At 39.4% G+C, this 72,089-nt stretch overlaps 1 protein-coding gene and 2 non-coding genes across 4 annotated transcripts; 1 reads left to right on the top strand and 2 right to left on the bottom strand.

Moving 5' to 3' along the window:
- The first annotated feature begins 34,133 nt into the window (after positions 1 to 34,133).
- BPC6 (basic pentacysteine 6) lies at positions 34,134 to 36,812 on the top strand. Of its 2 annotated transcripts, XM_079051038.1 has the most exons (3): positions 34,135 to 34,477; positions 35,102 to 35,194; positions 35,513 to 36,812. In XM_079051038.1, exon 3 carries the CDS (start codon positions 35,579 to 35,581, stop codon positions 36,560 to 36,562), a length of 984 nt encoding a protein of 327 aa, XP_078907164.1. In that variant the 5' UTR covers positions 34,135 to 34,477; positions 35,102 to 35,194; positions 35,513 to 35,578; the 3' UTR covers positions 36,563 to 36,812. The 2 variants fall into 2 exon arrangements, with proteins under 2 accessions (XP_078907165.1, XP_078907164.1); XM_079051039.1 differs by lacking the exon at positions 35,102 to 35,194 and having other exon boundaries at positions 34,134 to 34,477.
- Positions 36,813 to 40,131: 3,319 nt separating this feature from the next.
- On the bottom strand, positions 40,132 to 40,227 carry LOC145118263 (small nucleolar RNA SNORD96 family). Its single transcript, XR_013713222.1, has one exon. It is a non-coding gene; the product is annotated as a small nucleolar RNA SNORD96 family (small nucleolar RNA).
- An 888-nt stretch (positions 40,228 to 41,115) lies between these two features.
- Positions 41,116 to 41,198, bottom strand: LOC145118152 (small nucleolar RNA R38). The gene has a single exon (XR_013713129.1). It is a non-coding gene; the product is annotated as a small nucleolar RNA R38 (small nucleolar RNA).
- Between the last annotated feature and the right edge of the window lie 30,891 nt (positions 41,199 to 72,089).

The raw sequence follows: 72,089 nt of genomic DNA, 5'->3' as shown, positions 1-72,089 counted from the left end.
CAATGAATGCACCTTTGTTAAGAAAGCCTGTTTTGGGTGCAATGAAGAGGGGCATATTTTGAAGGATTGCCCGAAGAAGAAGGATGCAGTAAAGCCCAACCTTCCACCAAAGCCGAAGGCGAGAGCCTTTCAAATGACACTTGAAGCTGCGAAAGAAGAAGCTGATGTCGCTTCAGGTACGTTTCTCGTAAACGAATTGCCTGCCCAAATTTTTTTTTATTCTGGAGCCAATTACTCCTTTATTTCGCATGAATTTGGTAGAAAACTAGCTTTGCCTGTTGATAGACTATTTAATGCTTTAATAGTCGAGGTTGCTAGTGGCAAGTTTATACCTGTCAGCCATCGTATGAAAAACATCTTCATTGACTTGAATGGGAATAAGTTCCACGAGGAATTATTGCCTATCGAGTTAAATGGTTTCGACATCGTTCTAGGAATGGATTGGCTTAGCGCCAATGATGCCGAAATATTGTGTAGGAAGAAGATAGTAAAAGTAAAACCGCCAGGGAAAGAGTCGTTTATGGTGTATGGAGACAAACGCAGAGTAAACTCTGGAATCATTTCCCTAATGAAAGCCAGAAAGTGTTTGGCCAAGGGATGTACATCATATCTAGCGTTCGTGATCGATGCTAAGAAGGAAAAGAAGGAGATGCAGAATATTCCGGTGGTGTGTGACTATCCGGAAGTCTTTCCCGAAGATCTTCCCGGATTACCCCCTGATCGACAAGTAGAATTATGTATCGACTTGTTACCAGGAACGACGCCAATAGAAAAAGCACCATATCGATTAGCACCAACAGAGATGAAAGAGCTTATGACACAACTTCAGGAGTTATTGGACAAAGGTTTTATTCGACCTAGTTCATCACCCTGGGGAGCCCCGGTGTTATTTATAAAGAAAAAGGACGGGAGCATGAGAATGTGCATCGATTACAGAGAGCTGAATAAAGCAACAATAAAGAACAAGTACCTGTTGCCTAGGATTGATGACATGTTCGATCAGTTGCAAGGTTCGAGCTATTTCTCGAAGATCGATCTTAGGTCAGGATATCATCAGCTAAAGGTAAGAGAGCAGGATATTGAGAAGACTGCGTTCAGAACAAGATATGGACACTATGAGTTCTTGGTTATGTCGTTTGGACTAACCAATGCTCCAGCCGCTTTCATGGATTTGATGAACAGGGTTTGTAAGCCGTACCTTGATAAATCTGTGATAGTGTTCATAGATGATATTTTGATTTATTCAAAAAGCAAGCAGGAGCATGACAAGCATCTGCATGAAGTGCTAGAAGTTCTGAGAAAGGAGAAGCTGTATGCAAAGTTCTCCAAATGTGAATTTTGGATTCAAGAAGTCCAATTTTTGGGTCATGTGGTTAACCAAGAAGAGATAATGGTTGACCCAGCGAAGATTGAAGCTGTGATGAAGTGGGAACAACCAAAAAGTCCTACGGAGATCCGAGCTTTTTAGGATTAGCTGGATATTACCGAAGGTTTATCCAAGGCTTTTCTTCGATCGCTACTCCATTAACAGCTTTGACCCACAAAGGAGCTACTTATACTTGGAATGAGAAGCATAAGGAAGCTTTTGAGAAGTTAAAGAAGAAATTGTGTGAAGCACCGATTCTTTCTTTGCCAGAAGGAGTTGATGACTTCGCAGTTTATAGTGATGCATCTGGAGTTGGGTTAGGTTGTGTTCTGACCTAAAGGGATAAAGTGATAGCGTATGCATCGAGGCAATTGAAAGAGCATGAAAAGAACTACCCCACTCATGATCTGGAGTTGGCAGCGGTAGTATTCGCCTTAAAGATATGGAGGCACTATCTTTATGGCACTAAATGCAAACTTTTCACTGATCATAAGAGTCTTCAATATCTCTTTAATCAGAAGGAATTGAACATGAGGCAACGACGCTGGCTATAGTTACTCAAGGACTACGACTGTGAGATACTTTACCACCCTGGTAAAGCAAATGTTGTTGTTGATGCTCTCATTCGGAAGGTAAACCTTGAAAAGAAAAGGCCAGGAGCGTTGAGAATTGATGTTGTCTCGACAATTATGGAAAGTATAAAGAAAGCTCAAGAGGAAGCTTTAGAGAAAAATGACCGAAAGGAAGAACGTTTGGGCAAAACGTTAGTGTTTGATACAAACGGTCAAGGACTGAAAGTATTCTAATATAGGATTTGGGTACCTAAGACAGGAGGAATAAGAGATCTTCTGATGGAAGAAGCTCACAAGACCATGTACTCGATTCATCCCGGCAGCACAAAAATGTATACGAATCTAAAACCCTACTACTGGTGGCCGACGATGAAGCTCGATGTTGCTAAGTATGTGGCCGAGTGTGTGACATGTGCTAGGGTTAAGGAACAACATCAGAAACCGTATGGGAGTTTAGAACCTTTGCCTGTACCCATGGGTAAACGGGAAGACATCACCATGGATTTTGTGACTAAACTGCCCAGAACAAGGAACGGTCACGACATGATTTGGGTGGTCGTTGATCGCTTCACTAAGAGTGCGCATTTCATAGCAGCCAACGAGAAATGGTCTATGGATAAACTTGCGAATTCTTACGTGAAGGAAATTGTGAGGCTTCACAGTGTTCCGTTAACGATTGTATCAGATCGTGACAGTCGTTTTACCTCAAGGTTTTGGAGGAGTATACAAGAGGAATTGGGTACCAAGTAGGGATGAAAGTGGGTCCAAACCCGGACCGGATGGACCCGGACCCGGAAAACCCGGAACCGGTTAACGGGATTTTGTAGAACCGGAAACCGGACCGGTATATAAGAACCGGTTCCGGTTCGGTTCCGGGTACGGTAACGGGTAAAGTGGGTCTAGAACCGAAAAACCCGGAAACATCAAAGTGGGTAGGTTGGAACCGGATAAAGTGGGTTTAGAACGGAAAACCCGGAAAAACCGGAATTTTTTGGTAATTATTTACTACTTAGTCGGTTGAATTTTGAAAATTTTCATATTGATATCCCGACTTTGGGGGACTGTAACTCATTGAATATTAAACCAAAATTAACAAAATTATAGTCTAAAACCATGTACAAACTCTAAAATACACTCTAGAAAAAACCGCATGTCAATCCGACTTTAAACGAATGAGATATGCATGTGTTAACATTTTCACAGAATACAAATTACAAAAACAAATAGCTGAAAAGTTGAAAATTTTAAGTTTTGATATCCTGACTTCGGAGGACTGTAAATCATTGAATATTAAACCAAAAATGACAAAATTATAGTCTAAATTCATGTACAAACTGTAAACTACAAGTTAGAAAAAACCACATGTCAATCCGACTTCAAACAAATTAGATATACATGTTTTAAAACTTTCACCGAATACAAAAAAACTAAAAAACTAAAAACTTCCAGATTTGATATCTCGACTTTGGGGGAGTGTAAGTCAATGAATATAAAACTAAAAATGACAAATTTATAGTCTAAAATCATGTACAAACTCTAAGCTACATGTTGGAAAAAACCGCATGTCAATCGGAGTTGAAACGAATGAGATATGCATCTTTTAAACGTTTCACAAAAACTGGTTCCGGCCCTAAAAGTGGTTCCGGTTCCAAACACTGGTTCCGGTTTTTAGACCCGGTTTACCCGGACCCGATGGACCCAAACCCGGATTACCCGGAACCCGGATAAAGCCAATTTTTAAACCCGGAACCGGAACCGGTTCTATATATTCCGGTTCTAACGGTTCCGGTTCCGGTCCGATTCCGGTTCCGGTCCGGTTTTCCGGTTCTAAATCTCATCCCTAGTACCAAGATATGTTTGAGTACAGCTTACCATCCGCAAACCGATGGTCAGAGCGAACGAACAATTCAAACGTTGGAGGATATGCTGAGAGCATGTACCTTGGAATTCCAAGGTAACTGGGATGAACACTTACCTCTGGTAGAATTTTCCTATAATAATAGTTTCCACTCAAGCATCAAGATGGCACCTTACCAAGCTTTGTATGGAGAAAAGTGTCGAACGCCGTCAAGTTGGCTGGAGGCTGGGGAAAAGCAGTTTATGGGACCTGAAATAGTCCATCAGACTGCTGAAAAGTTGAAAGTGATTAGGGAAAGGATGTTAGCTGCTCAAGATCGTCAAAAGAGTTATGCTGACAAGAAAAGACAACCGATATCATTCGAAGTTGGAGATTCAGTTTTACTTAAAGTCTCGTCGTGGAAGGGACTTATAAGATTTGGTAAGAGGGGAAAATTGAGTCCAAGGTTTATTAGACCGTTTAAAGTTCTTCAGAGGATCGGGAATCAAGCTTACAAGCTAGAATTACCAGAAGAACTAGAGGGTATTCATAACACCTTTCATGTGTGTTATTTGAGAAAGTTCACAGGAGATGTGCCCGACATAATTCCAATTTCTGAATTAAGGTTGGATGAAAACAAGAGGTTAATTGAAGAACCAGAGGCAATCGTTGACCGTAAGACTAAGAAGTTGCGACGCAAGATGGTCGATTTAGTTCTTGTGCGTTGGAAACGTACGAATGGGCCAAATCTCACCTGGGAAACGGAGAGTGACATGATTAATCGCTACCCGCATTTGTTTGCTGATGTGTGATTCCGGGGACGGAATCATCCTAAGGGGAAGAAAATTGTAACGCCCGTGTTTCTAGGCTAGGCATTAATATTGACGTAATAGTCTATGTTAACCTTTGTAACTCATTTTGAATAAATGAAAAGGATTTATGTGAATATTATATGAATTATGTGTTTTATGCTTAATTACTAGGATATAATTAATTAAGAGTAAAAAAATGAGTGTCGAAAATAAATATTAGATAAAGTCGATATCTATGAAGGAAGTGGTTGTGGTTGTGACAAGGATTCCGGATATATAAAGAATACCAAAATCCGAGTTATAACGAAGAAGTTATGACCTGTCGAAGTTCCGCGACAAAACCGGCACGGCGCCGAATGACGTAAAAAGTGAGTTTTTGATAAACTACTTTTTAGCCTTGGTGATCTAAATGAAATTCGTAGTGTTCGTTAAACCGAGAGTATGTATAAAAAGAACGTCCAAATCTGACTTCGTATGAGGAAGTTATGATTTTTCTAAGTTTCAGCTTAGCAGTAGACAGCTGAAAACTCGAATTTTAGATCGAGTGATTTTTAGCCAACACAATCTAAACGAGAATCGAAGGTCTCGTCAATAGTAGTACAACGGTAAAAATACAGACGAAAACGGACGTCGGATGAAGAAGTTATGAATTTTTTACGGATTTCCTGTCCCGGTCTGTTAAAAATAATAATATTATAATTAAAGTTAAATTTAGCCAACGAAGTCTAAACGAAAGTTGTAGAGCGTAATTTTACCTACGCGTTCATATAAAGAACGTCAAAAACGGAGCCCGTATGCAAAAGTTATGGATTTTAGAAGTTTTGGCTCAAAAATCGAGAAAAACACTAAAACCGAGGAATTTCGCATGGCCCAACTTCGGCCACGTCACCCTCGTCCGGATCTCGCCCCGTGTTCCGATCTGATGATTCATCCGAGCAGCTGGCAACGCGTGTCGCACTCCTTCGTATCTGAAGCGTCGGTCCAACGGCGGAGCGACACGTGCCCCTTCGCGTGTCCGAGCCTCGCACGAACCACCTGGAGCCTCGCATGCGAGCCATCTGGAGCCACCTGCCCTTCGCTGCTGCTGCCACCTGCCCCCCTCGGTCCGAAGCCTCCCCCTATAAATAGAAGGGTGCGAGACCTCCCGGGGATAATTTGGAAAATTGCCATTTTACACCCCTAAACCCATATTTCTTCCATTCCAACTTCCCCCAAAGCCCCGGTATTATACCAAACACCCAAAATACGTCCCGAAGTGCCCGAAGACCCGGAAAAATTTATCTTTTCGGTTTTGAAGCCTAACCCTCGCAGAGCCCGGTTTCTTAATAAAACCCCCGGTTTTATTAGAAACGATCGTTTTAGGAAACGAAGTGTTGCCCGATTATCATTAAATCAAGTGAGTGTGTAGTCACTTTCACCTTACACATAGATATGAAGTATTTTCTATAAAATACGTGCTATGTGTAATTATATTAATTGTTTATTTGAGGTGACTGTTGAATGGATGTTTTATACAAGTTTTAAACTGTATATGTATTTTATCTACAAATATGTTGGGTAAAACATGGGTAGACGAAATAGTCGATGTGTGTTAAAATGATGAGAGGCCTCGATGTTGTTGTTGTTGTTGTTGTTGTTGTCGTCTAGCAGTGTATAGATGACGACCACGGACCTTTCTAGACAGTCCAGTGGAACGCTAGCAGGTTCGCAACCTGTAGGTATTGGTGAACTATATGTTCATTGGTGTACTTCATCCCCCTCATGGTTGCCTTTAGGACATGTGTGGCTGAGGAGTCCCCTTAGCAGTAGTGTCCACCCCGATGATAATCCTTAGGCTAGGTCCCTTGTGATAGGTGTTTAGGGACGTAAAGTGAGGATAACGGGAATGGGTAATCAGGGTTATTGTTAATTGATGAATTTAATAAGTTTATTATTATTGTGGGTTGAAAACCCTATATGCTCACCAGGCTCCCAAGCCTGACCCACTCATCTTTTTATATTACAGGTAGTGGACCCCGAGCATAGTCGGATGATGATGAGAGATTTTTGGATTATAGGCCAGTAGTTGTAAATAATTGTTATAAGGGTTATAATGTCTTGTTTATGCTTTTGATCTGTATCGGAACATGACATCCCGAGGTTTTGATATAAAATGAAAATATATATTTCTTAAAGAAAGGTTTTGATAATCTTTTATCATGTTTTGTTTTGGGGACCAATTCCGCAACATCTTTTAAAAGGATTTCTCTGACTTTATTTTAAAATCATAAATTAAATCGGTCTTTTCTGGCCGAGAAATTAGGGGATGTCACATCGAAGGACAAAAACTTATATGTTCGGTTTCTAAATTAATGTATTAGAACTGACATGTAATTTTAAGGGTGATAAAGAGGATTGTGTGCCTAACATAAATAAACCTTCCCTGCCATAATATGCTCGCCTCTCGGTACATTGAGCGCATGCATCGGTGAACAGAACATCATGGTGAGAACTCATAGCAGGTGGGGAAATGATAATGGAAATCGACAGCTTGAGCATATGATTGGTTGTGCACCAGTCGTCACACCTGCACCTGAACCTATCACAATGGCAAGAATGCATGAAATGATGCAAGCAATGCTAGTTAAGCATATGGAGGAGACTAGGCAACTGCCCCAAGGGAGTAAGAGAAAATCCATGGGGCCGATTGTTAAACCAATGTTGAATGAAGTTCAGCCTGATGAAGGTGTAGTAAATTTGTAAATTAAACCGAACCATAAAGGGTTTACAGAAACAACATCATATTCTGGATCAAGTGGTCATTTTATATATATATATATATATATATATATATATATATATATATATATATATATATATATATATATATATATATATATATATATATATATATATATATATATATATATATATATATACTAGAAAAGATTCCCCGGCGTTGCCGGGGTCGGAAGGTATTGCTTTGTAAAGTAAAGTAGCATGTTGGTTGCTTTTTGTCCGTTAATGTGAGGGTAATTTGGTCTTTTCAGGTAGTAGGGACTGAATTTGTCACCATGGGTAAACCATATGGACCATTTATGTAATTTTGGCGGTGGTGGTGGTGGTGATGATGGCAGATGGTGGGTGGGTTTATGGTATTGGGTGGGTATTTTCTAATAAATAAAACATTAATTTAAAACCAAAAAGAGAATGTTAAATCTGGTAAACCACAGGGACCAATTGTGTAATTTTGTCTAACAATAATAATAATAATGATGAGGGACCATTTCTGCCAAAAGACTAAATGCTAATAATATGTAATAAAATGCGAGGGTTATGAAAAATTCAAACGAAAGTGAAAGGGTTGTTTGTGAACAAAAGCATAAAGATAAAGGGTCAATGTTGTAAGTTGGAGAACCGACAAAAAAATGTGCCAAAAAAATGTGCCACTGTTAAAACTTTTCATAACTTTAATATATATATATATATATATATATATATATATATATATATATATATATATATATATATATATATATATATATATATATATATATATATATATTAGCTGTTTTAGACCAATTTTGAAAAAAAAAAAAAAAAAAAAAAAAAAAAAAAAAAACTAATTACACAAAAAATGAAATCACAGAGGACAAATACATACCGACTTTCATAATTGTATTCGTCGTTTCTGTTCGACAAACCAAATAGTCCAAATGCGTAATTTGATCTAATCAAAATTTGTATATTCAAATCTAATATTAATTAATATGACAAATCATATAATCAATTTTAAGACGACATCAAAACACCTTTATCATTATTTAGTGATGAAATGATAAGTGCAATAGGTTTATTCTTAAACGTAACAAGAGGTATGCACCGTGTACGACTGTACGTTACTATAAATTTAGAAATATTATTTCTAAAGATAATAAATTACAATTGATGGTTTAACCGACGTTTTTACTTTAGACTATAGCTAAACACTAAACAGGATCATGCACCGATGTACATTGAACATGCCTAATCATAATATTTATTTATGTTAACTACAAACATGTCACTCCAAAAACAATTAAAATACACCATGGAATTTCTAAAATACGTATTTAAACATTGATGGCAACTGGCAAGATAAAAAATTGGGGGCTAGAACTTAAAAGATTAAAACTGACAATAAATGCGAAGGAAACCAAACCCGTAGGTGGGTGGGGATCCTGGTTTTGATTTCAACCCCGGACTTTTGAAAATGATATATTTGACTTTCAAGTAAAATTATGCTTTCATGTAACTTTTTGCTTTTGATAGGTACTACCAACTCTCTAGGAAAACCCATTTGAAAGATTGAGGTCACTAAATGATTAGGAAAAAAAAAAAAGGACATTAAAATTGTCTACAAGTCATTAAACTCTTTGGTGGTGTTTGTTTTGAAAGTGGTCAAATGTCTTTTGTCTTTTTCCATGTCTGCGGAAGAAGACGTGGACTAAAAGTCTTTTTTTATGTATTCATACAAAAAGTCTTAATGCAAAAAGATTGTTTGTTTTTTAATTATAATAAACTAAAATTTAAGAGATCTTGTAATAAAGGAAATCAATTAACCATATTTTTTTTCTCATAATTCACGGTGGTTTTTAATAAATTGAAAATCTAACCATTTAATAATATTTATGAACAATTTAATAGAATTATAGTATTTTGTAAGCAAATATTAGATAATATGAAAAAGCAACATAAAAAAGCAAATTAGATTTTTTCTTAATAAGAATTGTATACTTACACGTTGCCATCCGATTTGCATTAATTTTCATTGTTCAACAACAAAACCGATCTTTAAAATTAATGTTGAAACAACCAAAGCCCAAATGCTAAAAACTCAACATCTCATACATTACTAATCTATTAAAATTTATATTTGACTCAAACTTTGCCAATAACAATTTCATACAATTTCAAACATATAATACTTTTTAAAACATTAGATAAACTATATATATTTCGATTCAAACTAGAAGGCCGTTTACTCATTAAAGTTGATATTTTTAAAAACATAAAGGATTGTTTCGATGATTGTCTTACAATATTAAAACTAAATTCACAAAACTAACATATTTTTTATGAAATCATTCATTCTACATTTCCCATTAACTGGTCAGCAATTTGATCTCGTTGATGAACCATATATTCCCGGTCTCTTGCACTTCCATGTGGTTGTACCTCATTCATGTCATCCTCTTCCTCCTCCTCATCATCATCATCATCATCTTGTACACTGTTGCTTTGAAGTGATATATCGACTTGATTATATTGAGAAAAATACTCATCACTTAATCCCTCTTTTCTTATATAATTATGAAGCGCAAAACATGCAATGACGATGTTTCTTTGTGTAACCAATGGAAATGGCGCCATTCTCTTCAATATAGGGAAACGTGCTTTCAAGACACCAAAAGCACGTTCAATGACATTTCGAAGTTTTGCATGTGAGTGATTAAATTTTTCTTTGTTGGTTAATGCACGTCTTCGATGAAAATCTCCAAGCCAATACCGCACATTACGATAAGGAGCCATAAATCCTCGGGTGTGTGTATACGCAGCATCACAAAGATAATACTTATCTGTAAATATAAGGAAATAATTAGGAGGCGCAACTTTTTATCGTAATCCATTGTGAACCTGTTAAACCATCAACACTTGTTAAATCCTAATATGCTAAATCAAAAAACATAAGCATTTGTATCATATTCAAAGCACACATTTTGTTTCAAATAAGCATATAATCCCAATACTAGTAATATTTGTGTCAAATAAGTACACAATCATTCAAATGATAGCAAAAAAACATAATGTCAAACATAAGTTCAAGAAACACATAATTGTTCAAAATGAAAGAAAAAACATAAGCATAAAGACTACTTAAACATCCCTAATGTGGTGCCAGTCATCTTTATCCACCCTTTTAAGACCCCAGGTATCGGTGGCAATGTCATCCATGCCTCTCTCATATTCATGGACATTCCAAAAAGGTGAAAGGCTGCCAAAAATATAGGATCCATTGGGTCTAATTCAACTAGCTTCAACCTCTCATAACATTCTTCTACTGTAGGTCCTTCCTTGCTATTCACCATATGTTGCAGAGCTTTTTGCATATCAAGACTCAACTCATCAAGACTAACAGAGGTTTTAGAGGCTTTATCCATATCGGTCCTATCGGTCCTATCAGTAGAAGCATCACTGGTTTTAGCCCTTTTATCGGGCCTCTCAGTAGAAGCATTAGTGGTTTTACTCCTTTTATCAGGCCTCTCAGTAGAAGCATCAGTGGTTTTACTCCTTTTATCAGGCCTCTCAGTAGAACCACCATGAGCTTTATCACTAGGAGCTCGAGCACTAGTGTCATTGGAAGCGTCATCATCATCATCATCTTCTAGGCCATTAAAAGGGTTGTCATCAATTAGAAGTCTTTGGACACGATGAGAAGAAGATGATGTATCTGCGGGTGTAGTTTGAGTAGAGGTCCATTTGATGCTACCGCTGGCACTACTTCCATCAAACAAAGATGCACAAAGGTTGGGATAAGGCAATGGGTGTGTCCTCAATGATCCTGCCTTTGGATGACCCTAAACCAGGATTAATAGTAATTATAAGTATTTTGACATCATTATTAAAATTGGACATAAACTAAAAAAATTAAATTATATAGACACACCTTCTTGAATTCTTCCCATTCTGTGTTCACCAAGGCAAATGAATTTGTTTGAGCATTGTATAAATTCCCTGACTTGTTTCTCAAATATTTCCACCCTACGTATTTAGCTTTTAGATTATCAAAAGCATTTTTCAATTGTTTTTGTGAAGTATCCATGTCAAACTTTTCTTTTAGAGCTTTCCCTAACGTAACCCAAGACTCCTTGTGCATGCTACCTCCTTTTCTACCAATTTTGTTGACCTCTTCGATACACGTATCTAATAAACATTTTACTTGCTCATTCGACCATTTTAGTTTGTCTCCCATTTAGACAGGCTATATATAATAACTTTATAAACTAAGTCCATGAAAGAACCGACTTAAAAAACTAAAAATAAAAAACTTCATGATTCATATCTATGGATTACAACATGTTAGACAAACAACATAAAATAGAAACATTTGATTCAAATGAATCTAAAGCTGATGACAAATAACATGATGTTGATCAAGAAATAAAATTAAATAAAAGCACTACACTAGAAGCATGTAACAAAATCAACAACATTGACAATGCATGCTTTGATGACATCAAATATACTCATTTTCAAGCATAGAACATTCTAATGCAGTCAAGTCTCATTGTTATGAGAATTGATGTTATTCTGATCAGAACATCATTCATATGTTAAAATGTACTATACTTATGTCAAATATGTATACTAATTTTCAATCTTAAAAATATATGGTCTACCTATGAAATTCAACACCAAGTTCATATCCCTCCCATTATTGCAATCAGAAATCAAATGGGTTTTCAGAGTTTCTCAAAATTCTTAACAGTTAATCCCATATTGATTTTGAGATTGAGTTTAAAACATAAAGGAAGGAAAACTGGAAGTTATTTGAGAAATCAAATAACATTAACGTTTTTAATTGACAAATGGTGATGAGATTTCACTATTAATGGAGTCTAAATTGATAATACAAGTTGAGAAGAGGTAAGAAAAGAAAAACGAGACAGGAGACAAAAGAGCCACATAACAGAAGAGCCAAGAACAGCCAAAAACAGAAGGATAAAGAGGAGCTGGAACGATACCTGATGAGTCGACGGCGGGGACGACGGCAGCGCGGAACAGCGGAGGTAGAGCGAGACCAACGTCCGCTGGAGGTATTGGCTACTGTGGAGAGATCGCCGGTGTGAGAAGATGCAGTCGTGAAAGAGGGAAGATCGAATGGGGGCGATGGAGGCGACAAATGTATTCCAAGGTTAGAAGGAGTATTATTAGGTCTTTCCGGATAAGTGATGAAAAAGACTTTTCGGGCTATTTTGTCTTCCAGAAAACAAACAGTCTATTTGACAAATGTCTACCCGCCCGCAGATGAAAGAGCCCAAAAAGACTTTTTTCAAAAAAACAAACGAGCCCTTTATTTTTGTATGGTCTACGTCTTTGTATTTTGTTATTAGCATCTATGTAGCAAACAAATCATAATCTCATCCAACTTGGTAAAATTTTAAAAATGCATAATTTTAGAAGGACTTGAATCGTAACATTTTATTTTTGATGAAAACTGAAAATTGCATCATTCTTTTAGATACAATTGTGGGCATAAGGGTGGTGGTATTTCCTTCTACTATTTCCAAATGTTATGTCAAAATGGTCTCATGGAGCCGTTCTGTCAAATTTTAACCAACTTAAACGGTTATATGTTGACGTGGCATTACTAACTTCGATGTGGCAAATGAATCACAATTGCATCCACCTTATAAAATTTTAAATATGCATAACTTTGGAAGGATTTGGATTTTAACATCCCACTTTTGATGAAAAATGAAAATTGCATCCAATTATTTTTAAAGATACAATTCATAGATAGATAGGCGTTCCTCAACATAGTAATTGTGAGCATAATGGTAGTAGGTATCCATTTCACTTTTTTAAGATGTCATATCAGAAACGATCTCATAGGTTTATTCTATTAAATTTTAACCGGCTTAACCAGTTATTATATGTTTATTAGAATTGTTCACATCCATGTAGAAAACAAATCACATTTTCATCCACCTTAATAAACTTTGAAATATGCGTAACTTTGAAATATGCGTAACTTTGGAAGTATTTGAAAAATAACACCTCACTTTTGATGAAAACTGAAAATACATCAATTTTTTTTTAAAGATACAATCCACACACTTCAACATAGTAATTGTGAGCATAAGGGTGGTGGACACCTGTAACATCCCAAGTTCGGAAGCAAGAAGTTGAAGGGTGCAAAGTGTAATTTCGAAGAAGGGACTCGACGAGTAGGTACGCTTACTCGCCGAGTCGGAGCGGGTTTGGGTCGCAGATTAAGTGGCCAACTCGCCGAGTCGGCGGCTTGGGCTCGACGAGTTAGTGCTGGAATGAGAAAACCCTAATCCCGAGGGTTGCACCCTATTTAAAGGACTTTATGTCCTTCTCCCAGCCTCCTAATCCCCCTGAGAGTTCCAGAAGCCCTAATTTTCGTATGAGACTTCATTGTTGAGGAGATTGGAGCTTGGAAGAGGAATTTGGAGAAAAGAGCTTGAGGAATTAGAGGCTAGTATCAAGGGGCTTGTGTGGATCTGGGATCTACATCTGTTTGGGCACATTTCAGAGGTAAGAAGCCATAATCTTATGCTAATTTCCTTTTTGGTTCATCCTTGGTGGTTGATGGGGAGTTCCATAGCTTGATTGAGAGTTATTTCGGGTTTAGAAGATAGATCTGAGGTTGCTACCTCAGATCTAGTCTTGAACTGGTCCAGAATGTCATAAAGTTCAGTCATTGAGTTGTTGGTGAAGCCCCTTTTGTCTAAAACCCAATTTGGGCTTATATCTCCTTGGTTCCACGTAAAGTTTGCAACTTTATGTGAGGGTTAGATTGTAGAAGGGTGGATCTATGGATTGGAGCCCCTGCATGGCTCGAAAAGCCTCTGTTTCGATTAAGAACTGAAGAGACTCGGCGAGTCACATGGGTGTACTCGACGAGTTGTATGAACATGTGCATGGACTCGGCGAGTTGAAGAACAACTCAGCGAGTCTGTTGAAGATTGCCTTGGACTCGGCGAGTCTGTTCTTGGACTCGGCGAGTCTGGTCGCAGAACCCAATCTCTTTTGGTTAAAGCTTTGGTTTAGTGAGTCGGTTGGCAACTCAGTGAGTTGGACAGGATGGGATTCCGAGATCGTTGAACTCGACGGGTCTTGGGGCGACTCGGCGAGTAGAGTCGTGTTATGGGAGTTTTCTGAGTATGAGAACTCGACGAGTCGACGGGTTGACTCGGCGAGTAGAGTCAACCAGGAAGGTTGACTTTGACTGAGGACTTTGACTTTGACCAAGAGTTGACCAGTTTGACTTCCAATGGTATTTTGGTAATTTTGGTATTGGTTCCTTGGTAGTGTGCTGCGGTGAAGTTCGTGTCGGTGGTCGGAGTAGCTTGGTCGTATCTCTTCAGTCGGCAATTGCAGGTGAGTTATCCTCACTATATCAACAGGGTCTACGGCACCAAGGCCGGCCCTTTATCGGATGGAAATCCGGGTTTTGTTGTTATGTTGCTGCTTTGCTAGATTTGCATCCTGGTATTTAGGGTGGTGTTATGTTAGGGACCTAGTTAAGGTCGGTACCCGGTATATAGGGTAATGTTATGCTAGTGACCGGATAGGTCGGAATCCTGGTTAGGATATTGATATGCTATGTGATCTGTTAGACTAGTTGTCTGGTTAAGGATTTGTTATGTGATTAATTGTTTTATGTGCACATGGTTGTTTGACTGGGGTTGGGTTGAGGCGGGTCCTGGTTTGTGCTGTAGGCCAACATACCCAGGGTGGACCGGATAGACCGAAGGCCCAGCGAGCGGTCCGGATAGGCTGAAGGCCCCAAGAGGGCGGACCAGACGTGCCGAGGCTCGGAGAGTGGACCAGGCCGACTGAAGGCCCGGTGCGGGCGGACCAGTCATACTGTAGACTCAGAGGGTGGACCAGGTGGATTGAAGGCCCGGTGTGGGCGGAACAATCACACTGTAGACTCGATGTACATGGCTAGACTCGGAGGGTGGACCAGGTGGACTGAAGGCCCAGTGCGGGCTGACCAGTCACACAGTAGACCCGATGTGCTTGGTTGTTCTGTATTTGTGATATGATATGAGTATGGTTATGTGGTTGGTATTTTGGGGGTAACTCACTAAGCTTTCGGGCTTACAGTTGTAGTGTTATGTTTCAGGTACTTCAGGAGATCGTGGCAAGGCGAAGGCGTGATCGTACCGCTCCTCATGTTTTATGATTTTGTGATATGATTCTGGGGATACTCTGATGTTTAAATTATTTTGAAAACAAGATGTATGAACTTAATGGTTTTGAAATGAAATAAAATGTTTTAAATTGGCTTGAATTTTATGGGTGTTACAAGTTGGTATCAGAGCCTTGGTTTGAGTGAATTGGAGGAACATTCGTGTGAATCCAGTCTCAAATCAAGGAGAGATTTTCAACATGATTTTCAAAAAGGTTTTCAAAATGAGTAAAGGAGGATGCGGAGGGTACGATCAGCCGGAGCCAGTAAGTAGACCCCAAAATACCATACAAGTTATTTGATTATGTGATATGAGTAGAACAGCATGCTAGTAGTAGGGTAGGGATCTTCAGGAATTGCATGATAGAATTGCCTTATTACATGATGCCTGCTAGCCTAGGGTTTCCTTTATATGAGATTGACATCATTACTGTAGTTACTTGTGTATGCATCACGGCTGTGTATAATTAAGATCTTATAGCCTGAGAATATTTGATTTGGCCTTATGTTCTGTTCTTGTTTGATTGGGAGCTTAGGGTAGGATTGGATATTCGAAAGTCTATAGGGTCCAGCGTTAAGTATGGCTAGCATACACTAGTGCTGCAGGGATTGGTGGAAGTTTCATGGATGGGTGGGTTGTGTGAGGCCGGGAGGCCAGTTATGAGATATTGAGCATTCGTTGTGTGATGTATATTATTAGGGTGTTGTGGTGATACTTGAGACAAATATGGGTAGGTCTGGAAGGTAGTATGGGCCCGTACTACTGAAAGCACAGGACCCATATGCGTGTTAAGGAAGTCACAACCCCTAGGTTGTTGGTTAGAGGTTAGTTCTCGAAGGTTATACGAGGTATCTGAGGATCTTGTTGGTGTATTGCAGTATGGCGGATGTGAGGCGTGTCGTGACTGGATCCGGATCGGGATCAGGACAGTGTGAGCAGGAGGCCCCAGTGGCACCTGAGATTATCGGCCAGGAGGGGCCAAGGTTGACAGAGGATCGGGTCAGGGAGATCATCCGCGAGGAGGTGGTCGAGATTGTCCGGGGTCAGATCCCGAAGTTGTTTGGGACTATTAAGTCCGCTATGAGAGAGTACTTCGATGATCGTTATCCAGCTCTTACTGAGACGGCTGCCGCGGCAGCTACAGCGGCTGTAACAGCGGCAGGGGGTGGAGCCGGTCGGGGCTTTCAGTATCGGGACTTCGATAACACGAAGCCCCCTACCTTTGATAGAGTTCAGGATCCTATCATTGCTATGAGATGGTTGTCAGACGTGGAGGGTTGTTTCTTCACGTGTTCATGCCCTGCGGATCAGAGGGTGAGGTGTGCTCTGAACCTTTTGAGGCTCGGGGCGAAGGATTGGTGGAGGTTGACTACGGGATCTTATTCTGATGTGCAGCGGGCTGCGGTTACTTGGGAACAGTTTCTGGAGATGTTCAGCACTCGTTATGTTCCACGGGTTGAGAGAGAGAGGTTGGCTCAGGAGTTCCTGGAGCTGAAGCAGGATTCAGAGTCGGTGACGGAGATCACCAGGATGTTCACTGAGAGGGCGATGTTTTGCCCAGAGTTTGTTTTGGAGCAGGCTCAGATGTCCCGATATCTGAGTATGCTCAAAAGGGATATCCGACAGTTTGTGTCCACACAGAGATGTGACACCTTGTTGGAGTTGCAGGAGGCCGCCAGGCGGCGCGAGTTGGAGATGGAGTTGCAGTTGCGAGAGAAGAGGCAGGCCCCGGTGCAGTTGCAGCCGGCGCCGAAACGGTCCAAAACCGTTGACTTTAGGGTTGGAGGTCAGAGCAGCCACACTTGTGAGAAGTGTGGGAAGGGTCATGCAGGAGTTTGTAGGTCCGGTGGTGCGTGTCGCAAGTGTGGGAAAGAGGGACATTATGCGAGGGATTGTCGTCAGTCGGTCCCGGCTCAGAATATGAGGATCTGTTATCATTGTCATCAGGTGGGACACTTGAGGGTCAACTGTCCACAGCTTGCTGTAAGACCGGCGCAGGCTCCAGCACCGGCCACTTTGAGGATTATGGGTGGAGGTCAGGGTGGAGCGGAGCCTCCGAAGGCTCAGGGACGCGCTTTCCAGCTTACAGCAGAGGAGGTCAGGACAGAGCCAGATGCAGTTGCGGGTATGTTTCCATTTTGATATCTTGTTATCTTGTTGATTATGTGGTATTGTAAATTTGTCTGCCTTGTTCCGAATGTTTCGTAGTATGATTGAGGATCTTAGTAGTTAGGAGTTGTAGTTGGTTAGAGTTCAGGAGGATTCTGTTGGATTAATGTCTAAGTCCATAACTATATTTGGTATGTACTTGACCCGACTCGGCATGGTCCATTTGGGTTGCACTTCACCGGCACAATTTATATGGATAGTCTTTTGAGAATAGTATATTTATGATTTATATTAATATATTATAAGTTTTAATATATTAATATGGAATCATATTATTTAATTAGTATTGATCAAGAATTAATTTAGAATTAATTAAGTGATCAAAAAGAACTAATTAAATATGGACTCTTATATATATGGAATGGGCCAAGTTCATTTAGGTTGGGCTAAGCTTTCATGGATGGTCCATGGAGCTTTTAACCCATGGATCCTATGTAAATGAAAGGTCATGGGTATTAGGGTTTACATGGATGTAACCCTAATCCTCCATAATATATAAAGGGGTCATTGGCTCACAAAATTGGCACAAGTGTGTGAAAATAAGAGTGGGCTGATTTTAGTGTGCATACATATTCTCTCAAGTTCTTCCAAGGTGTTTTGGTGATTTGTGATTCCATTTGAGGCTTCCACACTATTGGGGCTAAGCTCTTAAAGCTTGAAGACATCAAGCTACATCAAAAGGTATGTCATCTAACTAGAACTTTGTAGTATAGGTGCTTCATAATATGCTAGTTAGGATGAAACCTTGGAATAGTTAATATTTTCATGTATAATAGAGAAAACATAGATCCAAGGTTTATAGGGTTGCATGTACACCATAGGAGTGTTAGAATGCTCAAAACCCAACAGTGGTATCAGAGCCATGGGTTGTTTTCTGTTATATTGATGCAAATGTTTTATTTTCAAGTTGAAAAAAAAAAAGAAAAAAAACATGACGTTTGTCAAATTTTAAGATAATTACTTGTTTTGTGAAAAACGAATTATTTGTAAAATTTGAATCATTTGTTATATGAGTTGAATTAGGTCAAATTTAGTAAAAGATAAAATGATATGATTATTTTATTAGTTTTAAAAGTTTGATCTAAATGTTTTAAGGAGTTACATATTTTGTCATAAAATTTTGGAGCTCAAAAGTTTTTTTAAAGTTGTGATCTTAAGGGTTTTTGAAACTTCCATTAGTTATGGATATGAAAGTTTTTTTTTTTAAAAAAAATTGATTCAAAGTTTTTATGGAGTTACAAAATTTGGTGTTAATGTTTTAAAGAATTCCATAACTTGTTCTTAAGTTATGGAACATGGAAAGTTTCATCATAAAACACCATTAATTCCATAAGTTATGGAATCCAAAGGTTTTCAAGAATTACAAAACTTGCCCTCAAGTTTTGGAATTTGAGAAAAGTTTTTTATGAAAAAAAGAATTGAATTCTAAAACTATTGGGTTCATAACTTAAACAATTAATTAAATGGTTTTAATTTTGAGTTTAATAATTGGAATTATGATGTTTTGTTGAATAGTTCAAATTAACTTTTATGGACTTTATTAATAGTTAATTAAAGCGTTTAATTAAAAGAGTATTATTAATCCATAAATATATGGTTTGAGTTTAATTAAATTAAAAGTCTAGTTTAATTAATAGATTAAACCACCAAGTATTTTAAATGTCTAAAATACACCCTTATACTATTATAATATTAAATGTTTAATATATTATATGTATAAGAGCAAGTCGTCTTACCATTAGTAGGCCTCATTCACGAAGCCGGTCTATAAGGGGGGTATAAGGTTACTGCCTATAAAATGGCAGTTTAATGGGTGTCCACTCTCACTCACCGCTTCCTTGACCGGTGGAGGGTCGTTAGCCGAACAGGTAGGACAAGGACTATAATTCTCCCTTCATTATAAGTATAATGATAAATACTAAGTAACTAAACACTCATAAATTCCCAATCTTAGTTACTTAGGAAAATGTGAATAAGGTGCTAATCCATGAAATTACACTTTGCACTTTGTTTAAGCTGTTAGTGGAGCGTGTGTGGTTAACCGGCACACTAACCTGGACTTAACAAGGTAGGCAAAGGGTAACTTAATGTTTATCATAGTATCGTTGGAGCGTGTGTGGTTAACCGGCACATCGATTGAGGGGTAAATATTAAGGGTACCAAGTATATTTGCATGGTTACTTCACACCTTGTTTTGTGATCCTCGACATCCCAGTCACAAAACCTGAAGGGCACACTCGAGATTGAAACATGCCATTGAAAAGTTCAATGAATCTCAAAAGAATCTAGGAGTTTCAAAACCAATTAAAACCTAATAATACATTTCGTTTATCTTGGTGGAAATTGGTGAATCGTCATTCACCTACCTTCAAATATTTTATAGCTTGGATTACGGCATCCCTCTTCCAAGTTATAAAATAGTTTGTTGGGTCCTAGCGTTAATATATCATATTGGGTGTTATATTAAGGACTTAAATCAACTTTACGTGAATTTCTCCCATTGTTGATGTCTGGTTTAGACAACAATGATCTTCCCAAACCAAGCTTTCCTAATGAATATGACTTCCCGAGTTTGGCTCATGGAAGTCATACTTCTCTTCCTCCACCTCCTCCAATTATTCTCCCTAACCCACAAGTTCAAGGTCACTCAAGCCCTAATGGCAAGCAAGGTCTATGTGTGATCACATCCTAGAGATGAAGTCACATATTGACAAGTCGGGAGAGTTGGGTGTCAAAGTCTTGAGAAAGTTGGATGTTCAATCACTTTCTAAGTCACATAGTGAGTTCCTTTAGGACTACTATGAAACAGACTATGACATGAACCTTAATGATCATATCTATTTGCTTGGTGCTGCTGAATCAGCAATGATTTGGAACGATAGTAAAGCAAATTTGATTAGAAGATCAACTTCCCAAAAACTTTATGGACAGTGACAATGGTGACACTGGAAATCCAAAAAAAGCATTCTCTTCCCAATGGAAAGGGATTGGCCATAGTCAACCCGGTTGACCAAATGGTAAAGAGAAAGGCTAAGTCTGAGATAGTCCCATTACCAAAGGGTACATATGTTTATTTTGCCAAAGGAAGGGGCGTTGATTGCAAAGCTGCCAAATTTACCTAAGGATGTTAAAGTCAATAAGTTTGACTCTACATCAGGTAGAGTCCATTATCTAACTCTGTTAAGTTCTATTCTGAGATCCTCATTACATGATGTGACTGGGTCACATGTTGATGTTTTAAGAATCAAAGAATAGAGAGAAATCTTAAAGGAAGTATATGCTGATTCTGATCGCGAAGGTGGATTTCGATCGCATCAGAATTTTGAGCAGTTGCTTAAGAAGTTATGATATATTGCTAAGGAATAGATAACAACAATTTTCCATGTGGATTGTAAGGATAAGTTTTTCCGCAAAGTTTTAAAATAAAAGAAAATTGTTTAATTTTATTTATTTGAAGTATCCTTACAATGGCATTTGTGGAAAATTGTTGCTTATATGATTCCACTGACAGCAATATTGGAAAATGGATTTGATTCTTTCATTTGTGGTAGTGTCTAAATTTACCAAATCAGGAAAGTTCCTCATCACCCAAGTTTCAATTGGAGCGAAACTTGGAATCATGCAAGTTGAATAGTATGATGAATGAGAACTTTCAAGCATTGGAAAATCAAGACTAATTACTTGTTCACATGGATGTGTGAGTCAAGTGAAGGACTAAAGGGATCGAGTACACATTCTTGTGCACTGGTCATGTCCACCACAAAGCTCGTTAAGACTATTTTATTTACTAAAGTTTAGTAAATATGGTTATACTTACAAGTTTAAGTATAATTCTGAAACATTGGAAAAGTCTCAATGTATGGCAGAACGAATGGGAAGAATCAAATTAGGCAGAAAGATAAAAGTTTCTCAAATCTGAAAAGATGGGAGAGTACTTTAGTATCATGTTTGTGATCATCTTAATGATTTAGAAATCATATCACAATTAGTCCTCTAAAGGTCATCTTAGTGCATTCTTATGACTAAGAAGAGGAGTCATGAATTGTTGAAATGGTTAGATCAGGAAGAAGAGTCATACTTCGTTCCAAAACAATTCTTAGAGTCATACTCCAAGATTGTAACTTGAGTGACATATCTTAAAGAAAGGTTTAAAACACTTGTCAAATGTAAGAGTAAAAGTGTCCTACTCTTGTACATTTGAAATTGGTAAGTTGTGATGTTTTGGATAAAACAAAGACCAACTAAGGCCAATTGTGTGAAGTGTTTGTCTTGATAAAGAATCCGCACTATCTCTTGAATATTTGGCAAGATAGTCTTATATGTCAAGAGGATAGTGGGAGTCTTAAAGATCCTAAAAAGAATTTCAAGAACTAATCAAGAATAAAACCTGAGGTTCTTCACTAGCACACGACTTGAGGTTTATAACCTATCATGTTGACATATTCTGTGCCCATTCCAGTTAACGTTGGCTTTGCATAGGAGTTCTGAAAGTTCTCAATTGGTTGCATAACAATTTGGAAGCAATGGCAGGCCCTGTACTGCCAGGTGGCAAGAAGTTAAGATTGCATAAGTTCAGTCCATATGAGTTTGGATTTGTCATTATCCTTGTCTTGTGACTATGGTTTTGACGATTCACATGGATAAGAACACATACACCATAAAATCTAAGGGTCATAAGGTTTCTCTCCGATTCATGAAAATGATGGTGAGGAAACACTTCCACCAAGTAGATTTGAAGCAGATGGCAAAAGGTCTAAACAATTGAGACTATGATTACGGCATCCCTTTTCATAGTTCTGAAATTGTTTAGACACACATGCATGCTATCTAAGGAAAGGTGTATGATTTTGATAAAGTTTTATCAAAGCATCTCGTATCAGAAATCTGAACTTTGGTAAGAAAGTCAATAAAGTATTGATTTCTAGAAGTCCAGCTGATTTCTGAGTACATGTCAAAGCTAGTGGGAGCATAAGTGTTATGCTAATAATCATCATGTTAGTGGGAGCATGATAATTATTGTTAGTGTTGCAAGTTAACAATGTTAATTATAGAAAACAAAAGTTTTAATTCGCGAGGCTGCAGGGATTGAAAAAGTTGTTTTGCTATAATTAAGGGAGAGGATATACTTCATTTCAGTTCTAAAGGCTTAGATTGAGACCTTAATCATCTTTAGTCAAGAATATATATATGAATTTCATGTTGGATTGGTTCAACTTAAGGAAATTCTATATATTGCGTTCTCAAAATTCGATTATGATTACGGCATCCCTCTTCATAGTCAAATTTTGAAAACATGGCAAATAAAAATATTGTAGCAAAAGACTGGTCTAGAATCATGTCTTTATGTGAGACATCATGAATCGTGTACCATTTGCTTTGGGTACAGGATCGATTGCATGTGCTATAATATTTACCATTTCTAAATTTTTCCAAATGCCCAGAGGCATTAAGAAGGGAAAAGGTCTAGAATTGGATATGACTAAAATGATTAAGCAATTGTCGAGGACAATGTGAGGTTTGCCAAAGATTGGTTGCTCAGGGACAGTTGGAAGTATAGTGCTAATTTTGGAAGGACCATATTGACATATTCTGAAAAGAGGCATCTCTTATTCAGAAGTGATAGTCAAAATGAGAATATGGAGTTGTCTCCATAGGTGGAAGTTATCTGTGTAAGATTAGAAAACTTAATGCAAGAAGCATGTCCAAAGCAATGTACTTTGAATATGAGACTTAGTTTCCATGGAATTGATCTCCATTGGAATACCTTATAATGACTGTTGACAAGTCTTTGTGACTTTGTACATATTCATTACAGGAGGGTCAGTGCATATAAGTTTAAAATCTAAACAGATTTCGATAAATGATAGGAATTTGAAATTCTCACATTTTTCGATAAGGATTTGGGAGTGTGAAATTAGAATCATTGAAATTATGTTCAATTGGTTTATTTCATAAAGTAAGGATCATAGACAAACATAGAGTGCATACTTGGTGTATGGCAAAGCTATTGTTTAAGAAAAACATAGTGTACATGCTTGGAGCATGGGACAACTAGTGTTTTTAATTCAAGTATAAAGTTGATAAAACCGAAACAATGAATAATGAGTAATCAGTATGGTGATAAATAAAAGTGTTTATTTATATTCATAGGGTTTGATACCATATTTGATTCATTTATTCTTGTGTTTCACTTTGCATGTTTTGACTTCCAGAATAACTAAGTCGCTCTTCCTGAATGATTAAGTTATTAAAACCATCCACAGTCGGTCATATGTTGGAAGTAGATATGAATCAAGACTGTCATGGGTTGGTTTGTAGAGGTCCAAGTTGGTGGACAAAGTGGTGCTACAACACTCATGAGTGCTCATAAGTTCTGAGTATTGGATTCAACCCGTGCTCATTTGAATCACTTCATGGATTTTATCACGAGTGATCATGAGACGATAATATCTTATATTCTTCAAACCTAGAGATATGAGTTGTTACTATGAGTTGGTTATACATTGATTGCACGAAAACGCATTTGGTAATTCGATGTTATAAAACGTGCCTTTGTGTATGATTCAACAAGTAGTAGAACAAGCCATATGAGTCGAAGTTTATCCATTCCTTTTACCTTCGGGATAAAAGCGATATCTGTGGGCCCCTCGATGATTTAGCGATGACACATGTGAGTGCTTGGCCAAGCCAGGACTGATTTGATTTGTTCAATCAGTCAGTCATCATAAATCAAAAATCGGGAAACAACAAATGGACAGAGAGAATGATTATAATCCATGTCTCAGTCCATATGATATCTAGAATGGAGGAATATATGATCCCTTATCTAATGGACAAGTCATTGACAAGGTCAGAGTTCGACAGCGGCTTTAAGAGCTACGATTGCCAGTTAGGTTTTGAATTCATACTCAATAATAGTTTTAGACTTATCCAAGTGGGAGACTGTTGGATTAATGTCTAAGTCCATAACTATATTTGGTATGTACTTGACCTGACCCGGCATGGTCCATTTGGGTTGCACTTCACCGGCACAATTTATATGGATAGTCTTTTGAGAATAGTATATTTATGATTTATATTAATATATTATAAGTTCTAATATATTAATATGGAATCATATTATTTAATTAGTATTGATCAAGAATTAATTTAGAATTAATTAAGTGATCAAAAAGAACTAATTAAATATGGACTCTTATATATATGGAATGGGCCAAGTTCATTTAGGTTGGGCTAAGCTTTCATGGATGGTCCATGGAGCTTTTAACCCATGGATCCTATGTAAATGAAAGGTCATGGGTATTAGGGTTTACATGGATGTAACCCTAATCCTCCATAATATATAAAGGGGTCCTTGGCTCACAAAATTGGCACAAGTGTGTGAAAATAAGAGTGGGTCGATTTTAGTGTGCATACATATTCTCTCAAGTTCTTCCAAGGTGTTTTGGTGATTTGTGATTCCATTTGAGGCTTCCACACTATTGGGGCTAAGCTCTTAAAGCTTGAAGACATCAAGCTACATCAAAAGGTATGTCATCTGACTAGAACTTTGTAGTATAGGTGCTTCATAATATGCTAGTTAGGATGAAACCTTGGAATAGTTAATATTTGCATGTATAATAGAGAAAACATAGATCCAAGGTTTATAGGGTTGCATGTACACCATAGGAGTGTTAGAATGCTCAAAACCCAACAGATTCTTGGTCGAAAGATAAGGCATATGATCTCGTTGCTTGGGATAGCAACTGCGATGCGAGAAGTGTTCAGTTGAGATTCGAACTTCCTTCGAGTTCGGGTGTGCGATGGCGGAAGGGTTATTCAGTGAAGGTTACTCACTCCCGAGGGAGTCAGTTCATGGTTAAGAGGTAATATATGGAGTGAGGGCGATTGAGCTATGCCGGTTTTGGGCATTGGTGGTTAGTAGTCGGTGCACTAAGTGGGGGAGAATTGGAAAATTCTCCGGTGAAACAACATGCATCCAAGGATGGTTAGCTGTTTGGATTTCAGCAGTGTTTTGCTGAGGGTCTGGATCGGTGAGAGCAAGTGGTAGACAAGTGGGGCGGAGCACAGACCATGGTTTTCAGAAAAGGTGACTGATTGTTATAAGGCCTAGGGTTAGGCGGGGAATTGAGTATATGGAATGGAGCTGGAGTTCGGAACCCCAAGAGGTCTAGAACAGTATGCATGGGAGAGATTCCCAGGAAGAATGGTTCAGGATGACGTATGACAGTTTTGAGCGGTCCGGATAGACTGAAGGCCAGAAGGCGTACCAGTCAGACCGAAGGCTCGGGGAGCGGTCCAGACAGGCTGAAGGCCCAGGAGGGCGGTCCAGACATGTTGAAGGTTCTGAGAGTGGTGATCAGATTCGGAGTATATGGGAGTTCGAGAATAGCAGTTGCTCTACATGGATAGTGTAGAGTGGAGTTTAGCCCAGTGGCACTGATAGGTGCGGTGAGGGTTGTTGAGTAGACTTTCTGGAAAGGAAGGGTATGTAGCTCCGGAAGGAGTGGGGATCCTCTTAAAGGAAGGCAGTGGAATAAATGGATGATCGAAAGTGCTTGGTAGTAAGCACTGGGATTGTACCAGATATATGGAAGCACATACGGGTTGGATACCCGTTGAGGTTGTGGTAATGTTGGACAATGCGCAGGCATGTTTTCAGTCTCCTTGGAAGAGGATGAGGAAAGTAGTTCTAGATTGGAGATTGGGACAGAGGAAGATGAGACAGCAGGTTAACAGACTCGGGAGTAGTCTGGACCGGTGTTGAGGACTGTATAAGGATATTACAGTCGAAGGTCAAGGACCTAGAGATCGTGATAGGGAGGTGTGAGTGGGTTGCACTCCGTTGTGTCGAACCGAAGGGTTCGAGGGTAACGCAAGGACAAGGTCCTTAGTTCCGAGTATGGTTGTAGGTTTGAGTTATGAATGTGGAGGTATTCCAATCTGGGGTATTCCATCATGAGGATTCGTTCCAGGTTGCAAGGTATCAGGGTCATCGCCAATCTTGGGCGAAGGAAGATGGATTAGTGTCTTGGCGGAGCTCAGTGGGTGTTGTGGTATCCAGTTTCGCAGGTGGCGAATGAATGTGTAAGACGGAAGTAAGTAGTGTCTTCAGGTGGCACTTAGTTGATGAGTGTTGCCATCAAAGAAAAGAAGTCGGTGGCCGGCTTGGATCAGTTGATCAGGACCCTGCAAGGGAAGAGATGGATTTTAGAGATTCGATAACTGTGTTTGAAGGAATCTGGGTCGGTTTGAGATCAGTGGATGCATTCTAGGAGTGTCATCCGGAAGTTTGTGTTGCCGCAGGCTTCGAGGACGAAGCCTAATTTAAGTGGGGGAGAATTGTAACATCCCAAGTTCGGAAGCAAGAAGTTGAAGGGTGCAAAGTGTAATTTTGAAGAAGGGACTCAACGAGTAGGTACGCTTACTCGCCGAGTCGGAGCGGGTTTGGGTCGCGGATTAAGTGGCCAACTCGCCGAGTCGGCTGCTTGGACTCGACGAGTTGGTGCTGGAATGAGAAAACCCTAATCCCGAGGGTTGCACCCTATTTAAAGGACTTTATGTCCTTCTCCCAGCCTCCTAATCCCCCTGAGAGTTCCAGAAACCCTAATTTCCGTATGAGACTTCATTGTTGAGGAGATTGGAGCTTGGAAGAGGAATTTGGAGAAAAGAGCTTGAGGAATTAGAGGCTAGCATCAAGGGGCTTGTGTGGATCTGGGATCTACATCTGTTTGGGCACATTTCAGAGGTAAGAAGCCATAATCTTATGCTAATTTCCTTTTTGGTTCATCCTTGGTGGTTGATGGGGAGTTCCATAGCTTGATTGAGAGTTATTTCGGGTTTAGAAGATAGATCTGAGGTTGCTACCTCAGATCTAGTCTTGAGCTGGTCCAGAATGTCATAAAGTTCAGTCATTGAGTTGTTGGTGAAGCCCCTTTTGTCTAAAACCCAAGCCCTAGTGTGTTTTGGGCTTATATCTCCTTGGTTCCACGTAAAGTTTGCAACTTTATGTGAGGGTTATATTGTAGAAGGGTGGATCTATGGATTGGAGCCCCTGCATGGCTCGAAAAGCCTCTGTTTGGATTGAGAACTAAAGAGACTCGGCGAGTCACATGGGTGTACTCGACGAGTTGTATGAACATGTGCATGGACTCGGCGATTTGAAGAACAACTCGGCGAGTCTGTTGAAGATTGCCTTGGACTCGGCGAGTCTGGTCGCAGAACCCAAACTTTTTTGGTTAAAGCTTTGGTTTAGTGAGTCGGTTGGCGACTCAGTGAGTTGGACAGGATGGGATTCCGAGATCATTGAACTCGACGAGTCTTGGGGCGACTCGGCGAGTAGAGTCGTGTTATGGGAGTTTTCTGAGTATGAGAACTCGACTAGTCGACGGGTTGACTCGGCGAGTAGAGTCAACCAGGAAGGTTGACTTTGACTGAGGACTTTGACTTTGACCAAGAGTTGACCAGTTTGACTTCCAAGGGTATTTTGGTAATTTTGGTATTGGTTCCTTGGTAGTGTGCTGCGGTGAAGTTCGTGTCGGTGGTCGGAGCAGCTTGGTCGTATCTCTTCAGTCGGCAATTGCAGGTGAGTTATCCTCACTATATCGACAGGGTCTACAGCACCAAGGCCGGCCCTTTATCGGATGGAAATCCGGGTTTTGTTGTTATGTTGTTGCTTTGCTAGATTTGCATCCTGGTATTTAGGGTGGTGTTATGTTAGGGACCTAGTTAAGGTCGGTACCCGGTATATAGGGTAATGTTATGCTAGTGACCGGATAGGTCTGAATCCTGGTTAGGATGTTGATATGCTATGTGATCTGTTAGACTGGTTGTCTGGTTAAGGATTTGTTATGTGATTAATTGTTTTATGTGCACATGGTTGTTTGACTGGGGTTGGGTTGAGGCGGGTCTTGGTTTGTGCTGTAGGCCAACATACCCAGGGCGGACCGGATAGACCGAAGGCCCAGCGAGCGGTCCGGATAGGCCGAAGGCCCCAAGAGGGCGGACCAGACGTGCCGAGGCTCGGAGAGTGGACCAGGCCGACTGAAGGCCCGGTGCGGGCGGACCAGTCATACTGTAGACTCAGAGGGTGGACCAGGTGGATTGAAGGCCCGGTGCGGGCGGACCAATCACACTGTAGACTCGATGTACATGGCTAGACTCGGAGGGTGGACCAGGTGGACTGAAGGCCCAGTGTGGGCGGACCAGTCACACAGTAGACCCGATGTGCTTGGCTGTTCTGTATTTGTGATATGATATGAGTATGGTTATGTGGTTGGTATTTTGGGGGTAAATCACTAAGCTTTCGGGCTTACAGTTGTAGTGTTATGTTTCAGGTACTTCAGGAAATCGTGGCAAGGCGAAGGCGTGATCGTACCGCTCCTCATGTTTTATGATTTTGTGATATGGTTCTGGGGATACTCTGATGTTTAAATTATTTTGAAAACAAGATGTATGAACTTAATGGTTTTGAAATGAAACAAAATGTTTTAAATTGGCTTGAATTTTATGGGTGTTACAACACCCTTTCCATTGTTTCTAAAATTCACACCAAAAATGTCTCGTTGGGTCGTTCTATCAAATATTAACCAACTTAAGTTGGTTTATGATGATGTAGCGTTATTGGCATCCATGCAGCAAACAAATCATAATTTCATTCAACTTTGTAAACGACAAAACTGCAAAAATATCCCTGTGATATGTATTTTTTTTAAGGTTTATTCCAAACTTCGAATTTTTGGATCAGCGGTCATTTTGAGCATGTTTGTACGTGGTTTTGGTACCTTGACAAACTAAAAAGACTAAATTGCCATTTTATTTTTATTTTTACATTTTTTTAATAATTATTTTTATATTTTATTAATTAAAAAACAAGAAAGGTCTCTCTCTCTCTCTCTCTCTCTCTCTCTCTCTCTATTGTGCCAGTGACATGTTTTAACCTCTGATGATCAAATGCAAACGATACATAAATCAGATTAATCCTTCCAAAGTCAAACCAAAATCTCTCCAAAAAGCCAGATGAAAAACATATTCATCTGGAAATCTATTTACAAATTTGAAACTTGGGTAAATTGTTTTACGTGTTCTTGAGTTGTAGGTCTGATTTCCATGGTTTCTCAAATGGATGAACTAGTGCAGATTTTTCTTGTTCTCAACTCTCTTCGTCTCATTCTCTCTCTCTCTAATCCTCATCGTCTCCCTTAGTGTCGTCATTAGTGTCCTGGAGAAAATCGGCCTTGACCCCCTCCATCAATGACGACGATGTACTGGATCTGGACCCACCTCCCACCTTACTCTTCCCCACCATAGTTTCTCGTTTAAATTCGTCATTATGGACCGTAGAAGATGAAGATGGTGATGAAGAACACCCTTGTTTCTGGATCATGTCGTTCACAATTTGATTACTCTGCCTGGAGCTCTGTACCCTTCCTCTTCTTCATCGTCGTGTGTGTGAGCCGCCGCCACCCCCAAGAATAAGGACGAAGCTTATATAGGGCCAGGAGGGGCTGTGCCCCCCCCCCCCTGTTTTTTTTTCATAACTATCCCTTAAGTATTAAAAATTTTACATATTAGGCCTAAAACTATAAATTTTGACTTTGGCCCCCCTGTTCTTCAATTTTAATACGTAATCTATTTTCGGCCCCCCTAAATCAACACTTCAAGCTCTGTCACTGCCCAAGAAAGAACAGATCCTTGTGGTTTTGATTCACTGGGTCACCTCATCTTCTGTGTAATTTGATTTGTGGTTCGATCCCATCTCATGACCATCGAGCCCTCGACCTCGTCTATTTGGTTCTACATCACTAAGTTTAATTGACACCGGACCTAAATCCGGAAAATCTTTGAGAATCCCCTGAATCATTGAGTTTAATCCAATGGAAAACAACATGAATTTGAATGAGCTCAGAAAATTCACCAATCTCCCCTATTCTCCGTGATTGAAACTTTATGGTGTTGAATGAAGGTTAGTGAGCAGGTTTTTATGAGTTTTTTGAACAGATCTTGGAGTGTTAATTTAACCAGCGAGATGTGGTAGACGAGGAGGTGTTTGGTCATGTAAGGAAGGATTGAGAGGTTAGAAATGGTGGAATAAGGAATGACAAAAACAATGGTTTATGGTGTTGATAGGAAGAGGTCCAATGAGATGTATAGGAATGTGGCTATGAAGTTGAATCCATTTGATCGGTGATCGGAGTAAATGATGGTGATGAGAGAGAGAGAGAGAGAGAGAGAGAGAGAGAGAGAGTCCTCTCTTGTTTTTTAATTTATAAAATATAAAAATAATTATTAAAAAATGTAAAAATAAAAATAAAAATGCATTTTAGTCTTTTTTGTTTGCCGAGGGACCAAAACCACGTACAAACGTGTTCAAATGACCACTAATCCAAAAAATCAAGGTTTGGACTAAACTTCAGAAAAAATGCATACCACATTGACCATTTTTGCAGTTTTGTCCTTTGTAAACTTTTAAATATGCGTAACTTCGAAGAATTTGAAACGTAACACCTCACTTATAATGAAAACTGAAAAACACGTTCAGTTTTTTTAAAAGATGTAATCCATAGACAAACATGTTTTCTTCGACATTGTGATTTGTGAGGATAAGACCGATGGGTATATCCTTTCCACTCTTTCCTGATGATACATCAAAAGCGGTGTCTAGAGGTCATTTTGTCAAATTCTAATCGGCTTAAGCGGTTATATGTTTCATATGGTGTTATTGGCATCCATGTAGCAAACAAATCACAATTTCATCGGCGTTAGTAAACTTTTAAATATATAATTTTGGAAGATTTTGAACAGTAACACCCTATTTTTAATGAAAACTAAACAGCACATCTATTTTTTTTAAAGATGCAAATATATAGACAAACATATGTATTTCGATTTTGTAATTTTGAGCATAAGGGTGGTGAGTATTTTGTGTTTGTTAAATTTATGAAATTTATGATTTATTTTATGTTATTTTGTTACATGAAATAAAAAAATTAAAAAAATAGATTCGTTTGCATATACATTGTTGTCTTTTTGTTGTTGGTAGATGACAAAATTGCAAAAATGGTCCCTGTGGTTGGCAAATTTATGTGTTTTTGGTCCAAAACGAAACGTTGGTGTATCAGTGGTCCAATTTCAGATATTTTGTGTGCTTTTGGTCCCTATGATTGGTATTTTGATGTGGTTTTGGTCCATACCTCACCTGAAATGACCGATATGCCCTTAAATATTTCATTTTAACTTATTTTATTTAACTTATTATTATTTTAACTAAAAGAAAAAGAAAAAGAAATTACTACACCCACCCCCACCCCCACCCCCCTCTCTCTCTCTCTCTCTCTCTCTCTCTCTCTCTCTCTCTCTCTCTCTCTCTCTCTCTCTCTCTCTCTCTCTCTCGGGTTAGGATTAAGGGGACATTGTGAAGAGATTGTTTGAAATTTTTTAAGAGAGAATAAACGATTGTTTTTTAAAGAAGGAAGATTGAATGAGGGTTTGTTAGCGTCAACTGAAGAACCCTAAAGCCGCTGTCATCGACCACTCAAATTAGGAGGGGAATGTCAATCGCATATCCTTGAAATCGACTTCGTATCCTCTCAACTAGATCTGATTTATCCGGATTTGGATTTTGATTCAGAAATTTGCAGCGGTAGCTGGTGGCGACGTGCGACAGGAGGCTGCTCTGGCGATCTATTGCTGCTTCGTTCCTGCTTCTGCTCGATGGAAGTGACGAGTTAGAGATGAAAGGGAAACGATTTCGACAATAGCAGTTATGGAGAATGGTGGCAATGGGTTTTCGGGTTTCCTTCTTTCTCGTTTTTCCGGCAACCTTGGTGGGAGGAGGTGGTTGGAGGAACTGTGGATGGCGACTGGTGTTGTTTGAGGGTGCTTGGGTAGTGTTTGATTAATCTAACTGTAGGGGATATAAGGTTGAGTTTGTGGTGGGTTATTGGTGTGGTTCACGGTGGTCAAAAGCCATCGATGGTGATTTTTAGTGGTGTTCGATGGTTACAACAACAACACTACTCCTTGGTGGTGCTTGTTCTCGTCAGTGAAGGAAGAAAGGTAAACAGAAAACATCAAGGTTGGGTAGTATTTGGTGGTGATTTTGGTTAATAGTGAGTGGTGCAAGGTGGTCCGATGGTGGGGTAAGGGGGGTGAAAATGGTGGTGTTTCAGAACTGATGAATTGGGGTTGTAGATTCGTGAGGCTTTAGAGGGTTATGCCCTATATTTAACACCATTTCAAGAAGATGGAGGTGGTAAATGGTTACGAGGAGAAAAAGAAGAACTGATTAATTTTCTTTCATTCACTTGTATATGGCTTCAATTTGATCAGGGAAGGAAAGTGCTTTAGCATGTTTCCTCATAAGTCCATTTGACTTTCACAAGTCAGAGAGAGAGAGAGAGAGAGAGAGAGCGAGAGAGAGAGAGAGAGAGAGAGAGAGAGAGAGTGTGTGTGTGTGTGTGTTTGTTTGTTTGTATTTTCAATTAGCTGAAAACATTAATATAAATAAAAAATGGAAAAACAAACTATAAGGGCATAATGGTCTTTTTAAGTAGATATGGACCAAAAACGATAGAAAGATCCAATTTTGAACCAGTGGTGCACCAACGCTTCGTTTTGGACCAAAAGCACATCAATTTGCCAACCACGGGGACCATTTTTGCAATTTTGTCTTGGTAGATTATGTATCATTTTTTTTCTCTTTTTTTTTCACAAAAGAAGATAATATTAATCCAATCCGATCATATAACTAATACCCCGAATGAAAAAATTCATGAATCCATCACCAATCTAGATATTAGATTGATGATGAATGTTTGCATCGATATAAAGCTAGAGGGAGTGGTGCCTCATGAAACCGCAGCGCCACGTCCCTCATGAAACCGCAGCGCCACGTAGGCGCTGTCTCACCATTTACCATAAAAATGTGGTTTCATACCACACCCAAGGAGCGGTGCCACACTTGAGTTTTTTTTTAATAAATAAAAATTCATTGGTTGTGTTCCAAATGGTAAGAACGTCATCCAATCACAATCACCCAAGGAATGCTCCCGTCTGCTGCTGTAGTGCGGCCCTAGCCGCACCCAAACTGCGGTGGGGGGCGATGTTCCAGCTTAGGTGGCACCCGAAGTGCGGTCTCTACCGCGTCCACTCCCACCGGTCTAACACGACTTGAAACACAAAACTTGTTGGAGATGGTATAAAAACACAACCATCAAATTTTATAAATTAAAAAGATATATGTTATTATTTAACTACTTTGTCTACAAAAATATGTTATAAGAAAAGAATGCACAATTATAAGAAAGGTAAAATGAAAATGGATTGATATTTGTTGAATTGAGCCATAGAAATAAAACCAAAATTGACTGAGATTTTCAAAGTTGTTTATCCCAACTCATGACACACACACACATATACACAAACACTATCGAGCAAATCAGACGGCTGAGGAAGAGGATTCACTCGGTGGACCAACACCATCGGTGTTCCTAGCATCACTGTACCACAAGCACAATCTTAGAAGCATAAAAACAAACAACGAAAAAGATGGTTTCGCAAAATTAAAATCAAGTGGTCATTCTTCTTTGCCTCTTCACCAACTATTCTTTCATATTTTCCCCTTTTCTTTCTTCTTCTTCTTCTACCTTTTTAGGGTTTTTACCCATCCATGCTTCGATCACTCATCACTTTCTTTTTCTTTCTTGTCCTCTGATTCCTTTACTTGTTCACAGCTTTTAGCCAGACTTGATTCTGTAAGTGATTTCCTGAGCTCCAGCTTTGAATTCTTACTGTTTACTGCTTAATTCATCATCTGTATACGAGTGATGATCTACTTATCTCTACTTTCTGCGATTTAATTGCTTGACTAGACTGAATTTAGATTTTTAACTGCTAATTTTCATATTTTTCCAAGTTCAGCTCTTAGGTTTGGGTGTAGATTACTTTTAAGATTTTTTTAGTTTGTTTGACGAAATTTTAGCTGAATTTTATCTATTTCTTACTGTTCTTGATGTTACTTGATAATACCCAGATATTTTTGCCTAAAATTTAGGTGATTAGCTCAAATCGAAATCGAAACATTACCATAAATTCGAAATTGATATCTGCACAGATTGCAATTCTATGGATCTTTTTGTTTAACGTATTTCGAATCCACTAAGAATAATTCGTTCTGTACTTCTGTACATCCTATGAACTTGCATATACACAAGCTGAAGAGTCGCCTTCCTTGAGCTTTTTCTATCAAAATATTTCAAAATTTATTGTCTTTTACCACAAGATTTGTCAAATAATTTCCATCAAATTTTTCAGTCTGCAAACTTCCGTTTCTTGGTAAAGATTATTTCACATGGCTAATGATTTTTTTTTATTAATAGATGCATGTTTTTCCTAAGTTAATCAGAGCCCAACAATGAAGGCATTGCATAGAGAGGGCATAACAGAATATGAATTCTCATTGTAGTACAGTGGTATGATTCAAGAAACAATCTTTAAAGCTCCATTCTTTACACATAACAAGACAGACAATGTTATACTTTATACTGTGTTTGACATGCATTGATTAAGACATAACTGTCCAAAAAGTTTATCCAAGACCGAACATGACAAACTTTTCAGACAGTGAATCCGTGTCCAACCTTTATAGGTGAGATAAAACTACAATCTTTTTGTCCTAAAGACATGAGTTATGTCTGTATCAATGCATGTCAAACGCAGTACAATTCCAAAGAGTTCAATTACTTTACATTTTCATATGACCAAATGTTTGCGTTACAATGTGGCTCTAGGTTGGCTAAAAGCTTCATGAATATCCAAGGTTGATACTCCGGAATCACTGATTACACCCTTTTCAGATGGATGAAAGTGGGCACCGTGAAAACGGTCGGCAAAAGCCGCCACAGGGTCAATGGTTAATGCAACATCAGCCATCAATGAAGCAAATAATGACAATCATGGCGGAACGCGATGCCGCCATCCAAGAACGGAATCTGGCAATATCCGAGAAAAAAGCCGCCCTGGCTGAGCGGGACATGGCACTCCTCCAACGCGATTCCGCCATTGCCGAACGGAATACCGCCATCATGGAACGCGACAACGCCATTACCACTCTCCAATACAGAGAAAACTCCATGAACAACAATAACAACAATAATAATTCCAATAATACCCCCTCGCCATGCCCGCCCGGATGCCAAATCTCACGTTCGGTGAAACACGTCCACCACCCACACGCGTATCTCCAACACCACGAAATGGGCGGCGGAATTGGCGATTCCATTCCGACGTCCGCACCGGAACCAAAATCCCGGCGGGTGAAACGTGTAAAGGAGACAAAACCGCCGGCGAAGAAGACATCAAGAATGTCCAAAAAGGTGAAAATGGAATGCGATGATTTAAACAAGGCAATGTTTGAGGAACCCCATGATTGGAATAAAGGGGGAGATGATTCCGGCGGTGGTGGTGGTGGGGTTGATGATTTGAACCGTGGGCTGAAGTCGGAATGGAAAGACCAAGATCTTGGGCTGAATCACGTTGCGTTTGATGAATCGACGATGCCGATTCCGGTGTGCTCGTGTACCGGAGTTTTTAGACCGTGTTACAAATGGGGGAATGGTGGATGGCAGTCTTCTTGTTGCACCACCACCATGTCTATGCATCCACTCCCATCGCTTCCTAATAAAAGACATGCACGTGTTGGTGGTAGGAAAATGAGTGGAAGTGTTTTCAATAAGTTAATAAGTCGACTTGCTGCTGAAGGTCATGATTTATCGAATCCTGTTGATTTGAAGGAGCATTGGGCTAAGCATGGGACAAATCGGTACATTACCATTAAGTAATAATAATGTTTGATAAATAATTAATTAATATCACAACACCTTATTTTGGTGTGGTTGAAGTTGAAGGTCTAGATTCAGAAATGTTGAAAGGATCGGTTCATGTATTTAGGGTTGTATTAATGGCTGATTTCTGCACTTCTGATGACTACGATCAATGAGTATTGAGTTATTTATGATGTAAGTTATGTAGACATTTGTTTTTTTTTAGAACAAGGACTCATATTTTCTAATCTACTTCTAAATTATACCACATACCGGACATGAACCCTAAACCACTTGTGTTGAGAGCATCATATCAATATTATATATTGTTGGGCAATGAGTTCTTTGGCATGTAGACATATTTGTTGTTGTAACCATTTAGAGTTGATATTTTGTTAGAGAATGAAAATATATATTAAAGTAACCAAAATTACAAATAATCATGTGTTTCGTGAAATCATCTTTGTGAAATGTTTTTACTTCTACAAAATTAGGTTTTCTATTTAGTATCAAGCATGAAATGACTTTAGTATCGGCGATCAAATTACTTTGATTAAATTTGAAAATGGTTTTAACTTTATGAAATTACTTTGACATAACATGGGCTTTACCCATGTACTTTCAGGCACGAAATGCGGATAGTGGGAAAATGATCAATGTAGTTTGAATTTAATTTCTCTTTATTAAATTATAATTTTGATCATTCATAAAGTAATGTAAAATTAAGTGTTTTAACATGACATCACCATGAAGTCTTCCTTTCGATTTTAATTGGCCCCTCGTTAATTTTTAGGTCCTTTGAGGCCATTAAAGTGTGAAAAATAACCTGCTATAAAGAAAAAATAGAAGGTTTATCATGCTTCAAGGTAAGTCAACATTTTAGACAAGTATGAGCTCGATTAATGAGGCCATGTAGATACGTAGTTGTCCCATTGTCTTAAACCTTGCATTGCTAAAGAAACTACACCAAGGGTTTGAGCAGCTCACTCTTGAAATATCATTCATCTTTTACAAACTTTGTCTCTAACTAAAATGACATCGTTATCTTTTTCACCCAACGACAATTGTGTCTAGCGCCGAGAGTTCCCAGCCTTGCTTATGTCCAGTAGAACCTCTTGCAAGACGACATGAATCGTGGAAGGTTACTAATCCTTCCATGCGTTTTTTAAACCACATAAAGTCTATGGTAAGTTACAACTTGAATCGAAGCTACTACATTTAATCCTACACTAGAACCCTAATTTTGTTTGAAAAAATGCTAATGTTAATCAGAAAAACCCTAATTTCAATTTGCTAGTAAAAACCATAAATTTTTATTTTTTTGGTGCTTTTATGTAGATTTCTCCTGACAGCTATGATTTTATCAAGTGGCTTGAAGAAGAGTCGAGGTCATGACTAACATTGGTGAGGTTGCTCGGCTTAAGGTAGAGAAGCACGAAAGTTTGTCGTTCGTATCCAGGAATTGCATAATGAGGTTCAAGAAGAAAAAGAAAAATCTTATGGCAATTGGTATTACTTTATGTTATGAATTGTCCTCTACTTTAAAATGGTTTAGTAGTGCATGTTGGTGGGATATCAGGAATGTTGTATAGTTTTGTGTAGTAGTGAAGATTATAAGAAGCATCTTTTGTTGTTTAGTGATGATGTTAAGTGAGAATCTTCTTTTGGGACTTATGCTTAATCTTTTTTTACAAACATGTATATTGTTTATATACATTATACAAATGAACAAGGTTTAATAAACTTGTATACAACATATTAAATCATGCCTTATAATACAATAGTTATTTACACTTTTTAAAAATATTTTTTTTAATAAAATAATAAATTTTCAACTAAATACAAGAGTTGGGAAATTTTATTAATAATTAAATTATACTACATATTCAATAAATGACTACTTTTTAAAGATATAAATTTAAAAAATCATATATTATTAGCATTAACATTTTAAAATAGTTCTTAAACATCAGCATGCTTCTTTGTTCTTATGCATCGACTTAAAGTGACATCAATACCTAATTTCTTAATCACATCCAATCTTAGTTATCTATACAAAGTCCACCAATTCATTGGTAACTGACAATTATTTTTAATTTGTAGTTTCTAGCACATTGATGCTCATCTTTAAATGATTTGATTTGAAATGTATGTTATTCACTTATCTATGATGCCTACGATCTAAATGTGCAACTAATAATTGATTAACAACTTAAGCTATTATGGGTTACTAAATCTCATCTAAAATAAGTTTTTTTTGTTGTTAGGATTGAGAACACAATGTTCAACAACATATGCATCCTCTACCACCTTATTATTTCCAATATCTTCATCATCATTAGATTATTTGTTTCGTTTATCTAGACACAATTCTTTAAGGAACTTATCATCACAAGTCTTGCTTAAAGGAATAACATCTGGATGATCATCTTCCAAAGCAAATTTAAAGTCAGCAATGTCTTCTAAAACGATTCAATCTTCCTCCCCTTGTATTACTAAACTTGTATCATCAGTTCCTGATTTGAACCACTCCTCCACACATCATCGGTATGGTCCATATAAATGGATATTGGAAGATTTAGGTCCCTTAAAGTTGTATCTATAAAATAGGCATAGTCCATATCGTTTCAATGAACCTGATACACATTTATATATGTTGGGTCCCTAAACAATAGTAGAGTTTCTCATACACTTTTCTAGTGGAACGTTGTAGGAAAGCAAAATCCATTCCAACAAATCTGAAATCAGTAGACAATAATCTATAACGTCCGTGTAGAACAAAAAGACGATTAAAGTTCAGATCGACTTTAAAATAAAGAGCAATGGGGTTGTTTGCCATGCAGGTGGCCATTCTTAACAACCAACTGAAATAACCTAAAAGCAGTAAAGAGTCTGTTATTAAAAGAGAAGTTTGTCATGATAAAACCCTAACTCTTCATTAATGATACCATTTACCTCATCCTTACTAAATAGTTACTAAATAGTTGGGAATTTTAAATGTTTTTTACATGTGAATGCCATTTGGAATATGTAAGCAAAGTTACAAAATAGTTGGGAATTTTAAATGTTTTTTACATGTGAATGCCATTTGGAATATGTAAGCAAAGTTACAAAAGGACCTTTCCAATCCAAAAAAAATAAAAATGACTTAAATGACTTCTACTTTATCATTTTAATGGTCTCAAACGACCAAAAAATTAGACTTTTTACACAATATTTTTTCAACAAGCCACTTTAAGTTCATTTGAAGGACAAGTAGGTTTCCTGAACAGAAGATGTATCTACATTAAGTTACATTACAACATTTATAATTTGTTATGATATATATCTAATATATTTTGAATAAAGATTTAACGAATCTAGATAACGAAAATAAAAAAAAATGTTAGCCACATCATGTATGCCAACTCGAAAACTCAGAGTCAGCATGAAAGACAAAGATTGCTACATTTAAATCTAGCTTATGAATAAAGTTAAGTTTCGTTGATGTTTAGATCTAAACAGCACTTGACCGTCCATAAGCACAAAGCTTTTATCTTAAATGGCATCATCATGTATAAATTATAAAATTGAAATATTTATTAAAAAGGCCTCAGTATTGCAGAATAGACATCAAAGCTTTTTTAAAAGCCATTCAGTCCCGAAAGATGGTGTTTTTTTATAACAGATCTCGTCATTGGCCAATTCATTTTATTAAATTAATTTCATTAAACAAGAAAATTTATAGAATCAAGTATGTAACAAAAATTAACATTTAGACGAATCAACAAAAATGTTTTTCTCACGGCCAATCCCAAGAGGTAATGGCAGAACCTGCTCCCCAAGGCGATAGGATGTGACAACGCCTTCTCCGACCAACAGGATCCTCCCTGTGAAGGAAGGCTCAACTGTTTTGATGCAGAAAAGGCTCAATTTACGACGATTTGACATTGGATTTTACGAAAATCAAATATTTCGCCCCAATGTTTTGTAAATCGTCGACATGATAACTTAGAAAATCAATTAACTTACAGATTCAGAGTTGTTATAAGCCAATATTTGAACAAAAAGAAATCAATTAAATAAAGATGTGAATTAGAAATCCTAGAATGTTACAGACTGTATACAATGTGACCTTCATGTTTGAATTCATAAAAGGTAACAATGTGACAATTTATCGATATGTCTCACAATAACACTTTATCAATAATTCGTCAATTTTTGACTCTCATCTAACATCTATTAGCTAAAAAACGTTTCAAACTTTATAACACCATACCTTGTACATCATTAGGAGAAGAGCAAACAAAGCCTTTGGTATAGATCAAGTATAGTGCATCAAATGAATATACATCGATTCTATAGTTCAATTCAATCATACAATCATATGTGTACTTGATGTTAACAAAAGAATCAGATGTATATTCATTTGGTGATATATACTTAACATATGCGCCGCCAGAATTTATGAGCTTCTATAAAGTGGCATACCGAAACGTATATCAATCAATCAACCAACCAACGTTATAAACGGACAACGAAAAGAATAAAAAAGATTCATCAAGAAAAATCATGTGAAAATCTAAATGGGGTTCTATGTCAGATCACAAGAATCAATCACGAATTTATCAGACAGGGATAACTGTGTAAAAATATGATCTCATCATCCACAACCCCATCAAATAGCTCACGAACAACTTTTGTTACTCGGTATAAATCTGACCCAATCAAATATATGATGGTCTAAACGAACAAATAAACGGGACTACGACTTCGATTGAAACTACAACGTATATAGATGGAGATGTATCAGAAATGTTTTAGAAATTAAAATAAAAAACGCATCACCACAGTTTAAATCATGCTGACAACATAGACCTGTGACTTTATCTAAATCAAGAAAGCAAATCAAACAATATATACAGAAAGAGAGAACAAGCGGGAATGAATTGAGACTAGATTGGCTTTAAAAGGTGACGGCTTGAGATTGACCGATAGACAGATTAGGGTTTCAAATGTTGCGATTGTGAGTCCCTGCGTGCAGCTGATTATATACCTTATAGTGTCGGGCCTGTGAAAATTATATTGCAAGTATTTGAGCCCAAGCCCAATTATATTATAAATTATATAAATATATATACAATAAAATAACTTACAACCTCTCTCACATGGTTACTTTAGCTAATAGTATTGTTCCTAATGGATATCTTACCTCTTAAGTATTTTTAATAAAATGACTTTTTGTTAAAAGAGCTTTTTAAAAAGTGTTTGGACTAATAAAAGAACTTTTGTGTTAATTTTTACATGTAAACTTACAAAAAGTCACAAAAAGTCATGTTTTTGTGACTTTTTGAAAGCCCTTATTTTGCTCTATGCAAAAGTCATTTTCAAAATGACTTTTCTATTACACAAATATCTTTTGTTTATTTTTTGACTTTTTAGAAACGTTAGAAGCCAAAAGTCATTCTAAAAATAACCTTAAACACCCTCTTAATATTATTGTTCCTAATTATATATATAGATTAATTTTAAACTCTTTAGGAAACAGTTCTTTGATTTCATTGGTTTTTTTTTTTTTTTTTTGTGGTTTATGCATCTATGCAATTATTTTTTTCTATGTTATTTTTTTTATAGTGGATTACATGTGTCATGACCTCTGCACCTACCATCTACGTGCTCCTTTTATGTTTTTTTTGTTTTGCCATCGTGTTATCTCTTCAGAAAACCCACCGCCCATAGACACCGCCAACACTTTTTTCTGGATTATATCATTCTTTCTGCTTCCAGTGCCTTCCATTTCCCTCTCCCAAAGTCGCTTTCGTTCTCTCAAATCGACTCTCCTCCGATTTTCGCTCCACCAAAGTTGTGCCTTGATGGAACCCTCACCGGTCTACCTCGAGCTTGCCAACGATTGAGGAGGTCCTTCATTGTTTTGCCATCGAAGATGACTTCTTAACTAGGTCGTTCACTATTTCGCCACCGGAGATAGAGATCAGCTGTTTTGGGACAAAGAGTTGACAAGCATTTTCAGCCGATCTACTATGCAAGCAAAACCTTGAACCCAACTCAAGAGAACTACACTACTACTGAGAAGGAGCTACTAGCTGTGGTATACGCTTTTGATAAGTTCCGCCCTTATTTGGTATTATCCAAGACCATAGTTTTTACCGACCATTCGGCCCTAAAGTATCTTTTTACTAAACAAGATGCTAAGCCCCGATTGATACGTTGGGTCTTACTTTTGCAAGAGTTTGACATTGAAATACGCGATAAAAAGGGAATGGAAAATGTAGCTGCCGACCATTTGTCAAGATTAGAGAACCCGCATTTGGAAGAGTTGGAAGAAAACAAGATTGGAGACGATTTTCCCGATGAATATCTTTTAGTAGTATCCGGAGAAATGCCATGGTTTGCGGATATAACTAACTACTTAGCAACCAATTACATTCCAAAAGACTTAACCCGCCAACATAAGAAGAAATTCTTTTTAGAAATCAAGTACTACTTTTGGGATGAGCCGTATCTCTTCCGAAGTTGCGCAGGCGGAATGATAAGAAGATGTGTATTTGGGAAAGAAAGTCGAGAAATATTGGCACACTGTCATAGCGGGCCCGTCGGAGGACATCATGGAGCACACTACACAGCTAGGAAGATTTTTGATATTGGGTTTTATTGGCACACATGCTGCTCAATTCGTCAAAGAATGTGATTCGTGCCAACGAGCGGGGAATATATCATCCCGAAATGAAATGCTCCAACATAGTATTCAAATTTGTGAAATATTTGATGTGTGGGGGATTGATTTTATGGGGCCTTTCCTAATGTCCAAGGGGAATAAATACATCTTGGTGGCGGTCGATTACGTGTCTAAATGGGCGGAGGCACTAGCATTACCAACTAATGATGCTCGGGTGGTGGTGCGATTTCTAAAGAAGTTATTCTCAAGATTTGGAGTTCCTAAAGCTCTTATTAGTGATCGGGGCACTGACTTTGCAAATGATCAATTAGCCAAAGTGTTGAAAAAATATGGGGTACATCATAGGTTCTCCACATCTTATCATCCACAAACTAGTGGGCAAACTGAAGTGACGAATAGGGCATTAAAAAGGATTTTAGAAAGATCGTTGGAGGAAATCGAAAGGAATGGTCGGATAAATTGGATGATGCACTTTGGGCCTTTCGAACAGCTTTCAAGACACCTATTGGTACTACACCATATAGGTTAGTATATGGAAAAAATTGTCATTTACCGGTAGAAATAGAGCATAAAGCTTTTTGGGCTCTAAAGATGTGCAATTTTGATTTGGTTGAACTTCGAACCAACGGGTTGATGCAAATGAATGCCCTTGAAGAGCTTAGAAATGAGGCCTATAGTAGTTCCTTGATATACAAAGAAAAGACAAAGAATTGGCATGACAAAAGATTAAAGGGTAATAAGGACTTTCATGAAGGACAAAAGGTACTACTTTTCAATTCAAGGTTCAAACTTTTCCCGGGCAAGCTAAAGACACGATGGGATGGTCCATTTATAGTGAAGCAAGTTTTTCCACATGGAGCTATTGAGCTTATATCGAGAGACGGAACTCCTTTCAAGGTTAATGAACATAGAGTGTAGAGATATGAAGAAGGAATTCCAAGAGATGAAGGTCTTGAAGAAGGGCTGCTTCTAGGAGGAACTACAGAAACTTAAAGCGGGAAGGAGTCCAGCTAATGACTCCTTAAAAAGAAGCGCTTCCGGGAGGCAACCCGAGTTTAGAGTTTGCTTTCTTTTTCCTTTTAGTTTTTCATAGGATCTGTTTTTATCAATCTTCTTCTAAGCCTATGATGATTGCTTGAGGGCAAGCAATTCTCAAGTGTGGGGTTGGTGGCATACAAATTAAAAAAAACTCAAATTCTTATCAAACAGAATGAAAGACTCGTCGACTCCCTAAACTTACTCGGCGAGTCCATTTAAGAAATCCCGATTAAACGCGGAATCGCGTTATTACTCGGCGAGTAGGTACATCTACTCGGCAAGTCCACGTATTTACCCGAAAAAAATAATTATTTTTCACATTCTGTAAAAGGGGTTTTTACCCTAATTGTAAAACACTTCAACATTTCATCCAGCCGCCACCCATACACGACGAGCAAGGTTCTCTCAAGCTCTCATCTTGATTTCTTCCATTTCCTTGCAAATCCAAATAAAAGGTAGCCATTTTCACTCTTAATCTTTTAAAAGTTTTAACCTTTGGTGGAATTATATCTTTAATTTCTGAAAAATCCCGATTTTGACTAAACTTGGATTTTTAGGGTTTCGATTTCTTGATAAATTAGGACGTTATAGACAAAATTTCTTATATATTTATGCTTACTGAACATTCCGAAGCAAACCCCTGGATAAATTTTTAGAATCGAACGGTTAATTTCGCCCGACTGGATTGGACTCGTACAGTTCGTCCTGCTCGCCGAGTCGGTTCGTGGACTCGGTGAGTCCGGGTCACAGATGCTCAGAAATTTTGATGTTCTTAACTGCTTTGGGTTTTGTTTGTGGTTTTCTTGATTCTGTCTTGCAGGAATTATGTCTAGACATGGACAAAGTTCAAGGGGAGGCGGCTATGGGGACCTCCCATGGTTAACTTTTCCACAAATAACCTCCAAGCCTTCACTTGCTTGCGCACAAAACAAGCTGAAAGCGTTGAGGCGCAAGGAAATATATCTCCCCAATAAAATTGACTGGCATTGGATTGGTCAAACTGGGTTGGAGGAAGATTTGACCCCTTATTTGGTCAAGTCTTTCAACAATGATGGGATGACAATAGTTTGTGATGGCTAGAGCCGACTCTTTAAGATTCAAGAGCATGTTTATCAGGAATTGTGCTGGGAGTTCTTTGCTACCATCTGCTTCCGAGGTGGTAGTGACAACTACATTCCAAACACTATTACTTTCTGTCTTGGTGGGGAGCTGCGTCAATGCAGCATTGCAGAGCTCGCATGGAGGATGGGGATATATGATCAAAATGTTATTATGTCTGAAAATTTTGAAACATTTCTAGAACATTGTCACAAGGACTTGCCCGAGGGAGTGGTTGCATCGACTTGGTGGAACACAATCGCCAACCGGGTCTACATTCCATCATCTGCTCAAGAGGGGAGTATCCGTTCCCCAATTCACCGCTTGATACATCGTCTGATCGCAAGTACTATTAACATGCGAAAGGTGACGATAAGGTCCCTACTCTTGACATTTTCTACATGTGGAACATTATCACTCCTGATGTTTTCTGCAATCTGCCATATTGCTTGGCAAAATATTTAGCAGAGGGGGCGGTAAAGGAGTGGATCACTTTAAAAATTAACGGGGGAATGTTTGTTACGAAGCTTGCAAGAACATATGGTATTTTTAACCAAGGGGCAGCTCGGATGTTGACCATGATTCCTACTCCTTCTTTCAGCACCACTTTGTTTAGGAGGGCAAGAATCGTGGAGGATTTTGGTGGAGGGCATTTTAGTATCCCTAATGCGGATGAGGTGTTGGTACCGGAGGAGCCGGGAAGAAGGGTAAGGCAAAGGAGGGAGTAAGTCCGGGAAGACCCACCGGTCATTCCGGTAGATGAAGAGTTACCCATGGATTGGTACAACATTGAGGCAAGAAGGTACCAAGACGACCTTGGGAGAAGCATGAACTATAACAACGAGTCATTTGTTTATTTATTTGAACAAATGAATATCGCACCAAGTCCCGGACCCGGATTCCCCTATGTGCCAAGTTGGGAGGAAAGAGTGCAAGCAAGGAGGAACCAAGCTAGTGGGAGTGGAGCAGGAGTCTCAATTGTCAAGGCTAGAGTAAGGGTGATATTTTTATGTTTTTATTTGGTTGTTTAAAGACAATTTTTTTTTGTTTTGTGTGTTTTGAATTTTTATTTGCTTTGTAGGACGATTAAGTAGGAATTTGTTTTTATCACTTGTGGTTGCTCTTATCTTTTCAGATTAAGGCTAGGAAGCGTGCAAGAGTCTCAATTGTCAAGGCTAGAGTAAGGGTCGGGTCTAGAAGAGAATGTGCAATTTTTGAGTTTAAGGTCGAGTCCGTTATCAAGAAGGGTTTAAGAGTGTTGCTTATGAAAGAAAAATGAAGGAAAGACACTAAATTGTCATACCCAACCACATTAGAAACGGACTCAGAAGCAGAAGATTTATTTATCACTCAGTGATGTACTCGCCGAGTGCATATCTCGGGCTCGGCGAGTCTGCTTGCGAAACCACGACTTTTCTACTAAAAGCCCTTCTGCTCGTCGAGCAGCCGGAGTAACTCGGCGAGTCAGTCAATATTCCACTATCAAAATTTGGATTCTGACCACATATGATACGAGTTTCCTTATATTCTTCAAAGGTTAATTCCCGAAGATTTTTCGAGACTATTTTCCTGCATATTTGGAGCTGTACCACATGAGATTTGACACCCAAGACATGGATGAGTTGTTCCCATGTTTAAATTCAATTGAAGATGGAGCTTTCAAAGAAGAAAATCAACCTCGCGACTACTATCCCAAGGGAGTTTGTTCCAATTCTCTCTTTACTTTTATGTTTTTCATGCATAGTATGCAATGGGGACATTGCATAAATTAAGTGTGGGTAGGGGGTTGGTTACATTAGTTAAAATTTTGGTTACATTAGTTAAAAATTTAGTTGAAAATTTTGAAATTTTGCATAAAATTGCTAGGACTTAATTTAGAAAATTTTGTAAAAAGCAATTAGGAATCATGCTAGTGTTATGTTTGATGATTGCATGAAGACCCAAATGTTTAGTTGAGCCTATACACGTTATAGTGCATTTGTGGCCCCCTTTATTCTAGTGAAATCATGGGACAAAAACATAACCTCGCTTAGTTTGAGGGATGCAATATGTTTAGCATCGTGTACCAGAAATGTATCCAGGAAAATTTTTAATAAAGGTTGAAGTTGAGCGCCCCTGCTTAAGCATGTAGGATTTGAGAGAAAAAAAAAGAGTGAGTTACATGAAAAAAAAAGAGAGGATTACAAGAAAAGTTTGAAGATTTTGGAGCAATTAAAGTGAAGATCAAAATATCAAAATTCCGAAGGATCAAAAGTTGAAGGTACCAAGAATCATAAAGGTGGTGAATTCAAAGAAATAAAGATCAAGTTATCAAAGAGTGAAGAATTCTAAAAATAGCTCCATAGTGGTATCGAAAAAGTTGTAATTGTCTAGATTATGTATGCTTGGGTTGCTCAACCAAAAATACCTTGAGGCTAGGAGGTTTTCTGCAGATGGATTCGGAGGGATGCATAAAATGAGCATTGTTCAAAAGAAGTGGGCGAGTGTTTATGAGGATTGTGAGTATTTAGAATTGAGGGGGGTCCTTAGGAAAACCTTTAGACACAAATGCATGCGTTGCGGTCTTGACATAATGGATGGGTTTGATTGGGATTGTCTTATGTAATATTAGTGTGCTAAAATTCAGTTTTGATAGGGCGCAAGCAAAAGTCAAGTGTGGGGTATTTTGATATGTGCATATTTAGCTATATATTTAGTGTAGATTTTCCTTATTTATTCACTAATTATTTACATATTATGGACAAAAGGTACTTAATAGTGTTCAAATTGTATTTTCAGTTCAAAAGAGAAGCTCGGAGGTAAAAGGAAGCAGGAGATACGATCAAAAGCTCGGCAACTGAAGAAAGAAAAAAAAAATGCTAAATCCTGAAGCTACTCGGCGAGTAGGGACGTCTACTCGACGAGTACATACGAAGATTCGCGAAGCAATACTTAAAGTCCTTGTCGTATACGGATTCTTCAAGGGGACTCGACGAGTCGGTTGTTTACTCGACGAGTAGCCCCTGTTTTGAGAAATCTATAAATAGAAGCAACAAACCCGAATGGAGTCTCTCTCTGGCTTTTGGGAAGCTTACTTGGCGACTAAGGAGACTGCTGGAGATCTGAAGAACGTGAGAAGAACCCTAATCCTCAATTCTAAGAAGATAAGGAAACTTAGGATTAAATTTCCACTGTACCTTTGAATAGAACTATGTCTAGCTTGTTTGAATTCGTTTTTAGGTTTTTATCAACTATAATTATGAACTAACTTCGTTAGTTTCTGTTTAGGGTAGATAAGTTTGCTCCTATGGATTAATTTACTATTTTGATTAATTGTTATGTGGTGAATCTTGTTAAATTAAGCTTGTTAAAGACCCTTATGCATTAACCATAACTATTTTCTGTTAATTGCTAAGTAATTAAGTTGCATGAACATCTCTTAATTGTTTATCTCATATGATTTATGTGAACACATTGCTATATGCCTAGGAATAGTGAATATGAAACTAGGATTAACTAGAGAATGGGTAAATTAATGTGTGAGCTTGTGTGATACACCATCAACAAGAGGTTAATTGAATCACCAATTTAATTAGCTAATTACAAGTCTTATTTAACCCGAATAATTAAACTAGGGAATTTTGTAGTTTAATCACTTGATCACTGCTTAAATTAATTTATTTTCTAAGGATTGGTAATAACGAATGTGAATCTAATCACCTTAGTCGGTAGCCAATAACAATTAATCCATTACATTACCATAAAAATTAACCATAGGAGTAAATGAGTTGAACCTAAACAGAAACCCTTTTGATCATTGAATTTAGTTGGTTTTTACGTGTTTTCAGTTGTTAGTTGATTAGTTAAGTTTAAGCTAAGTTTCTAGTCTTGCAAAACTAGAGAAAACCCCTCTATTTTATTAATTGTTTTAGATAATTCTAGTAGTTAGATTAATTTCCGTTCCTTGAGTTCGATACCCTACTTGCTAATTCATATTACCAATTGACAGGTCCACTGCCTTTTGTGTGTCAAATTCATAAATTAAAAGTAGGATAAAACTAGTTAGTTTAACACACATCAGCCTCCTCCATCAGCACCTAGCGCACATCTCCATGATATGGAACCCACACCCTACGGTGTAGTGTCAATAACCCACGGCTATCATAATCGAAGGAGGAAACTTGTCCCACAATACGCTCACTCTTCCGATGTTCCTCCTTCATAGCCTCCTGCTGGGCCTCTCGGATCTGCTCCAACAGTAGAGTCACCACTGTCATCCGTAGGCAAATGTCTCTGATCGAGGCTGCCTTGCGGCTAAGAGCATCGGCCACAACATTGGCCTTCCCCGGGGGGTAGAGGATTTCACAATCGTAATCCTTCACCACATCCAGCCACTGACGCTGCCACATGTTCAGATTCGGCTGATCCATGAGGTACCTCAAACTCTTGTGGTCCATGTAGATGGTACATCGGACCCTATAGAGGTAGTGTCGCCAAATCTTAAGGGCGAAGACAACCGCCCCCAACTCCAAATCGTGCATCAGGTAGTTCGCCTCGTGAGGCTTCAGCTTCCTCGAGGCGTAAGCGATGACGTGCCCTCTCTGCATCAATACTGCGCCCAAACCCGAAATGGACGCATTGCAGTACACCACAAAATCCTCCACGTCCTCTGGCAGGGCTAGAATCGGCGCCTCACATAATCTTCGCCTCAAAGTCTCAAACGCTGCCTGCTGCCCAGGTCCCCAACGAAATACAACGGCTTTCTTTGTCCTGAATGAAGTCCTGAATGAATCTCCGGTAATAGCCCGCCAATCCTAGGAAACTCTGAATCTCGGATGGAGACTTCAGAACCTCCCATCTCATCACGACCTCCACCTTGGCCGGGTCAACCAAAATATCGTTCTGGTTGACAAGGTGCCCAAGAAACTGCACCTCGCTCAACCAGAACTCGCACTTGGAGAACTTGGGATATAAGCTCTCCCTCCTCAGGGTATCCAACACCTCCTGCAAGTGCTCCTCATGCTGCTCCTGCGTCTTGGAGTAAACCAAGATGTCGTCAATGAAAACTATCACAGACCGATCCAACATCGGTCTGCATACGCGGTTTATGAGGTCCATGAACGCGGAAGGAGCATTGGTGAGCCCGAAGGGCATCACCACGAACTCGTAGTGGCCATAGCGAGTCTGAAACGCTGTCTTCTGCACATCCTCATCTCTGACCCTCATCTGATGGTAGCCTGAACGCAGATCTATTTTGGAAAACTAAGATGCCCCCTGAAGCTGGTCAAAAAGATCATCAATCCTCGGGAGTGGGTAACGGTTTTTCACCGTTACCTTGTTCAGCTCCCGGTAGTCGATACACATCCGATGCGACCCGTACTTCTGTTGGATTAGTGTCTAAGTCCATAACTATTTTGGTATGTACTTGACCCGATTATGAGCATGGTCCTTTTAGGTTGCCTTCACCATAGCAATATGTAGGATGAATTAAGGAGATAAAGGTTTAATTATGATTTATTAATATATTATGAGAATAATATATTAAAGGAGAAATCATATTGGTTAATTAATATTAGTCAAGAATTAATAAAGAATTAATTCTGTGGCTAAAAGAGATTAATTAAACTTGGGGGACTGGAATTGTAATTATAGGATAATTGCAATTGGGCTATGGATCATCTTGGAATAATAGGTTGGACGAATTCTATGGGGAAGCCCATTAGAAATCGTCCAAGGCATGTTCCAGAAGGGGTCCATGGGCTGCTTAGGGCTTAAGCAGTCAAATTAGGGTTTCCTTGTTAGATAACCCTAATTGCCTACCTATTTAAAGAACCCTTGAGACCCAAAAACGTGGCTAAGTCTTCCTTTAGGGTTTCCAGCCGTTTTTCGTGTCTCCTCTCTCCTCCCTCTTCATCCAAGTTTCTTAGTGGTGTTTGTGACTCCATTAGAGGTGCAACACTTGAGGCACTAAGCTTTCTGAAGCCAAGGAATTGATTGTTATTGCTACATAACAATCAAGGTAAGATCTGAACCCTAGTTTATATGTTAATTTGATTAATTGTGTGCTAGATCTAGGGTTTATAAGTATTGGAAGTTTATTGCATGTTCAAAGTAGAAAAACTAGATCCAAGCAATTAGGGTTGCATGAACACCATGTGATTGATGTTATGCTCAAAACCCATCAGTGGTATCAGAGCCTAGGTCGTTTTTCTATTGAATAGATGCATAATTGAACTGCTAAAGACCTGAAAATCGAAATTTCTTGCTGTCTGCCTGATGAACTCGCTGAGTTGCTCTTAGAACTCGACGAGTAGCTTGAACTCGACGAGTTCCAAAGAGGACTCGACGAGTTGGCTGTTCAGTTGCCGAGTTTTTTGAATTTTTGGTCAGATTTTGATGTGGATAATTACCAAAACACGTTTTTATTGCCTAAAATCGATTTTTTATGTTTGGAATGATTATCCTTATCAAAATTGATGGATTTGGTTAAATATGGATAATATAGGATTATTATAAGATAAATATTTGACCTAGTAAGTTTGAAAAGTTTCAATTTACACCATTTAGGTTTTATAGTTTAAATTTGGACTTAATAGTTTTGTTTTTGAAATTTAAATAGTTAAACCCTAATGTTTTGAAAAGTTTCAAAACTTGCCCTCAAGTATTGGAATTTAAATTTTTGATTAAAAGTTAATTTTGAAATATTTAAATTCTAATCCCAAATGTTTTGAAAAGTTTCAAAACTTGCCCTCAAGTTTTGGAATTTAAAAGTTGATTAAAAGTTTGATTTTGAAATGTTAAATTCTAAAACCCTCGCATTTTGAAAAGTTCAAATTACACCCTTATGGTTTTGTTAATTAATTAAAGTGTATAATTAAAAGAGAGTTAATAAATCCATAAAGTTTTGGTTTACATTTAATCAAAATTAAAAGTATAATTTATTAAATTAGACCACCTAGTATTTTAAAAGTGTAAAATACACCCTATACTATATATATGTAACATTAAAAGTCTAATATTATATATATATGAGTAAAGAGTCAGTCTTACCGTTAGTAGGCCTCATTCACGAAGCTGGTCTATAAGGGGTGTTTAAGGAAATTGCCTATAAAATGGCGATTGAATGGGGATCCACTCTTACCCACCGCACTCTTGACTAGTGGAGGGTCGTTAGCCGAACGGGTAGGATAGGACGAAACCTTCCATTATAAGTATAATGAAGTACAAAGTAACTACATGCTTTACAAATTCCCAAATTCTAGTTACTTTAGGCAAATATGTGGAATTGTATGCTAATCCATGGAATTACACTTTGTACCCTTGTCGAAACGTTAGTGGAGCGTGTGTGGTTAACCGACACACTAATTTGGGTTTGGCATTGGCGGCGAAGAGTGGCTCGATGTTTATCATAGATCAATGGAGCGTGTGTGGCTAACCGACACATTGATTAGGTGGTAGTAGCATTGGGTGCACCATGTGATTCGCATGGTTATTCACACCTTGTTTGTGATCCTCGGCATCCCAGTCGCAAACTTGAAGGGCATAATCGAGATTTAAACATGCCATTGAAAAGTTCAATGAATCTCAAAAGATCTAGGAGTTTCAATTCATTTAAAACTTAAATTTCTTTTTCGTTTTTCATGGTGGAAATTGGTAAATCGTCATTTACCTACCTTCAAATATTCTGCAACTAGATTACGGCATCCCTCTTCTAGGTTGTAGAGTATTGTGTTGGATCCTAGCCTTGATGTTTCGCTTGGGTGTTACATCAAGGATTCTAATCAACTTGACTTTCTCCCGTTTTGTAGATGTCTAAATCTTACAATGGTCTTCCCAAGTCCCTTGGGACAAGCTTTCCAAATGAAGATGACGTTCCACGATACGATCAAGGAAATGAGAGTCATGCTTCACTTCCTCCACCTCCTCCAATTATTCTCATTCTCCCTAACCCACAAGTTCAAAGGCTTGAAAAGTTCAAGCTCACTCAAGCCCTATTGGCAAGTAAACACGAAAATGGGAAACCTGTGTGTGCATACGTCTTGGAGATAAAGTCACACATTGACAGGTTAAGGATGTTGGGTGTCGAGATTTCAGGTGAGTTAGCTGTTGACTGGGTTCTTCAGTCGTTTCCTGAATCATATAGTGAGTTCGTTAGAGAGTACTATATGATGATCCATGACGTGACCCTCAATGATTTGACCTATTTGCTTATTGCTGCTGAATCAGCGATGATTTGGCGCACTGGTCAAGCAAACTTGATTGGTCGATCAAACTCCCATACTTCATTGGACACTGGATACATTGGAAAAGACTGAGATTGTTCCTTGCTATGTACCAAAGGAGTTCATTTACTTTTATTGCCAAGAGAAGGGGCATTGGAGACGAAGCTGCCCAAACTACCTGAGAGATCTAAGAGATGGGAGAGTCAAGACGTATGACTCGAGTACGGATCCTCTACTTCCAGTAGTACGGGCCCATATTACCTTCCACATCTATCCGTACTTTCCTCATGGATTGCCTTGACTTTACCAAGTCCCTCCTACTGCTACTGCTGCACTCTTGTACTAATCTCATCCTAGGCTTACCCTAGGGTAACTCTCCAACCCACTCTCCGCCATCAGCTGCGTAAGAAGTCCCTGCTACCCTTACCTAACTAGCTCGCGAATACCATTATATATTATTTAGACCAGATAATTCTTCGAATGAGAGGCCCTACCCTACAACGGTTGGACTCAAACAAGAGCTGCGAAATAGGGTTAGGCCTAACCTTATGAAATTATTCAGTCCTCACAATATATAACTTAACGTATTCTTTTACTAATTAGTTAAGGCTAACTAGGACTCCTAAAGCACAACGCAAGCAACATTCAGGCATTGGGTACCCCAAACCAAGCATATCCTATCCATGCTATCATATCACTGACTACTTAGTACTATCACGCAGCTTAATAAGCACAAACAACAGGCATATCAGACATCCTACTAGATCCTTATCCCTATTCTAGCATACAGTTCATATACACATTCAACAGGCATAAAAAGCATCCTTCCTAGATCCTTAGCCCTAATCTAGCATGCAGTTCTCATAATCATATCATAACATAACATAAATTTATGGGTATATTGGGGAAAACTTACTTGACCTCGGCCGGTCGCACGCATCACACACTTTGTTCTTTTCAGAGTTCTTTTCTCTTTTCAATTTCTTTTCAAACTCCTTTTATAAAAATAATTTTACTTTTGAAAAATTTTCATACCAAGTCCTTAGTTTGAGTTCAGACACACCCGAGAGTGTGCCCGAATCCCTCAAACCAAGGCTCTAATACCAACTTGTAACATCCCAATTTTCAAGACCAAAAATTTTTGTTTTAATTATGTTACTTATAAATCCGTTTACTGAAAAACATCATCGATATCATATAAAACTATAAAACCATAATCACATGTCTCAAAATCAGATCACCAATAGTAATAATATCAGAGTACAATCCCATGGATCTCAAAATGCGGAAATCATGTGTGTGCGATGCGCTGCTACTGTGCAAGCTCCTTCCCCTTCGACGAAGAGGTACCTGAAACCAAAACTGTAAACTGTAAGCACAAAGCTTAGTGATTTCTCCCATCATACCACATACCATACATCAAACATACTGGCGGGCAGTTCTGGGGTGCCCGACCTACCCTGCCAGGAAATTCTGGGGTGCCCGACCTACCCATGTCAAGCAGTTCTGGGGTGCTTGACCTACCCTGCCAGGCAATTCTGGGGTGCCCGACCTACCCATGCCAAGAAGTTATGGGGTGCTTTACCTACCCTTCGGTCCTTACGACTGCACTCGGGGACTATTCCCCCTACTACCTACTATCACATACATCATATCATACTAACACATAAACATATCAGGTAGCAGGAAATCCAGATGAATATCATAAAGACAGACATCTACTAAACAACTCTACTAGTGGGCCAACATTGTGGCCTTAGACCCACTTCTACTGGAAGGTAACTCACCTCAGTGTCGTGAAGTCTGAACTATGCTCGATGCCGGGATCAACTCCTCTCAACCCCTACACATAACAACCTTCCTTAATTTACCATTACATACTCTTAACCCCTACAAGAGTTACTCAGGTCAAAGCCAAAGTCAAGGTCAACACCTTGGTCAAAGTCAACTCTGGGTCAAAGTCAACGTCTGGTTGACTCAAGTAGCCGAGTTGACCCAAAAATTCTCCAAGTCCTCAATTCCTTTAAACACTAAAACCTCGATTCTACTCGCCGAGTCTTGCATGTACTCGTCGAGTTCTACTTCTTACAAAGTCGGGACCTTCTTCAACTGACGCGCCGAGTTCATCCTTGAACTCGTCGAGTCCTTCTTCATGCAAGAAGACACATTTAACCCTGGACTCGCCGAGTTCCTTATGAACTCGTCGAGTACGCCTTCATGCAGTTGGGACTTGCCGTGAACTCGCCGAGTTCTGTTCTTGAACTCGCCGAGTTCCATGATCTTTAAGTCCATAAACGAGCCCAACTTACTAAGTCCTCTTCCAAACTCAACAAGTTGTTCAATATCATAAAATATTGAGGAAGCTGTGACCCAACTCGCCGAGTCGTATGAGCGACTCGTCGAGTCCCTCAATGACCAAATCCATACAGCCAATTTTAGTCGCTCTTAACACATCTGAAACATAGATATGACCTCCGAGGGTCCATATTACACGTAAAGTTACAAACTTTACGTGCATGCAAGGTGTTATGAGCCAAAAACACCATTTCCAAGTCTAAAATGAAGTCTAGGCCAAAGGGAAGGGTTAAAGCATAACAAACTCGTGAACTTTATAGCTATAGGGCTGAAAGGGATCTGGATCTAAAGTTACAACTTCAGATCACACTTCATACTCAAAAGGTTCACAGATTTTCTTAAAGATGGCCCTAAACTCAAACATGGAGAGATCTATCAATAGGAAAGTCAAGGAAGCAACTTTATACCTTTAAGGGACAGGAAATGTAGCTTGAACCTTGGATCTACTGCTTCCTTGAACCCTCTAGCTCCTTCTTCTTCCTCCTCTAGCTTCAAAATCACACAAACACTCTCACAATTGACTCACACGCTCAACAAAGCTCAAGGGACACAAGTTAGGGCGTTCTGGACTAAGGGATACGATGGGGGCTGTATGGGAGGCGAGTTAGTGCGTTTAAATAGGGTGCAAACCCTAAAATTTAGGGTTTCACCCGGACAGGTCTACTCGTCGAGTCGGGGCTTCCGACTCGGCGAGTAGATTGTCACCCCCGCGTCTAAATACTCGCACCTACTCGTCGAGTTGGGCCCCCAACTCGTCAAGTCCCTGTGTAAATCCATAATTAATTAAATTTAAAATACGTACCGGGAACCGGGTGTTACATATAGATATAAATTCTCATTGTAACATCTGGGTTTTCAAGGTATTGTTTTGCTTTATTATAATGAGAATTGGAGGGTCATGACGTAGTGGCACATGACCTGGATTGACCGCAACTTCATTTAATGTACTACGACGTGACTTGGCCACGACGTGGGAAGCGTTTTGGGCTAAAACCCTAATATGCGGGATGGGTGCCTTATTTAACCGCACTAACTCCTAGGATTGCCTCAATTAGCAGCCTCCACTCTCTGAGAAACCTGCCCCTCATAACCCTAGCGTCCATATTTAATCTTGAGTGCTCTTTTGGTGATTTTAGCTCTTTGAAGACGAAGAAGTCTCTTTTGGTGCATTGTTCCAGCAAGCCAACCTCCTCCCATCACTTTGTGTTGTTTTTGGACCATTGTGAGTTATCAAGCTCCTATCTTTCTCCTTCAAGCATGATAGATCTAAGCTTTTACCCATTTTTCTCCATTCTTGGGCTTGTTTGGATGCATGGAATCCATAAAGTTAGCAACTTTATGGATCATGAAGGCTCTTAAGTAAACATAAGTTTCAGATCTGAAGTTTGATGGTGAATCAAGATCCATGCATGAGATGTTGGTGCTTTTTCCCCATTTTTGACCTAAGTTGAGCTATAGACTTGCATTGGTCATGCATGACTAAAAAGCATTGATCATTGTGATGTATTAGACCTTAGGATTGCTCCTGGAAAGTTTGATGCAAGGCTTAACAGATTAAGAGTTGAATTTGTTAAGTTGTGGGCGCCCAGTTCTCACGATGTAGCGATGGTTGCCAAGACGTGGTGACTGGAGGGTCGCCCGACTATTTTTTCATCTAGTTCCCACGAGGTGGCGACCTATTGAGGTTGACTTTGACCGTTGACTTTTGACCATGGTTGAATTTTGGCCAACTTGGAGGTTTTAGGGTGTAGACTAAGTGGATACTTCTTTATTGTTGTTTAGGTGTTATGTAGTACCTGTCTTCACTATGTGAGGGCCGTTGTGTTTTGGCTGCTACTTGCGAGGTGACTCTTCTCACTATATTACATGTGTAGTAGTGTATGCATGCTGACCAACTGGGTCTTACTTGTTGATGTGTTTTGTGTAACTATGTAACGTCCCAAAATTATGAGGTAAAAAAAATCAATTTTAATTCAACCAAAACATTAATTATCTTTAAGTCAACATTCAAAATCATTTTTCTAAATATTCAAAAGTACTTTATAAGAAAACAGTTATCAGAGTACAATCACAAAATCATCATAATGCGGAAACATGGGTGGATGCATTGCGATCAAGTCGGGTCCTTCCATTTCGAATCGGAAGTACCTGAAACCATAACCATAAAAGCGGTAAGCACAAAGCTTAGTGTAACGCCCGCAGATTCGGGCTAGTCAATTTAGAGATAATAATCGTTAAAAATGACTTTCTGATAGAAGATTATTTAGCATAAATATTCTTAACCAAAGTTATAGTATATGTCACAAGGATTCCGTACATATAAAGAACGTTGAAATCCGACTTAAAACGAAGAAGTTATGACCCGTCGAAGTTTTTGTGACAAAATTGGCATGGCTCCGTGTAACGTAAAAAGTGAATTTTTGACGAAATACTTTTTAGCCTTAGGAATCTAAATGAAAGTCGTATTATACGTTAAACCGAGAGTGTGCATATAAAGAACGTCCAAATTTGACTTCGTTAGAGGAAGTTATGATTTTTCTAAGATTTAGCGTGGCAGTACACAGCCTGAAAATCGAATTTTAAATCGATCGATTTTTAGCTGACACAACCTAAATGAGAATTGTTGATCTCATTAATAGGAGCTCAACAATATAATGACAGTCGAAAACGGACGTCGGATGACAGAGTTATGAATTTTTAACGGACTTTAACTGTCTAAGCTTATTAAAATATAACTTTAAAAATAAATTCAAAATTAGCCGACGGAGTCTAAACGAAAGTTGTATATCACATCTCTACCTATGTGTGGATATAAAGAACGTCAAAAACGGAGCTCGTATGTGAAAGTTACGGATTTTAGAAGATAATTAGTTTTTGGAGTAACCAGCGAGTGACACGTGACGCGATCTGAGCCACTGCTTCTTCCCCATGCCTTACCACCAGATGGTGACACGTGGCCAACGAATGCCCAACGTTTAACTAGGGAACTCCCCGCGTTCGGCATATTCACAGTCTATAAATAGAAGACGCAAATCACTCCATTATTCACACCTTTCTCACCCATTCTCTCCCAAACACCCTCAAACCCTCTAAGCCTTTCCCTAGCACCTCCTAGGTGTTAGTAGCGAGTTTTGGAGCACCATAAGGCCCCGAGAATAAGAGCTTTCGGCTCAGAAGTTCTGCCCGTGCAAGGCCCAGTTCCTCGCTAAACCCCCTTGTAAGTTAGTTATTCTTACCATCCTTTAAGTATAACTTATGTTTAAGTTCATTCTCGTTTTTATGAACCTATAAACAAGATTTATCAGTGATTCCAAGTCTTTATACTGATTGATCTACTTAAGGGGATGATGTCTAGGCTATGATTTAGTGAGGTGTTTAAAGTGGGATTTCAAAACAGCATACTTCTTATACCAAACGGACCCTACCTCCAATATGATCCTCCATGGTTGTTCCTTACTTGATAGATCATGAAAGTAGACTTTGAGTTAATGATGAATCTAGACTAATAATTAGTCACAATAAATATTAGACTAAAACGTAGTGATAATAATACTAGGTTTCGTCAAAGAAAAAGACAGTTGCAAGAAGCGAAGCGTTGTCCGAGTTTCGAGTCGTCGCTTTATCAAGTGAGTGCATAGTCCCTTTCATGAACATGATTTTAATACAAGTATTAATTAAAGTATTAAATATATGTTTATGTGTGAAATATTTGATATTTCCTGAAATACGTGTTAAGAGAATATCTGACAATATATGATGGTTTAGGATACAGAGTAAACCTAAATTAATTAAGAGGAATACTGGGTAGTATCTTCTTATGAGTACGAGTGAGATATACATGGAGGGTAGAACTTTAAAATTTGATATTTATCCGAGAGCATGGATTAGACATACTCATTCGCCCCTAATCCCAGAGTATGGAGTGGGCATAATTATTCGTCATTGATCCGAGAGCATGGATTAGACATACCTGATCCGGGAGTATGGATTAGGTAAAACTATTAATTTTAGATCTGAGAGTATGGATCGTTTCGTTGTGAGGATCGACGAGGTGGGGTAAAATTATCTATATGAGGTGAAATTGTATATTGCGAGTATATATATATATATATATATATATATATATATATATATATATATATATATATATATATATATATATATATATATATATATATATAATTGTAGGATTGATGTAACACCCCGACTCTCAGGTACAAACTTTCAGTCTTATATTTCCATTAAAAAGGTCGACTCGACGAGTTGGATGCCCTGACTCGTCGAGTAAGCACGGTTTTTTTCGCGGGTTTTAAGTGACCGACTCGACGAGTCGGAGGACAGACTCGACGAGTTGGAGCTGGAATGAGAAAACCCTAATTTCTGGGTTTGCACCCTATTTAAAGGACCTTAAGTCCCTTTCTTCAGCCCCTTATCACTTGTTGACGGCTAAAAGGAAACACTAATCGATCTAGACCCCATTCTTGAGTGTGTGAGGAACTAAAATGAGTTTTGGTGCTTTCATTAAGAGAAATCAAAGATTTAGAGGTTTGGATTGAAGAAGAGGAAGTGGATCTGCCATCTACATCGTTTTTGAAGCTAGCATGAGGTAAAAAGCTTGTAGCTTGACCCTTTCACACTTAGATCTCTTTATGTTAAGATTAGGTTCATTTTAGCTTGTTTGGTGTTTCATTTCGGGTAATGATCATGATCTGAAGTTGCAACTTCAGATCTAGACTCATCTTACTTCTTATGGTCATAAAGTTCTAGCCTTTAGCAATATAATGCCTTATCCTCACTTAGAACCTCTTCTCTAGCTTGATTTTGGCCATTTACACCTTGCATGTACGTAAAGTTTGCAACTTTACGTAAGAAGTATGCTCTAGGAACTCAGATCTGCAAAATGGAGCTTTGGGGTGGCTTATAAGCATCTGAATGGAGAAGGACTGAAGAGACTCGACGAGTTGCATGCCCAACTCGGCGAGTACGATGAAGATTGGCCTTGAAGGTTTCTGCATGGACTCGGCGAGTCAGTAGAGTGACTCGACGAGCCAGTTAGGGTTTCCTCGACTTCAGATTACGCATAGACTCTACGAGTTGGTGGTAAACTCGGCGAGTCAGTGAGGGTTTTATGACCTTCTGAACTCTTAAGGAACTCGACGAGTTGCTAGTTGCAGTCGACGAGTTGAGTCAACATGGACTGTTGACCTTGACCATTGACTTGTACTTTGACCAAGGGTTGACTAGTTGACTTCTGGGGCATTTTGGGAAATTGGAAATTTATGGATATGGTTCTATGGTGAATATAGGTGGTGGAGTTTGTGACGGTGATCCGAGAGTTTGAGCTTATCACTTCAGTGCGACAGTTGTGAGGTGAGTTATCCTCACTTTATCAGCTGGGTCTAAGGCACCAATGCCGGCCCTTATCGGATTTGTATTCGGGTTTATTGCATGATATGCTTATTGGTTTACATCCTGGTAGTTAGGATGGTGATATGCTTAGTGACCTGGTTAGGTCGGTATCTTGGTATATAGGATGATGCTATGTTAGTGACCGGTTAGGTCTGTATCCTGGTAATAGGATGTTGCTATGACTAGTGATCTGTTAGATCGGTTTGACTGTTATATATGCTAGCGTACGATATGTATGTGCACATGTTTGTTGATTGGGGGTTGGGTTGAGGCGGTCCTACTTTGTGCTGAAGGCTAACATACCCAGGGCGGTCCGAATAAGATGAAGGTCCTAAAAAGGGGTTCAGTTAGGCCGAAGGCCGAATGAGCGGTCCGGATAGGCTGTAGGCCCTACGAGGTGGTCCAGACGTGCCGAAGGCTCGGAGAGAGGTCCAGATAGGCTGAAGGCCTGTGAGGCGGTCCAGTCAGGCTGAAGGCTCATTATGCATGCTGTTTGCTTATATGATTATATGATATGGTTATATCTGTATGGCGTTGGTATTTTGGGGGTAACTCACTAAGCCCTCGAGCTTACATTTATCGATTATTGTTTCAGGTACTTCGGATGATCACAGGACGGCGAAGGCGTGACCGTACACTTCCTCGATTTATGATTATGATTTCTGGGAACTCTGATATGATAATATTTTGAAAACGAATTGTAATAACTTAATGATTTTTAAATGTTTTAAAAAGTTCAAATTTGGCATGATTTTTATGGATGTTACAAGTTGGTATCAGAGCCTTGGTTTGAGTGAATTGGAGAAAACACTCGCGTGTATCCAGTCTCAAATTGAGGACAAGATTTTAAAACGATTTTCTTAAATGTTTTCAAAATAATAAAGGAGGATGCAAGTGTACGATCAGTCGGAGCTCGCGGATAGACCCCAAAATACCTTACGGATTATTTGATTTTGTGGTATGTTAGAACAGCATGCTAGTGATAAGATAGGGATCCTCAGGAATCATATGATAGAATTGCCTGATCTTTGACGCCTTATCTTATGTAGAGTACCTCATTGATTGTTGTATGACTCTTTCGTGTGTGAATTAACTATTGGGTGAATACTCCAAGTCACATGTTACATGGGTTAAATGGTCTTAGGGTAAGGGATTGGGTCCTGCTGCGCAGATATTGTCTGAGTCCAACCGTTGTGGGATTAAATCTTTTAGTCTAAGATTGTTTAAGCCGTGCAGTATGTGATTGTATTCATGCAATAGTTAACTGGAACCAATGGGGAGTCGTGTGGCAGCTGGTGGATGGGTGGGTTGTGCGAGGTCGGTAGGCCAGTATGAGATATTTATCATTCCTCTAGGAGTGAGGATTGAGCGCTCGCTACGTTTGTATATATATTGTTAGGGCGTTGTGATGATACTTGAGACAAATATGGGTAGGTGTGGAAGGTAGTATGGTCCCGTACTACTGAAAACACAAGACCCATATGCGTAGCAAGGAAGTCACAACCCCGAGGGTTTGGTTGGGAGTAGTTTCCCTGACGTTTATGCAGATTATCTGATATCTTCCTGGTATATGTTCAGTATGGTGATGGCGAAACGATTTGAGGCGGGATCCGGATCAAGATCGGGAGCGAGTGGCCAGGATAGGCCAATATTGTTCATCGATCAGATAGGGGAGATGATTTCCGTGGAGGTTTCTCAGATTTTGCAAGAAGAATTGTTCGGTGTCATGGACCGAGTCACCGCCAGGGTGATTGCCAAGTTCGAGGAGCAAGTTACATCCTTGCAATCTGTGAGAGATGTTGCTACCGAGATGACTACTGGGGGAGTGCCGGTGGTGGGGTCACAACTAGGAAAGAGGAGGAGGGACTTTTCAGCAAAGGACGAAGGGTTGGAGGCTGCTGACCTGGGTACTGGAAGTCAGGAGTGTCAGGAGTTGTGTGGCAAGTGTGGGGGAACCCACAGATTTTCTTGTCACAAATTCAGGTGCTACAAGTGCGGGGGGAGAGGGCATGTGCAACGGGATTGCAAGAAGGATCATATATGCTTTCACTGTCACCAGCCAGGTCATTTCAGGTCCAGCTGTCCTGTTGAGGGCGGAAGGAATTCAGATTCCAGCGGTCATCGTTCCTCAGGAGGTCAAAGTCGAGCCGCAAGAAGTATCTGGTATGTAATTGGAAACCCCATTCTATAATAATATTAGGGTCAAATCGTCTTTGATCGGTCTTTATTTTGTCTTGGAATATTGTTGAGTATGGATAAGCAGTAATTTTGGTTTAGTTGCCTGTTTTGTCTGATCTATGTGTTGCGGAGCTTCATTAGTTGTTAGGTAATTGGAGGTGTCAGGAGAATTTTATTATCAAAGGATTATAGGTAGTTAGAGTTCAGGGATTCATTAGAGGATGGGAAGTAGAATGGTTGATTAGAATTTTATCATCTATGGCAAGGTTTGTACCCTTTTAGTTTTCCTGAGATCACAGGAGTGGACAGGCTTGTGACCCCAGGGTTAGGTTATATTTCCAGCTCGGGTCCGCTAGTCGCGAGGGTTGGTAGTAGTATTTCAGTGCTGGTAAGCGTAGGTGAGTTGATGTGGTGTGAGCAACTTGCGAGACAAGTAGGTACCATATTCTCGGGTAGGCCGGGTGCCAGACTATCAGTTGGATTGCAAACAGGGATCTGTTCATGTCACCTGGGATCGAAGGGGAGGTGTTTTCCTGCGTACCCTTAGGATGGCGAGGGTAACCCAGGAGGAAGAAGTCAGGATTTCTTCAAATGCTTTGAGAGTGTGACATCTCCTGTATTCTCCGGGGTGAAATCGTGAAATTGTATTGTGTTGGAATGTTGCTGTATTGGGTAAGTCATATCTTGGGTTGACTTTCTGCTATGCTTGAGTTGATCTCTAACCAATGGGTGGTAGTTAGTGTCCCAAGTGGGGGGAGAATTGGGAATTCTCAGGTTGAGCGTCAACCATTGGAGGTTTTGTCTGTTGCTGTTCAGGTTGCGTTTTCCAGAATGGTCGGACATGCGTTAATCGGTGAACCTCTCAAGGAGCGGGAATTCTCTGAAGGAATTCAAAAGACGACAGTTGAGAAGCTAGGAACGCGTCACCAATTCCCTTGTGCAGTGTGTTTATGTTTCCTAAGTCCTTGGGGTATGCTTCCCCTCGATGATGGAATAGAATTTTGATTCATATCAGACTCGGGTTTCGGTAACCTATGGGACAATCGTGGAAGTTTTCTCGAACTAGTTCTGTAGTAGTAGAATCGGATCAGTCTCGATCAAGTATGGGCTTTGTGGCGAGTAAGTACGGAGTTAGGGATTCCCAAATATGTGCATGGTAGTGATTCTTTGTGTGTATCTGTGGGTATTCAAGGTGGAAATAGGGTTGGTTCGGCTTACATGTTTGATCAGGTCTAAGTTATAGTTTGCAAATTAGATCTAGAGTCCGACTATCATCCCATTCTAGGGTCATGTGCGACCATAGTTTTGTAGGATTATGCTTGGGTAGCAACTTGTTCTATAGGTAAATCGTGCATGGTGGGATTTCAGCATCGTGGCTCTGGTTGGTGTTGTGAAGGACGTTGGTTAGGCCTTTTCTTTGGACAATGTTGATAGTTTATCGGGAGCTTTCCAGTCATAGGCTGTGGGCCTAGTGATCTTAGTAGTTCATTTCTTCTGTTGAAGCGCTTTCGAAATGGACACATTGTTGAGGTTCAGGCGAGCCGTAATCGGCTGCAATGAATCAGAAGATTTTGTGTGAAGTACAAGGGTAGGTCCTTGAACCTCAAGTTACAAGTTTAAACCCGAGTTTCATATATAGTGGTATTCTGATCTAGGGTATTCCATCCCAAGGATGACCAGACCCTATGATTGATTGGACCTGACGTGTTTGGTATTCCAGCCTGAGGCTGATTGGGCCAGGTATGAGTGTTCATGCTTACGAGCTGGTTATTATATGTATGTTGGTCCTGGGGATAAAGGAAGCATTGTCTTGTCAATCCTAAAAGGGTTCATCTCCCAGTTTACATCCCGTTGTTCATTATATCCCTGGGAATTGATTATCAAAACGAATTTCTTTTGAAGGAGTACCTAATCTCTTGTCAAGAAAAGAAATATAGGTAGCAGTGTGTGATTTGTGATTCTGTTTTCTGTTGGGGTGAGGTTGGTCACAGAGTGATGAGGAGGATAGATGTAGTTTTACAAACTATCGAGAAGATTTAGCAGATTAGACAGCGATTGCAGAACGCTCAGAGTAGACACAAGAGCTACGCCGATCGACGCCGATCAGAGTTAGAGTTCCAGGTCGGTGACATGGTACTCCTGAAGGTCTCGCCCTGGAAGGGTGTGATCCGCTTCAGGAAGAGGGGGAAACTGGGTTCCCAATACATTGGGCCGTTCAGAGTCATTGCTAGGGTTGGCAAGGTAGCTTACAGACTAGATCTTCCTGAGGAGTTCAGTCAGATCCACAACACTTTTCACGTTTTGCAATTGCGAAAGTGCATTCTGGATGAGCAGGCAGTGGTGTCATTGGATGACATTCAGGTTGATGAGTGCCTGAATTATGTGGAGAGGCCCGTGGCAATTCTGGAGAGGAAAGTGAAGATTCTGCGGAATAAGAAGATACCTTTGGTAAAGGTATAGTGGGAGCACCGTAGAGGGTCTGAGTGGACATGGGAGCCGGAGGCTGAGATGCGGGAGCACTATCCGGAGATGTTCACGTCAGCGGACTTCGAGGAAAAAGTCTAATTCAAGTGGGGGAGAATTGTAACACCCCGACTCTCAGGTACAAAATTTCAGTATTATATTTCCATTGAAAAGGTCGACTCGATGAGTTGGATGCCCTGACTCGTTGAGGAGGCACGGTTTTGTTCACGGGTTTTAAGTGACCGACTCGACAAGTCGGAGGACAGACTCGACGAGTTAGAGCTGGAATGAGAAAACCCTAATTTATGGGTTTGCACCCTATTTAAAGGACCTTAATCCATCTAGACCCCATTCCTGAGTGTGTGAGGAACTAAAGTGTGTTTTGGTGCTTTCATTAAGAGAACTCAAAGATTTAGAGGCTTGGATTGAAGAAGAGGAAGTGGATCTGCCATCTACATCGTTTTGGGAGCTAGCCTGAGGTTAAAAGCTTGTAACTTGACCCTTTCATAGTTAGATCTCTTTATGTTAAGATTAGGGTCATTTTAGCTTGTTTGGTGTTTCATTTTGGGTAATGATCATGATCTGAAGTTGCAACTTCAGATCTAGACTCATCTTGGATCTTATGGTCATAAAGTTCCAGTCTTTTGCAATAAAATGCCTTATCCTCACTTAGAACGTTTTCTCTAGCTTGATTTTGGCCACTTACACCTTGCATGTACGTAAAGTTTGCAAATTTACTTAAGAAGTATGCTCTAGGAACTCAGATCTGCAAAATGGAGCTTTGGGGTGGCTTATAAGCATCTGAATGGAGAAGGACTGAAGAGACTCGACGAGTTGCATGGCCAACTCGGCGAGTCCGATGAATATTAGCCTTGAAGGTTTCTGCATGGACTCGGCGAGTCAGTAGAGTGACTCGACGATCCAGTTAGGGTGTCCTTGACTTCAGATTACGCATAGACTCGACGAGTTAGTGGTAAACTCGACGAGTCAGTGAGGGTTTTATGACCTTCTGAACTCTTAAGGAACTTGACGAGTTACTAGATGCACTCAACGAGTTGAGTCAACATGGACTGTTGACCTTGACCATTGACTTGGACTTTGACCAAGGGTTGACTAGTTGACTTATGGGGCATTTTGGGAAATTGGAAATTTATGGATATGGTTCTATGGTGAATATAGGTGGTGGAGTTTGTGACGGTGATCCGAGAGTTTGAGCTTATCACTTCAGCGCGACAGTTGTGAGGTGAGTTATCCTCATTTTATCAGCTGGGTCTAAGGCACCAATGTTGTCACACCCCAAAACCGAAATGGCAGAAACGTTTTGGGGTGGATGACGTCATGTGTAGCATCACAACCAATGAATAATAGCAATCATAGCAACACAACCATTACAGTGAATACTTAAATAAAAATGTTTACATCAGTTTGAAACTTTGTCTGAAACTTGTTTGAATTACATCAAATAGCTTTGTAAAGTATAAACATAAAACTCTTATTGCTCCAGCTTCTCAAAAATCCAGCAAGTATCTATCTACTGATTTCCTGAGAATACAAGCAGTTTAAAAATATCAGCATAAAGCTGGTGAGTTCATAAGCGGTATTTTGCAATGAAAACTTGTTGATGAGCTCGTAAAAGTGTTCGTATAGTTTCAAGAAAATCTGATATTTTCTTTAGTGAAAATGTAGTGTTTTCAATTCTGTATAAAACCATGAATGTTCGTTACTGAAAACTATGGTGATATGCGAAAATAATACTTCATGTGACTAGCTAATGCTAATCATGATGTATAAGTATTTCGTGCGTGAAACCATTGTATGATCGATTTTGTTTGAAAACCCTGGAAATTCTCCAGTTGTAGTGTGTATTAGTTCTATTTAGTAAAATAAAACTGTTGAAGAATGACAGTTTGTAAACCAAGAGTGATTTATACATATTGTGAGTCGTATAACCATACTTGATATGACTAGAGACCTTTCCAACGTTCTTCAGGCGTCGAGTTAAATGACATTTGTCACCCTAGGCATGCCTGCCCAACTATAGCTAGCAGTTCGGGCGTGGGATTGTCAGTCCCGAATAGATCTAGTCACAAATCTCACGCTCTCCCTCCAGGAGACTCTGGTTATACTATGATAGGATTTATCCCTATACACCTAAGGGTACAGTATTGAAGTAGTGCCTCACAATATCGTACAATCTAGTTTACATGTAGTATAGTAGCGTTCTAACATAGTGAAAATCTGTATGTATACCGTATGTAGTGATAATTACAGTTATGAATACCATGATAAAGTAGTGATGTAAACTGTAAACTGTTTCTGTCTTTGTGCATATGTTTAGTAGTGAAAGTTTCTGTACTTGTTATGTTTAGAAAATCCCAAACTATACTGATTATAGTTTGCATGTATAACGTAGTGAGTATCGAGTCCGGAAAACTATGCAATTTTAGTGAAAACGTCCCTTATGCTCAACACAGTACAAAAGGGTTAAAGTATGAGAATTGCATGAGTTTTATATTGTTGAAAACATTTATGTTTGGCTTGTATCCCCCCTGAAAACATTAAAAACATGAAAAATGTAGGGGTATGAACTCACCTGTAGTGGGCGATACGACTGAAAGATCGGTCTAGGATGCTAGGTGTCAAGTGAAGACTTGAGCACACACAAGAATCCTAATTAGCATATAAGGACACATATATGTATAAGATTAGAGTTTATACAACTAATCATGAAAGGTAACACCTTATTTGGACTAGGATACTCTAAGATTGAAGGATATGAATCACATATGATTGCATACTAAGGTGGTACGGCCACTCAAAGGAGTTTACGGCCAAAATGACATGACGAAGGGAGTTTACGGCCAAGAGTTTACTGCCCATGAGTTTACTGCCCATGAGTTTACGACCGTAAACTCATGCTACTTTGCGCATATGGGTGTTTTAAAGGGCAAGAAGTATTGAAGAAGGGTTCTAGGTTCATGTCCAAGCCTTAGGAAGAGTTTAAGGTCCAAATGCACCACAAACTAGGGTTTACGGCCAAGGGAGATGCTCTTGGCCGTAAACACCTCATGTTTCTTGGAAAAGCTTGATTTTAAGGCTAGCATTATGAATCTTAACTAGATAACAAGAATAGGGAAGTCATACTTATGATTTGAAGGCAAAGGAGGGTGTTTTCGGCCCAAAACACCTAAGTGTTCTTGATGTTCTTGAGAGAGTTTTCGAGTTCCAAGCCTTAGAAATGGAAAGAGTGCAGAAAAATGGACCAAGCATCATACTTATAGGCTGGAGTTTACGGCTATCATGAGTTTACGGCCGTAAACTCATGGTCCTGGCCGTAAACTCCTCATTTGAGGGTTTATGGCTTGATCAATGGTTTGGAACTTTAGTTGACCCATTCTAACACTTGGTCCCTTGATGTACTAAGCTTATAATGCTCAAACAGACTCTAAACAGAGCTAAAAGCTAGCAGATACAAGTCTGACTTTGATTGAAGTGAATAGTTTGTACAAGATATAAATTTTGGGTTGTCACATCATCCCCCCGTTAAAGGGAATTTCGTCCCGAAATTCAAGAATAGAGTACAATCATGAACTTGGAAAGAGATGGGGATACTTCTGCTTCATTGAATCCTCGCGCTCCCAAGTGAATTCAGGACCTCGCTTGGCATTCCAGCGAACCTTCACTATCGGGATGCGACTCTGTTTCGTACGTTTGACTTCCCGGTCCATGATTTCGACAGGTTCTTCCACGAAGTGTAGACTCTCGTCCAAATCAATCTCGTCGAGAGGAATCACAAGTGTCTCATCGGACAAACACTTCTTTAGGTTCGATACGTGGAAGACAGGATGGACGTTGTTGAGCTCTCGAGGTAACTAGAGTTTGTATGCTACGGGACCGATCCTAGCAAGGATCTCAAAGGGTCCAATGTACCTTGGGTTTAGCTTTCCACGTTTTCCGAAGCGTATCATGCCTTTCCAGGGTGAGACCTTTAAAAGGACTCGGTAACCCACCTGGAATTCCAAGGGTTTTCGTCTCTTATCGGCGTAAGTCTTTTGTCTATCTCGTGAGGCTTTCAGTCGTTCTCGGATTTGTACGATCCTTTCAGTTGTCTCTCGAATGATTTCAGGACTAGTGAGAGTGCTGTCAGGGACTTGACCCCTGGCTAGTTGCGTGTCACCCACCTCAGCCTAGCACAGAGGGGATCTGCACTTGCGGCCGTAGATGGCTTCAAACGGCGCAGCCTTGATACTGGTATGGTAGCTGTTGTTGTAGGAAAATTCAACCAAAGGAAGATGAGTGTCCCATGACGTGCCGAAGTCAATGACGCATGCTCTCAACATGTCTTCCAATGTCTGAATTGTTCTCTCACTCTATCCATCTGTCTGAGGATGATAAGCCGTGCTCATATCCAATTTAGTTCCAAGAGCCTTCTGTAGCGATTGCCAAAATCTCGAGGTAAACCTGCTATCTCGGTCGGAGATAATGGATACAGGTACCCCATGAAGGCGAACTATCTCTTGAATGTAGATCCGCATGAGTCTCTCCATCTTGAAGTTTTCTTTGATTGGAAGGAAGTGGGCGGACTTCGTCAACCGATCGACAATTACCCAGATGGCGTCGTGCCCACTCGAAGATCTGGGTAACTTGGTGATAAAATCCATCGTTATCCTTTCCTACTTCCACTCAGGTATTTCTGGCTGATGAAGTAAATCTGAGGGCTTCTGATATTCCACCTTTACCTTGGCACAAGTCAAACACTTGCCCACGAAGGTTGCAATTTCCACTTTCATGTTCGGCCACCAGTAGAGTTGTTTGAGATCCAGATACATTTTATCTGAACCTGGGTGAACGGAATACCTCGTCTTGTGAGCTTCGTTCATGACAACTTCTCTGTAACCACCATACTTCGGGGTCCATATACGGTCCATGAAATAGTAAAATCCGTTTCCCTTGAGCTCTAAGTTCTTGTCCATTCCTCGCAATGATTCATTCGCCACGTTCTCTGGTTTCAAAGCTTCCATCTGAGCCTCTCTGAGTTGCGCGGACAAATGGGATTGGATGGTCATTGTTAGTGCCTTCACCTTACGCCCTGAATACTCCTTTCGACTGAGGGCATCTGCTACCACATTGGCCTTGTCGGGATGGTAGTGAATTTCGCACTCGTAGTCACTGAGTAGCTCTACCCATCGCCGCTGTCTCATGTTTAACTCCTTTTGATCAAAGATATGCTGCAAACTTTTATGGTCGGTGAAGATAGTGCACTTGGTTCCGTAGAGATAGTGTCTCCAGATCTTTAACGCAAAGACCACTGCTCCCAACTCCAAATCGTGAGTTGTGTAATTGACCTCGTGTGTTTTCAACTGCCTCGAGGCATAGGCGATGACCTTTCCTCGCTGCATGAGCACACAGCCTAGGCCCTGATTGGATGAATCACAATAGACCACGAAGTCTTCCGTCCCTTCGGGCAGGGACAAGATAGGTGCGTTGCATAGGGCCTGCTTCAATGTTTGAAACACAGTGTCTTGCTTGACTCCCCAACTAAAGGTTACACCTTTTTGTGTCAGGGTAGTTAAAGGCTTAGCGATTTTGGAGAAATTCTGGATAAACCGGTGATAATAGCCCGCGAGACCCAAGAATTGACGGATTTCTGTGGGTGTCTTTGGTGCAGACCAATTCTCTATCGCCTTGATCTTTGAAGGGTCCACGTGTATGCCTTCCTTGCTAACCACGTGACCGAGGAAATTCACCTTCCTGATCCAGAACTCACACTTTGAAAATTTAGCATATAGCTTCTCCGCCCTTAATGTTTCCAGCACCTGCCTCAAGTGCTGTTTATGATCATTCTCACTCCGAGAATAGACAAGTATATCGTCGATGAACACGATCACGAACTTGTTCAGGAAAGGGCGGCACACTCGATTCATCAGGTCCATAAATACTGCCGGTGCGTTGGTCAGACTAAAGGGCATTACTACAAATTCGTAGTGTCCATAGCGAGTTCGGAATGCTGTCTTGGGCACGTCATTCTCGTGAACTCGCAACTGATGGTACCCTGATCTCAGATCTATCTTTGAGAAATAACTGGCTCCCTGAAGTTGGTCGAAGAGTGTGACAACCCGAAATTTCT

The sequence above is a fragment of the Lactuca virosa genome, chromosome 5 (assembly GCF_052849685.1).
Source record: "Lactuca virosa cultivar CGN04683 chromosome 5, Lactuca_virosa_CGN04683_v6, whole genome shotgun sequence".
Lineage (NCBI taxonomy): Eukaryota > Viridiplantae > Streptophyta > Magnoliopsida > Asterales > Asteraceae > Lactuca > Lactuca virosa.
This window is presented reverse-complemented; position numbering and strand designations above follow the sequence as displayed.

Coding starts and splice junctions, on each gene's coding strand:
- BPC6 (XM_079051039.1), top strand. CDS start 35,579: ATGGATGAAAGTGGGCACCGTGAAAACGGTCGGCAAAAGCCGCCACAG.